The sequence below is a fragment of the Quercus lobata genome, chromosome 10, assembly GCF_001633185.2.
Source record: "Quercus lobata isolate SW786 chromosome 10, ValleyOak3.0 Primary Assembly, whole genome shotgun sequence".
Lineage (NCBI taxonomy): Eukaryota > Viridiplantae > Streptophyta > Magnoliopsida > Fagales > Fagaceae > Quercus > Quercus lobata.
In genome coordinates, this window is record NC_044913.1 from 19,787,593 (window position 1) to 19,850,171 (window position 62,579).

At 35.2% G+C, this 62,579-nt stretch overlaps 6 protein-coding genes and 1 long non-coding RNA gene across 10 annotated transcripts; 2 read left to right on the forward strand and 5 right to left on the reverse strand.

The window, feature by feature from the left end:
• Nucleotides 1–113: 113 nt before the first annotated feature.
• Nucleotides 114–6,499, reverse strand: LOC115964473. The gene is made up of 2 exons (XM_031083776.1): nucleotides 6,241–6,499; nucleotides 114–1,099 (listed from the first exon to the last, which is right to left on the reverse strand). Exons 1-2 carry the CDS (start codon nucleotides 6,497–6,499, stop codon nucleotides 114–116), a joined length of 1,245 nt encoding a protein of 414 aa, XP_030939636.1.
• Nucleotides 6,500–13,712: 7,213 nt separating this feature from the next.
• Nucleotides 13,713–16,546, reverse strand: LOC115962727 (mitochondrial import receptor subunit TOM5 homolog). The gene is made up of 2 exons (XM_031081609.1): nucleotides 16,360–16,546; nucleotides 13,713–14,072 (listed from the first exon to the last, which is right to left on the reverse strand). Exons 1-2 carry the CDS (start codon nucleotides 16,444–16,446, stop codon nucleotides 13,995–13,997), a joined length of 165 nt encoding a protein of 54 aa, XP_030937469.1. The 5' UTR covers nucleotides 16,447–16,546; the 3' UTR covers nucleotides 13,713–13,994.
• Nucleotides 16,547–25,165: 8,619 nt separating this feature from the next.
• LOC115962892 lies at nucleotides 25,166–28,436 on the forward strand. The gene is made up of 2 exons (XM_031081774.1): nucleotides 25,166–25,420; nucleotides 27,872–28,436. The coding sequence occupies exons 1-2, from the start codon at nucleotides 25,247–25,249 to the stop codon at nucleotides 28,295–28,297; spliced, it is 600 nt and encodes a 199-aa protein (XP_030937634.1). The 5' UTR covers nucleotides 25,166–25,246; the 3' UTR covers nucleotides 28,298–28,436.
• Nucleotides 28,437–28,588: 152 nt separating this feature from the next.
• Nucleotides 28,589–34,350, reverse strand: LOC115962891 (nuclear transport factor 2). 4 transcript variants are annotated; one of them, XM_031081771.1, is made up of 9 exons: nucleotides 34,177–34,350; nucleotides 33,665–33,847; nucleotides 31,928–32,231; nucleotides 31,588–31,835; nucleotides 31,326–31,494; nucleotides 30,971–31,092; nucleotides 30,821–30,883; nucleotides 29,310–29,373; nucleotides 28,589–29,196 (listed from the first exon to the last, which is right to left on the reverse strand). In XM_031081771.1, exons 2-9 carry the CDS (start codon nucleotides 33,845–33,847, stop codon nucleotides 28,946–28,948), a joined length of 1,404 nt encoding a protein of 467 aa, XP_030937631.1. In that variant the 5' UTR covers nucleotides 34,177–34,350; the 3' UTR covers nucleotides 28,589–28,945. The 4 variants fall into 4 exon arrangements, with proteins under 4 accessions (XP_030937631.1, XP_030937633.1, XP_030937630.1 ...); XM_031081773.1 differs by having other exon boundaries at nucleotides 30,821–30,880; nucleotides 33,665–33,850; XM_031081770.1 differs by having other exon boundaries at nucleotides 33,665–33,850.
• Nucleotides 34,351–45,326: 10,976 nt separating this feature from the next.
• Nucleotides 45,327–45,800, reverse strand: LOC115964474. The gene has a single exon (XM_031083777.1). It carries the CDS (start codon nucleotides 45,798–45,800, stop codon nucleotides 45,327–45,329), a length of 474 nt encoding a protein of 157 aa, XP_030939637.1.
• A 2,381-nt stretch (nucleotides 45,801–48,181) lies between these two features.
• Nucleotides 48,182–54,287, forward strand: LOC115965345. Its single transcript, XM_031084540.1, has 2 exons — nucleotides 48,182–48,707; nucleotides 53,940–54,287. Exon 1 carries the CDS (start codon nucleotides 48,324–48,326, stop codon nucleotides 48,705–48,707), a length of 384 nt encoding a protein of 127 aa, XP_030940400.1. The 5' UTR covers nucleotides 48,182–48,323; the 3' UTR covers nucleotides 53,940–54,287.
• On the reverse strand, nucleotides 49,434–50,761 carry LOC115965346. Its single transcript, XR_004086035.1, has 2 exons — nucleotides 50,082–50,761; nucleotides 49,434–50,006 (listed from the first exon to the last, which is right to left on the reverse strand). It is a non-coding gene; the product is annotated as an uncharacterized LOC115965346 (long non-coding RNA).
• Nucleotides 54,288–62,579: the final 8,292 nt, after the last annotated feature.

Genomic DNA, 62,579 nt, shown 5'->3' on the forward strand with positions numbered 1-62,579 from the left:
TCCAACACCTTGCTCAGACAAAGTCTACAGAAAGATACAGTCTAAACTGAACGATAAAAGAACTAGAAGTTCTGTATGAAAAGAGCAACATCACAGTCTAAAACTGTTATGACTTAAATTGTGAAACCCTTCAGGGGAGTAAACTTGGCTAGAACTTTGTTGCAACGTTCGGTCAGTAATTTTTTCTTCACCTCCCAGTCTCTTTTCCTTGTGCTGGTAAGTTTTATATCATCCAAAACCTTACGAATTTGGTTTCCGATTTCTTGGAGAGAGGACTCCAGCTCCACTATGATAGTTTTCTTCATCTCCAATGAGCAAAGCAAGATAGAGTGGCGGGCATTATGGTTTATGATTTTTTCACCAAGTCCTTGTAGAGAAAAAGCATTTTCATTCACCTCAGCTTGGAGGGTTTTGAGTTTGTCCGTGGATTTTTTGTGTTCTTCCAACAAAGATCTGGCCTTTAAGCAGTTAGATCTTATATCAACGAAGAACTTTTGCACTTGCTCAGCTAACTCCTTTATTTCAATGATGTCCTTACTTAGCGAAGGAATGTCCCCGATCAACTTTAGCATGGCAAGTTGATTAGCACTCAAGGTAGTATCATTTTGTAACATTTTAGAAAGTGTTACAAGTTGGTTTAACTTGGAAGGATCAACCAGCACATGGAAATTCAAGGGTAGGAGTGATGAAAGCTTTTGACGTACGATTATCATATCAAGGCTTGGATTGGAAGAACAAAACTCGCTGGAAAGTAATAGTGCATGCAGTGCAATTGAAGTTGCCTTTGGCTCATGATAAACTTTTGCTATGGAATTCACAATTTTATCAAATTCCACCATGTTAGATTCAGCTGAAGGGCCTGAAGTTGCATTAGCAATCACCTTGTCGGATATGGTATAAAGAGGAATAGGTATGTTTAGATCAAGATCAACTGTTTGTTTTGCATACGTCTGAGTAAGATGTTTAATGGCTTGGAGTGGGGCTAACTTTTCTTTTCCTTTTGAAAGGATCATATTTGGAGCTCCTTTTTTATTGTTTGTAAGTATTTGTGTTTTTGCTGTAGTCTTAACACCAGGCTTTGGTGCTAAAGGGAGTGGACCTGTTGTGAAGGTAGAGTTTAAAATTTAAGGCATGCAATGGTATCATATATTAGCAAAATTTAGATAAAAAATGAATGATGAAAAGAATGAAATACCCACATCCGAATTTATCACTAACATAGATGACAAAGAGCATATATAGTAAATGAAAAAAAGAAGAAGAAAAGCACAGTAGATATATCTGCAAGTTGAGCCAAACGGTGCACGTAATTTTCAGTTTTAGAATTAAGAGAACAAAGGAAATTTAATCAAATTATCCCAAATTAAAAAAGGAATAATATTCCTAGCAAGAAATAATAACAATTCTCCCTGTTATTACTGATCTTCATATAATCATATATCTTTTTTGAGATGTAAAAAAGGAGATAGTGACACATGGATTCTTATAAGCTACAAAATCATAATTAACTACAGTTATTAGAGATGCAGATATTGGCTCTCATTCTATCTAGAAATTAACCTATGTTTTTCTCCCCATAAAAGGAAGAAATTATTGTGAAAGTTATAAGGAAATAGTGGAAGAAGGACAAAAGCAGTGAGCAACTATCACATGTCAATGTTACCATTAGTTGGAGCTATTGACAAGCCTATTGATCAAGGTTGAGTCAAGTCTAGGCTGTTATAATTTGAAAATTAACAAGATCCAAAGCAGATTTGAGCTTCGCTCAGAATTTAAATGAATAATCTCAATTCAGTTCTTAACTAAACCAATTCCATGGAGTCATTAGGTGATTTAGGGTACTAGCAACACTAATGAGTACTCACTACATTAGCTTAGCAAGTTGAAAATTCTTCAGCTTTCTTGGATGAGAAATTAATGAGATCCAAAATAAGGTTGAGAATAAGAGTTGATCTATTGTTGTAACATGTCTCTGACATACAAATGAAAATAACTATAAGAAATGCTGGATAATTGTATAAAATCAATGGAACAATGACATATTTGGCAATAATAAAAAGGTAAATGCGCGCACACGCATATATATATATATATATATATATGTTGGTTTTAAAACTAGACAACAAAACAGAATGAGAAAAATAGGTAGAGCAATTGAAGTAACCGAAAGCTTAATAAACTTTTTGTCGATTTTTGTTGGATTCGATTCAGACAAGGGAAGTTCTTTTCTAATGCGTATGTGAAAGGTAAACCAAAACCTTAATAAACTTTTTGTCGATTTGCTGTTAGATTTGATTCAGACAGGGTAAGTGTTTTCCTGTAGTTAGAGGCTGGCAAACCGTAAACAAATGCAGTAAAATGTTAGTCTTGTAAGTGTGTTCCAAGTCAATTTCGAGGTTAAGACTGATGCCTAAGACTGCTCTAGAAATACTAAAGTTTCTGTAATCTCGACACCTTCGAGACTTAATTAAGTTCGATCGATTAAGAAATATTTTAGTGTTTTCAAGCCCATTCAACCGACAAGTTACTAGAGTTTTGTGCCATCAAAAGAATATTATAAAAGAAGAGCAAGATTTAGTACAGTACTTAGGTGCCGTTTTTTAGATTTTCCTTTTAAGATTTTGGTAAGTAGATTTTTTTTTTTTTTTTTAATTTTTTTTTTATAGAATGGAAGTATATATTTTAGTTAAGTAAATACATGGTAGAATCTTAAAAGAATGAACCTAAGCAACAGCACCTAAAGTGCTGTACTTAAGTTTTGTCCATAAAAGAAAACTTAGAGGACATGGTCTTATAGACTTTTGGAGAGCCTTGCATTTGCATTTAGAGTTGTGTTTACCAAGCTCTTTGAAAGCATCATCCAGAAATAAAGATTGAGGGAACTGAAGACTTGGTGATCCTAAAGTTGCTACATCCAGATTTGACAAATTGTTGGAACCAAATCTTCAGTTAAGTTCTTGGAGTCGTGAATGCAAAATTGAAGTAACCAATACCTTAATAAACACTTTTGTCGATTTTCTGTTGGATCCGCATTTCATAGAAGCCTAAAAGTGATTATTTATTTTCTTATGCCGAAATTGTCAAATTTAGATTTATTTTTTGGCTTTCATAAATTTCCAACGTAATCACTTTTTTTTGTTAGTTTGTTCTGGTCGATTTAGGATTGATTATCTCAAAATGTCAGAGTATAGAAGCACTAGCTCTCCATTTGTTTCGATAGAAAATATTCTTTAAAAAGCATTTTTTGGAAAATGGATTTATTTTTTTATGTTTAGTTATGATCTTGAAAATGAGTTAGAAAACATTCGTGTATAAAATTGACTTGTAAGCATATTTTAGCATTAAGGTCCAATTTGTCTCAACAATCGAAAGGCTAAACATGGAAAATTGTAAATTTTTTTGGCATAGTGTTACAGTACCATCGTACATTACGATGGTACTGTAGCACTATGCCAAAAAATTATATTAATATTTTATTCCTATATGTACGATGGTACTGTAACACTATGCCAAAAAATTATATTAATATTTTATTCCTAAATATCAGGCTTTTCTCTCTCATCACATGGTCTCTCATCTCTCTCCGTCTCTCACTCACTTTCCACTCTTTCTCCCTTTTCTCTATCATCTCTTTGTTTCTCCCTCATACCACTGCCATAGTCCAGACTCCAGATTCACTCTACAATCAATGGAGCTCCACCATGATCATCAACCTAGTCTCAACAGTCACTAATACCCACAAGAATTGCAAAGATTAGCCACCGTCTTTGCCATATAGAACCCAGATTTGTTCTCCAATTCCATCGATGGAGATCGGTGTGGTGGGTTTCTAGATCGGCGAGATTGGCGGTGGTGGGTTTCTAAGTTCGACGTTGTGGATCTCCCATACCTCTGCCAAGCACTCTTTCTCACCCCATGGGTCAACTAGGTCAATTTTCTCAACTTCATCACAGTGATGCCTCCCACTGAATCCAAACCCAACTCTCTCCTCTCTCTTCTGGTCTTGCCCAACTCATTAAGTCGAAGCTCCATGGCCAGAACTTCAAGCTCTGCGGCTTCCATGGCCAGATCTTCGAGATCCACAGAATGTTTGGGTTTGTTTTGGGCATGCAAAGGCCATGGGTGGCTGAATTTGTGGTGGCAGGGTTTTTTTTATCTTTGAATTTTTATGATTGCTGGTTTTTTTTTTTTGGGGGGGGGGGTTTATTGCTGAGATTTTATTGCTAGTTTTTTGTTTAGGGTTTATTGATGAGATTTTATTTTGATGGTGGCAAAATTTTTCTGGCGTGATTCGTGGGTCCAACGTGTATTGTTGGGTGGTTGTTCTTGGTTTGGGTTGGTGGTGGGTGGATGAGAAAGAGAGAAAAATAGAGAGAAGGAGAACATAGATGAAGAGAGAAGAGAGAGAGATTTTTTATATTATTTTATTTTGTAATTTATATTATTTTAATATATTGTAGGTAAAAATAAAAGTTAGGATGCTAGGTATATTGTAAAATGGTATTGTATAATTGATAAAGTAGCTTTTTGGGATGGTAAAATAGGATAGGATGACATTTCCAGATGAAAATACTCTAATGGTTTGTTGAATATGTGTCATATTAGAAAATGTTTTCTGCTTTTCAAAAGTAAAAAACATTTTCTACTCCATCAGGTTTATTTTTTGTTGACTAGGGAATTGTTTTTTATTACTTATGTTTTTCATTCTACAAAACACCAGAAAATGTTTGTTTCCTAAGACATTTTTTGTTAAAACAAACATAGTAGGAAAGTTTGAAAATGCCTAATTTCATATATTTTGTTTGTGAATCTTGTCCACTAACAAAGTCTTTTAATTAACTTAGTGGGTTAATAATTGCTAGTGTTGACATATTTCATGCCAAATTAGAGGATCATATGCTGAAAATTTGAGCTGCATTTTGGTCGAGCAAAAACTCCATGTTAGGCAAAATTTCAAGAGAAAAGGATAGCTTTCAAAAATTAGTTAGACGTAGAGTTTCGCAAGAAACTCATGAGAATTTTGGTGGGGCAAAAACTCCATGTTAAGCAAAATTTCAAGGGAAAAGGACAATTTTTAAAATCAGTTGGACAGAGAGTTTCTAGAAAACCCGTGAGAATTTTAGTCAGGCAAAATTTGTAACTTGAGAGAAAGTTGTTACTTTCATTCCCTACAATTCTTATCCAATTACCCGTCTTATATATCTCACAATACTCATGAAATTACACCCTAATTATCAAAGTGAAGAGTGAGAGAGCTACACATTACCTTAGAGCAAAAACTCATAGTAGCCCCCATACATTCTCCCTCTCCAAATTGTTATATCTATTGAGAGGAGACCTAAGCCTTATGCCTTGATACCTTCAGTGATCTTGGATTGAAGCTTAATGCTGGGAATCACAGGAGCAATCCCTACAAATCTTCAAATGGCCTTAAAGTGTCCAAGCACTTGGACTTGCAGTTGGCATCTCAACTTGCGGAATTGAAAGCTAGTAAGAAGAAATAATTGGTGCAATTGGTTGCTAACAGGAGCACGAAGCTCAAATACATCTACTCTTAATTAGAACTTGGAGGGTTTGTAAATTTAATACATCGCAACTATCTTTACTTGTGGATTGATTAGGTGTTATAAGTCCCAGAGTGTTTTTTAATTTATTTGTTGTGGGTTTTTCACTTTTAAACACATCACTGTGTTTGGGTGTGTGAGTAATTGAGATTTGCTGTTTTGTTGTGTTTATCCATGCAATTAATCAATTGGCTAATTAGCTTAATTGTGTAATTAGCTTAAAATTAATAATTAGGGTCTAAAAACACAAATTTTTTCCTATGATATCCGCTCTTGATAATTGTTCTTTATCATCAAACTAAAATATCAATATATTTTTTGGTGCAGACAAGGATCGAACTTTAAATCTCTTATTTAACGACAAAAATTTTTACGAGTTAAGATAATTGGAATCGACAACTAAACACACAACTAAAGAGCTACAAATTGGTATAACTTGCTTTAGCCTTAAACCTAAAAAATAAATAAAAAATTATTAATGAGAGAGATAAAAATTGAGGGAAAATACAAGTATCCTAGGAAGGGCAAATTGGAGATTGAACTAAACCAAAAGTTTGTCATTATATGAAAATATGGCAATAAGATCAAAGCAAACAAAATATAGCTTGCACACACTAACATAGTAAGGAAATAAATTTAAGGCATGCATGCAGGTAATGACAGTAGTAGTCCTTACACTTGCTGCTTTTCTCTCTTGTAGCGGAGTGAGGTATAGCTTTACTTTCCGGAGCTTTCCTCACCTCTTTCTCTTTCCCTTTATCAGTCTTCTGATCGGTCTTTGCACAACGAGGGAAACCCGGCGGAGGAGAAACTTCGCGATCGCATGAACGAGGCTTTGTACATGGAGGGAAACCCGGTGGAGGAGAAACCTCACGACGATCATCTTTGTTTGATTTTCCCCAAGTGACAATCTTCTTTCCTTTGAGATCTTCCATGTTTTCTAGAGGCATTTTAATTACATGCACAACGTTTCAAACACTTAGTTTCAGCCATTAATGTCATACATATGTTAATAGGAAAGAAATAAATAAATCAACAGCCTTTGCACCCTAACGTTATTGTTTCAAACCCTTTTCATTTTTATGTTTGTTCTCTCTTTTAAGCTATACATATAAAGGTTTTAACAAGAAATATTCAAGCAAAAATCATCCATAGAAAAAAAAAACAAAGAAGAAAGCACTATAAGAAGCTGACATAATTTCAAAGAAAAGAGAGAATAATTAGTGTTTGAGAGTGAAACATTATACGTACGTACCTGAAACTAAAAGAAGATTGAGAAATTGAAGAATTAGCAGAGGAAATTGTGTTTTGGGGGGAGGAAATGGTGGAAGGAGATTGAAATATATGTAGAGAGCTAGGAAGGTAGCTAGCTAAGGCATTGAATTAATAAGGTTGATATGAGCTTTGAAAACGCCACGTGAAAAAAGGTCTCTCGAAAGAAGACACGTACGTTGTTAAAAAGGGTTTGTATCTCATGAGTGAGTTTGTCTTTTTGCATTAAGAAGAAGAAACTAATAATAGTGTAAGTTACAGACGCTATCACTTCGCGGGTCCCTTTGATAACGCATAGCTTGTTTGTTTCTACTCTTTCTGTTTTTTTCTACATTAAATTTTTTTTTTCTTTTTTTTGCATGGTACTTTTTTCTTTTTTTTGGTTGAAACAAACATACACACGTGAGGGGGTGAGATAAGATACTGACAGGCAAATAGTAAATTTTTAAGAGAACGTAAGATAAATTATACTACATAACATACTCTCTTAATATATTGTGATTACAATCAATTTGTGACTATAATTTCAAATATATTAATTGCGCAAATAAATAATAGGGAGAAGAGATTTGAACTCTAGATGTCTCATTTAGAAACACCAAGAGATACTAGCTAAGCTATTAAACTCTTAATGAATTTAAGCAAGATTCTAAATCCACCTAAAATGTGTTCTTTATGAAAAATAACTAGTTGTGAATCCAAAACTAGTGCAAGAAAGTTCCAATATATATAATAATTTGATAGGTATAATTGTGGAGGGGGGATTTGAATCATGAAACTCTCTATTAGAAATACCAAAAAAATGAGTTAAGTTACAAGGCTTTTGATAGACTAGTTTCAATTTCTTATAAAAATCTTTTGCAACTTATATTTTAAAATTATCCTTCTTAATTGAAGTTTAAAAAATAATAAAGACACATTAAAAATTGTATCTTGGCTATGCATCTAAATTTGGTAATGCATTTTTGTTAGATATGCAAATTCACTTACCTTTTGGGGTAGTCAAGCTTGGTATTCGTGCCAATGGGTTTCCTATTGGCCTCTACCGTTTGTTTTCTCTTAGACCAAAAAAATAGTGTAATGAGCGATTGAAATAACAAATTAAAGGAAAAAAAATTTCTCATATTAGAGAAATTGAGGCTGGGGTGTCCAACTAGACCTACGACTTAACCCAGCCACCCAACCTGTCTGGGTTGACCCGACATTAGTGACGGTTGGCAACAGGTCTCCGTCCCCAAAAACCGAGATCGACAGGTCGGTTCGTAGGACTACCCATGGACACTTGATTTTCAACCAACCCAACTGTCTATACACCAAAATGTCGCCGTTCTTCGCTAATATGAGTGGTTCTCCGACCTTTTTTGTTAGATCTATCGAGATTCGGTGAATTTCAGCAAGATCTTACGAAGTTTTGCCCAGATTTGGCGAGTTTCAGCCAGCCTAACTCCGTTTGCTACTCGAGGTGGTCCAATCACCCGAACAAACTTCTCTTATAAGTTAGCAGCAAGTCCAAATCTTGGGGGCCCTAATCGACCCTTGGATAGCCCTAATTGAGGCTATTGATACCCCATTTTGCAACCCGCATTTAACCTCACATGGAGGGTAAAAAAATAGTTTCACCTTGGAGATAAACATCTTAATTGTGGCCATTAGATCCTTAATTTCATTTCATCAAAGTAATCTCGATATTATAATGATCAAATTGACTAGTCATAAACCTTAATCGAACCATCAGATTGAAAGTTATCATCAAATCAAATTTTAATGGCCGAGATGCACTCTCACAAATTAAGTCCGACTATATGTGATTATGAATAATTAATTCTGATTGGTTATAATTATAATCAATTTTAAATTAATGATGTGTCATAATTCAATTGGTTAGAAATACAATTTATGGGAATGTTGCGCACACTTGATTAATTAGATGGTCAAATATTAATTATTCAATGGGTAATTGGTGTAATTATTTTTTTAATTGGTATAATTTGGTTATGATTTCGGGTTGATTAATTATGAAATGGAAGTAATTGGGGCCTATTAATGTTAATCAGAAACTAATTTGGTGCTTATTAATGTTAATTATGCTGAAACTATTTTCCAACAAATGACCTCTGCTCACCATTTCATTTATATCTCTCGGAATATTTTTGAATTTGTGAGTAAGGTTAATTTGCTAGAAACTAGACATCTGGGGTTTCAATTTAAGCACAAAAATGAGACAATTTCGATCAGAATTGAGAAAGCTATGATTTTTTGAAGTTATCTCTGAGAACTGTTATAGGAGCTACGAGAAAAACTGAAGTTTTAGTCATTTTGCTTGCTCATCACTCCTGCCAACCTCCAAATTTAATGCACCAACCTACCCTAAACACTAAAATTGGGTCTACGTTCATGATTTTCTTTGATCCTTTGTTAACCTTTATTGAATGTCCTTCCATTCATATTTTCTCCATCACTAGTATATAAACCCTTCTCTCCTTCATTCCAAAGGATACGGAAACATCATCTTCTCTCCTCTCTTGAGTTTTAGTGAAGTAGAGTTGGTCTTATCAATATCTCGGTCTTTCTGAGACTCAAGATATTGAGTGAGATTCACTCTCCATCTCCTAGTTCTTCTTCTCTACTCCACCTTTAGGACTTCCACCAAAAGTCTCCTCCTCCATCGTGTGGATCTTGTATGCAAGTATAATCGCTTTTCCTAAATTGTTTTTCATTTTCCTATATTGTTAATTTAAGGTTAAATCATGCTAGTTGATTATTTAAATTCCTTGAATATGCTTGAATGTTCTTGAAATTGTTGAATGTTGTTCATATGTGTTATTCGCATGTTCTTGGTTATTTATCACATGTTCATGCATGACACTAGCTTTGATCTTAAATTCATATCCAAAATATGAAAAACGTGTTAATTTATAATTCTCTCAAATATTTGAATTTAGGATATCACCATTCACTAGAATTTATTTTTCAATTCAAATGTAATGATGAAATCTAATTAGGGTTTATCACATGCACACACATTAAATTCAAGCAAAGTAATAAACATGCAATTGATTGATAATATGTTGGATGATATGACATAAATGTTGGCCACTATAGTTTAGAAAACCGGTTTCACCAAGCAAGGTGGATGCTTAACACCTTCCTATCTTATAACATAGCCTCCAAGCTTAGATCAAGGGTTAGAAGATCAAATGCTATCTATGTAATTTTTAATCTCTAGATTGTAACTAGGAAACAAAGCCATGTATTTTATCTTAGATTGTATCTAGGACCAAAACCATGTAATTTCCTATAATCAATGTGCATTTATTCTCAAATCAATAAAATGATGAATTTTTCAATTATGGTTTTCTTGTTTATTTTAATAATTAAATAAGTGGCGACTCCATTATAAAACCCTTAATCTAAAGGAAAAATGTAATCAATCGAATCTCCATTTTGAGAGGCAATAACACGCCTCCACCCATTCACGTGGGTATGGCCCAAACCAATCAATTTCAAAACAGGCCGAGGGCGCGGTCTCTCACAAAGGCTATGAAGTATAAGAAATTGAGGTAAAGAAATATGTTTAGCAAAACTAAACAAATATATTTAGCGAGATTAAATGAATATATATTCATCAATTTCCAAGTTAATATATTTAGGATTGAACATTAAACTCATGCCAATAAATGAACTAAGCAACATTATATGAAAATGTGTAGGAATATATAAATAGAGAGTAGATATATAAAAACTTATTTTAGTTGCAAGTAACCCATATTTTTCTTTTGGCCGAAACAATCATGAGACGTGCAATAAGTCAAGCCCCAAGGATTCGTGCTTGCAAGTGTAAATTGGTAGCAGCTACACATGGATGTTGGCCTTATGTCACATTAGTGATGTACAAAAGGAAAAATACAATGAAAATAATAAACACCAAGCTGCTCCTTGTGATATATTAAGTAAATAAGAGAGATAATAGGAAATGAAAATAATAAACACCAAGCTGCTCCTGTGATATATTAAGTAAACAAGAGATATAATAGGAAATTGGTGAGATTGGGAGAGAAAGGGCAATTGGAGAGTGCTACTAAATGAAGGAGAATCATTTTTGAGTTACTAATCTACTGAATTAGAGAAAACTTGTGTTTGGATTTCTCTAAGTGAAGTGGATGTTGAGTTTTTTTAGCTCACCAGCTTTGGTTTTTTGCTATTGATACATAATGTTTTGTGTTGAGCATATTCTCCTAGTAGAACATGTTTTCTTTGCACTCTGTCCTTTACCCCCATCCTCTTTTATGTCCTGAAGTCAAAGGAGATAACTTATGATGATGGGTTAACTTGTGTTAGGTTAGTATTGGCAAAACCATGACAAATTATGAGTCTTGTTGATATGTAGTGTGCTTATTCAAGTTTAAGGTGAAAACTTAAGTTCAACTCTAGGAATGAATAGTTTTGTAAACATAACACCCTTTGTGATCAATCGAGACAAGTTTGACACACCTCTCAATTGATCGAAAATTAGGAAATTAGAAATCTTATGTGTTTTAATTAAGTCAATGTCGTGAGTTCAGAATTCCTACGAAGTCTACTATATAATTAAAGACTCTTGTATGCATGACTTTAAAATAGCCTCCATCCTGTGTATTGTGAGTTCAAAAGAATATTTTTCACTTAATTTCTCTTTGGTGAGATCAAAAAGTTGAAGCCTATATAACCACCATCCTAGCATTTTTGTGGAGTTTAAATCTTCAAGAGGTTCTTGGCGTCGGTCAAATGTTCTGGTCATAAAGCAAGAGTGTGTCATCTGTTAAGCATCCAGATCATTGAAGAAATCAGAGGTTAGGAAGTTGTAAAAGATTTCTATAGCGAGTCCATCTACTTGGTAAAGTAAATAAGAGACACGTGATACGATGATGAAATGAAAAACTCAAGAAAAGCTATTTAAGAGAAAAACCACTAAGGGGGAAGGGGAAAAACTTCTCCAATCAAACTTTTGGCATGATTAGACCTAATTTATAAAAAATTTTGCATAATACAATTAGGGTCTAAAAATCTTATCAACTTGTTAGAGTCAAGTTCCCACTGATTTAAGGTTCTTTCGCAGGTGACAACTGGGTTGGACTTTGTGTAGTAAAATTTGCAAGTGGCAGTGGTTTTTTGAAAGATTCATCAAATCTATTCTTGCACCAAAAAAAGGTAGTTTGGTTGAACTAACTTGATTTGGTTTGTTTCTCCAAAAGGAATGATGTCTTTTGGACTTGCTAAATTTGAGAGATCAGGAAAGTAAGCAATAGTTCAAATCAGGTTGATATCTTTTAGGGAGCGAAAGCAGTGTTATGCCCAAAAACTACAAGTAATTTTTTGGTTTTGTTATGGCTACTATATAGTGAGTTATTCATGGGCTTATGGGTTTTGAAGTTCTCAAGTCCATTTCAAAGATTTTCAAAGGACATGAGATATGTGAGAAAATACCATTTTATTCAACATGTTAGTAAGATTTTCCATGAAACTCAACTCAACTTGTGCAGTGCGTAACTCTCATGGGCTTGCAAGCATTCCAATCATATTTGCAAGGTTACTCATTCATCCCGAGTAAGGTAACATAAATGCCCTTTTATCCCTCCAAATCACAATTCTCATATCTTCCTTAAGGGCCTGTTTGAATTAAGGGAGTAGGGAGAGAAAATGGAGGGAAGTAGAGTAGAATTGACCAAAAACTAAGTTAATTTCTTGTCAATTCTACTTTACTTCTCTCCATTCTCCCTTAATCCAAATGAACCCTAAGAAAAAGCATATATCCGATTGGTCCTATGACATTTATATTGAACAATGAGAGAAACAAAGTTATAGTTTAGATTAAATTAACCTACCTTAATGATTTTAATTATGAGTCAAAAGAAATACAATTAGATACTATATGTCAACTATTTCTTATTATATGGTTGGGCACTTTTTAATGTTTATCTTGCATGAATAAAACTTAATAAAAATAATGTATCAAGTATGTTACTATATCACCTGATTTAACAATCATCGTATTAATTGGGTTTGGATTATCTATCCCTTTGAAATTAATAATTAAGCATGTTCAAATAACATGAAATTTAGAATCCTGAGAAAATAAATAGATGATGTATAAATATTAGATTTAGAAGAACACACCTAATATGAAACTCTATAGTTTAGTTAGAGATTTCTAATATTATTGTTTAAGTATTGTGAAAATACATATGAGTTAAAAAGTGTTATAAAAATACGTGTTGTAATGTTTAAATACTGAAAACTGTTGTTTAAACACTCCTACCCATCATCATTATTTTGGCACTGAGATCTTATGAAATTCATATGAAAGAGTATTGCTGCTTCATATATGTGTGTGTGTGTGTGTGTATATATATAAATTTTCCGCTGCAAACGTGCAGGGCAATTAACATTCATTTTTATTTTAAACCTTTGGCAATGAAAGGGAAATGAACTCTATTTTTTTGTTCTTGGCTGAAGAAAGTAAAGCACAATCAGCAATAAGAACAAAATGATTTGATCCCTTCATTTAGTGCTAACCACTCCCCAACTGCCACTTAATAGCTGTATGTCAATAGAAGGTGCATAATTTACTACCAATTTCACCAACAAAAAAAAATTCCCCTCACAATCCATTCACAAATTTCCCTTACTGTGAGCAGATTGTCAGAGAAACATTGTGAAAATGAACTTAATGAAGTGAAAATAATTTGATTCAGCCAATCACTTTCTCTGGACAAAGACTTACAGGCGGAGGTTTGGGGAATTCAATTTTCTCTAGTTATATTCCAAAAAGATCACCGTGAATATGATTATTACATAGCCTAATTTGGAACCAACAAAAACCATTCAACACAAAAAAAATACAGAGCACTCTGAGACATATATATAGCACAAGATCGGTCATCCATGAAAGTGTAATCGATTTCAATCATCTGATCATCTTCAAAGCACTAGATTGAACCATGTGCTAGAAGTATGTAATAAAACAAATGAACATCAGCCAAAATGAAAGCAAAACATGAGAGCTTATTGTTTAACTAATTGAAGAAACAGATATACTCCATTCATCTCAAAAATAACTACTAATAAAGAGCCTACAACGTCATAGCTCAGCAGTGAACTCAGTACACCCTACATTCACATTCATATTGCCATAATTTCACCATAATTCCGCATCAGCAAAATCGATCCTGCAAAAAGCCCAACAGCACGCAGCAATTTCTACAAAGGAAGAATGAACAGCTTCAATTAATAAACAATGTCTGATCAAATAAATAGATGTCGCATTGAGTATACCACCCAACATCACACAAAATAACAGATCATAAAATGGAACCACACAACTTCTAAATAAAGCAATCACTTTTTGCTTGCAAGGACGAGCGGGATCCATCCCCACATTGGAGATATGGAAATGGTCAAATTCATTCCCATTCACTTCATAATCTCAAACCTTCAAAACCAGTAAAACCATTCCCATGAAAAGGGTAAGGGAATGCCAATCCAAATTGCATAGGAAACAAAAGTATTAAATTTCTCTTTCTCAGCTTTCTCCATTTTTCAATATCTATTATTAAAAAAACTGAGTTTTATTCAAAGAAATAGAAGCATCACAACCCAAGGACATGGGAAGTGTACAAGAGTTGCTAATAAAATCATCTAAAAGTGTAGAAATCCCCAGCATATTAGAAAAAGAATGACTACTTAAGGCAGCCATCCAATCATTTATAGAACAAGATAACAATAATTTGAACTCCAAAGGTGATCGCCTCTCCTTCAATCTCTCCAAATAGTGCACATAACACAAAGGAATTTCACCCCAAATATCAGTAGTACAATGTCTACCAAAACCTCCTCCCCAACACTCCAACATATTCAAGACCCTTTTAACCATAACCCAATGTATCCTGAACAAACAAAACACCAGTGACCATAGATTATGAGCATAGTGGCAATGAAGGAACATATGGTCAATATCTAACCGCCACCATAACAACCCTCTGTTGGTTCCTTTATGCCCCTGCCACTATTTCCTCCATTGGCACCACTCCAATAATCCACCATCTTTCCATTACCATAGCCTCTCTTCACTTCATCTCTATATTTTCACTAAAGCAATTGTGTTACTATTCCAATTTCACCAGCAGTGGTAAACCAAAACAACAATTTTCCATTAAATCCAGTCTAGGAACTAAATGGAGGATTCAAAATCAAACTTTATAAATGTGGATGGTGGGACTTCAAGTCCAAATTTTTGTTCTCATCAACCAAAAAGAGTTAATACTTAATAGATATACTGCATATTAATGATGCAACATAATCTAAACATTGCTCCCTCTGTCCCAAACTATATGTCCACCTTAAAAACCCAACTTATAAAGGGAAGAAATTCAATGTGTCTCAAATAGAAACCAAAAATTTAGCCTCCTTAAGTTGAACTCAAAATAAAGATGATGAAAAATAAGTATAACAAAGTTATGAAATTTCTGCTTGTTGATGTTTCAAAGTGGACAACATTAAAGCATAACCTACATTGATCTAACAAGGAGTGACACTCTTCTCCACATATTTATAATTTTACCAAGATATATAAGCAGATACACGAGGAACTTACATTCAATCAACCAACCCCCCCTCCCCCCCCCCCCCCCAAACAAAACCCAAAAAAAAGGGTATCCCAGATGTTGAAACACCCTTTAGTTGTCATTTATGCTTGATGAGAACAATGCAACCTCTCCACCACATACATTTAAATAGCTTATAAGTAAACTATGCTTATGTATCTTGATGGCTTTTAAAAGTCAAATATACAAAAGCTTGGCTGGTGGATGTAAATGAATGCAACACAGCTTAACATTATCTGGTATTGTGTGATAGTACTGCTACTTTCAGTTTATGTTTGCCCTTGTATAATAAAGTAGAATTATGATCATGTTAATAACACATGATCGCCATACTATTGTGAATGAGGCTAAAACTTCCCTACTGAAACCGTTACAAAAATAACACTTTCAATCATGAAGGAACAAAAACTCTGCTTGTTGTCGGTGCTTAGTTCCTTATATTTCGCTCATAGACAAACCCAAAAAGCTCATACCCATCATAAATCAAGAGGAAAAAATCCCAGATTTTAAATGTCAATTAAAACCTCTATCACTCACTCAAAATACATGCTGATAAAACCATTCAATTTATTAATGTAAAACCAAAATTCATGTCGACAAAGTAATATGTAGTAACAAAGTAGTTGTCTTTTGTGCTATTCCTATTTTCAACTCAACTAAGTGCAATGATCTAAAAACTAAGAAAAAAAAATTATAATTTTATATTCGAAATTTTATAGTCTTTTCACAGCAACCAAACAAAGAATAAATCCCTTGTCACAAATAAATAAAAGAGCATAAATCAACATCAAGAATGGAAATTTTTCAAAAAATTGATATTGAAATATTACAAAGATTGGAAGAGAATAGAGATTCAGAGAGAGAGAGAAAGAGAGAAGGGTTACCACGTTGAGGGCCCACTTTTCCTCATCCTGGTACTGAGATTGCAAGAAAGCTTTGACCTTCTCCACTGAAACCACTGAGTCAGCCATTGAAGAACAGAGAGAGAGAAAAAGGTTAGGGTTTTGGGTTTTGAGAGAGAGTGAGAGAGAGAGAGGGTTTTTGTCTTTGACGGTAGTGAAAACTGAAAAGGGCGAAGGGTTTGAGTTAATTTATGGACGAAATTACGGAAGTAATCTTCCTACCCAAGTATGGTCATTGGCTGAGGACTGTCATGTCAAATCACATATAATTTTTTTAGACTATTTGCAATTTACCCACTTAAAATTTAGGGTAATTTTAAATTTTTTTTTTTTTCATTAAAGTTTACATATAATTTTTAAACTAATTGCAATTTACCCACTTAAAATTTAGGGTAATTTTAATTTTATTTTTTAAAGTTTTAAAATTTGAATCTATAATCCTATTAATGTATATTATTTGGATTTAAGCTATTTTGTCAATGCATTTGCAAATTGCAATGAGGTGTTCATTTTAAGGATAATTTGTCCTTTGGTAGATATTTCCCCGACTTTAGGAGGGAAATTGGAATTTAGTTAAAATGATATTTGACATTGCTTTAATTGCATTTAAACTTTAAAATGATGTAATTTAGGGAGAGACAAAAAAGAAAAAGAAGAGGTTAGTTTGAGCTTAAGTGGTATTTAATGGGATACCTCATCATAGAGCATTGATGAAAGTACTTGAATCCAAATGATACATGAGATATAAATCCAAATTTTACAACTTTGGGAGAAATTTTTTAAATTATCCCAAATTTTAAGGAGGAAATTAAAATTTATTCTAACATTTAAGATTATCATGTAAATCTTCTTTTTTTCCTTTAGGAATTTAATATTTTAAGCTTGATGATTTTAAATTAAACCTCATATTCTCGATGTTTATGGGGATATTTGGGTACTGGCAGCAGGTTGCAGGAGTCTTTCTTTTAGTTGTGTTAAACGTAGTGCTAATAGTGTAGCCCACTCTTTAGCCTAGTATGCTAGCTTGATTTCTGATGATATCTGTTGGATGGAGGAGTTTCCCCCTCCAGCTGTTGAGGCATTGCATATGGACTCTGTTTCTCTACATGTTTAATAATATGACAGGCCCAATTTCAAAAAAAAAAAAAAAATTATGATAATGTAATTAATACAAAATGTTTAAACAAAACTATATTATTCGATTATTTTTACACTTGTGCCTATTATATATGGAAATATTTTACTTCAAACCATGCTCTCATTTTATTTAGATATTTTCTGTGGGGCCCAATAATTCGTGGACCAGGCCCATTTATCCTTAGAGCGTCCGAAGGCCCAATCCGAGGAGAGCTGTGGCCCAAGCTCTACAACGCAGAGCACAAAACAATTTTTGGGAAGCAGCCGAGGATAGTTTAGTCCTCGGCAGATCCATAATCCCACCAGAATAAAGGGGCAAAACTGGAATAGGGACGAATTAGTAAGGAAATCCAGAATATCTTGGGGAAGTTATCCATACTACCCTTCTAGATAAGGCCCGACGCCTGACAGAGCCGTACTCTGCAGCTTTATCAAACCATCCCCAACAATTCCGGGATTGGACTGATGGGACAAATGTCAATGTTCGTAAAGATTGACCCTACACGTGGACGAAGGGCAATGAATGCAAGCTAGTATAAAATAAGGAAGTAAGTAGATCTGGAGGAGGCCCTTTTTTCCACCTCCGAAAAAAGAGAGACTACATGGGAAACATCTCAGGAACACCGGACTTCATGGAAGAAAGTCCGTCGTTGGGCAACCGAGAGAAGACCTCAAACAGGTCCTCGGATCAACTCCGAGGAGCTCCATCCCACGGGGTACGACGCCTTAGGGCTTAAATGTTCATACCCAATTCCCTTTTTCTACGTAGATTCCTCTAAAGCCATGACCGGACAACGCCACTTGACCAACGGCTAGCTTTTCAAGCCCACTCTCTACAAATCATATTGTGAGGGATCTTTCGTACGCGAGCCCAACATCCTTATTGGGCCGCCAGAGAATTGTGTCCTTACAATTGGCGTCGTCTGTGGGGAAGTTTGCGCGTTGGCGCAGGTGGCGGTGGAGTCAGCTCTCTAGCAAGCAGAAATTTCCGGGATTTCCCCCGTCTCCGGCGGCATATAGTTGTTGCTCCGACGTAAGCCTCTGCTAGGGGCTACGCCTCGCAGTGCTAAGGGCGCGGGCGTCTCTAGGGGCTTCCGGCCTCAGGCCAACTATTCCCGCCTTGGTGAAGGGGCTGGTGGTTGAAAAATAAAACAAATAAGAAAAATCTTATAAGTTTTGGACAGAACCAAGGCCTTGCATGGTCCTCGGACTCAAGCCTATGGGGAAACCAAGTACATAAAAGAAATCTTATAAGTTTTGGACAGAACCAAGGCCTTGCATGGTCCACGGACTCAAGCCTATGGGGAAACCAAGTACATAAAAGAAATCTTACAAGTTTTGGACAGAACCAAGGCCTTGCATGGTCCTCGGACTCAAGCCTATGGGGAAACCAAGTACATAAAAGAAATCTTACAAGTTTTGGACAGAACCAAGGCCTTGCATGGTCCTCGGACTCAAGCCTATGGGGAAACCAAGTACATAAAAAAATCTTACAAGTTTTGGACAGAACCAAGGCCTTGCATGGTCCTCGGACTCAAGCCTATGGGGAAACCAAGTACATAAAAAAATCTTACAAGTTTTGGACAGAACCAAGGCCTTGCATGGTCCTCGGACCCAAGCCTATGGGGAAACCAAGTACATGTACAGAACCAAGGCCTTGCATGGTCCACGGACTCAAGCCTATGGGGAAACCAAGTACATAAAAGAAATCTTATAAGTTTTGGACAAACCAAGGCCTTGCATGGTTCCTCGGACTCAAGCCTATGGGGAAACCAAGTACATGAAAAGATCATATGTTTTGGACAGAACCAAAGCCTTGCATGGTCCTCGGACTCAAGCCTATTGGGAAACCAAGTACATAAACAGATCATAAGTTTTGGACAGAACCAAGGCCTTGCATGGTCCACGGACTCAAGCCTATGGGGAAACCAAGTACATAGAAAGATCATAAGTTTTGGACAGAACCAAGGCCTTGCATGGTCCTCGGACTCAAGCCTATGGGGAAACCAAGTACATAGAAAGATCATAAGTTTTGGACAGAACCAGGCCTTGAGGCCTATGGGCATCTTACAAGGTTTGGACAGAACCAAGGCCTTGCATGGTCCACGGACTCAAGCCTATGGGGAAACCAAGTACATAAAAGAAATCTTACAAGTTTTGGACAGAACCAAGACCTTGCATGGTCCTCGGACTCAAGCCTATGGGGAAACCAAGTACATAAAAGAAATCTTACAAGTTTTGGACAGAACCAAGGCCTTGCATGGTCCTCGGACTCAAGCCTATGGGGAAACCAAGTACATAAAAGAAATCTTATAAGTTTTGGACAGAACCAAGGCCTTGCATGGTCCTCGGACTCAAGCCTATGGGGAAACCAAGTACACAAAATAAAAACTGTTACTAGAGCATTAAAATCCATCCGAAGAGGACTTCTCGTTAACAGTTGGGTCAGTCTTTAATTGCACGGGTTTCCCGGTCTACCCGCAGATCCCCAGTGCCGAAGGGGCTAATACGATACGGCACAGTATGTTGTCCCAAGGGCACGATCCAAGTCCATCGCTGCTCGGCTGCTCTCTCGGATATTCGTCTAGCGTGCATCACGCAGCGCTCAGCAGCTATCTCGGTTAGTTCCATAAATTCAATCTATTAAGGATTACCATTGTTATACTTGATAATATTTGCGAGTTTAAACTAATAAGGGTTTGTATTAAAGTGTTCTTCCGTCCAGAATATTGTTAAAGGCATGTTTAGACTTAATATTCAGACCCAAAGTGGTTGTTGCAAAAAAAAAATAACATATGCATAAAGAAATAAACACATCTTTTATTAAGACAAAGGAACAGTACAGTGTACAATAAAAGCTGAAACCAGCTTACATTAGAGTTAACTGCGTAAGCAAAAGAAAAGCACAAAAGAGTAAAGATGATGCCGAGGAGATATCTCAGAGGAAAGGTTGGCTACTGTTCCAAGATGTCGTCTAAGGAAACTATTCCTCGACGCTTCTACATGCCCATAACTCAGGCAGCCAAAGAACCTGACCTCAGGCTAACACCATTTACAGCAAAGATGCAGGGAGCCGGCAGTTGGGAAGCCCCCGCAGAAGTTTGCCTGCTACAAGGCAGACGGCGCTGATGGCGGAAATTCCTTCTTCGGGCATGCCAAAAATCTGGCATGACCAGAACCTGCTTCGGATTTTGACTAAAAGAAGGAGAAACATCCTTTCCCCTCTCTCGAATTGAGATATTCTCTTGAGTCTACGCCTCCTTGGCCTGTACCTCACTATCTGGAGTCTCAGGAAGACACAACGCTTTTGTGGCGGAGAGAGCTCCTTTGCCCCAATCCTCGCCTCAAACATGATGTACTAAGAGAGGAGACTGAAAAATTCGTGTGAAAGTAAAGCAACCTCCTCTCCTATTTATTTAAAAGAAGAGGTGATGGCATTTAATTCACGCAGCGTCCCAAGGAACGCTACAGACAAAATGTCTCCGGCTCGATCTCCAATGCCGTCTGCAACCCTGAGATTAAAGGAGCCTCGTAAAGGCGCACCTCGAATACTGGGACGCCAAAAAGTACCGCGTGACCAAAGATTACGGAAATGCCTCTAAACCTGTGGGCCTAATAAATTCGCGGCCCAGGCCCGTTCTGCATGGAAGCCCACGGACTATAGCCCACACCAAAGAATAACCATTACCGAGGACAACTTCCTGCTCGGCAACTTATGAGACACCTGAGGAAAGACAGGTGCAAAAAGAAAAAGGGGAGGGAATAAAGTTTTGGACAGAACCAAGGCCTTGTATGGTCCTCGGACTCAAGCCTATGGGGAGACCAAGTACAAATTATTATTATTATTAAAAGTTTTGGACAGAACCAAGGCCTTGTATGGTCCTCGGACTCAAGCCTATGGGGAAACCAAGTACAAAAAATTATTATTATTAAAGTTTTGGACAGAACCAAGGCCTTGTATGGTCCTCGGACTCAAGCCTATGGGGAAACCAAGTACAAAACATTATTATTGTTAAAGTTTTGGACAGAACCAAGGCCTTGCATGGTCCTCGGACCCAAGCCAGGGGGGTAAGTATTACTTTTTATTGGTCTGCCTTATCATGCCAGGCACTTCCATTAAAGTTATGGCAACATCTTTTTATTATTAAGTATTTTGGTCTTAGTCGTCATTGATTTAGATGCTATATGATTGTGCCGAGCGGCGCTTACAAATTTATAAAAAACAAAGAGACAGAACATGCAAAGTGAAATAGAAACAAGTTTTATTAATATGAAAAATTATTACAATATACAAAGAGAGGCTTCAACCAGCCTATACAAAAGAGGGGCTGCCGAAGCAGTACTAACATCCACAGTACAGATAAGCAAACGGTCAAGCGCCTTTTTAAACTTGTCTTCAAGGTCCCTCCGATCTCTACCTCATAGCTGCTCATACTAAGAGAAGAACTCACTTTAAAAAAAAAAAACGAAGAAGAAGGAAATAGTAAGGAAGAAATCAATGAAGAAGATGGAGGAGATGGATGAAGAAGATGGAGGACATGAGTAAGGAAGGAGGAGAAGAAGAGAGAAGAGATAAAAAGAAAGAAAAGGAGCAAAAGAGGGAAAAGAGAAAGCACCAGAACGGAACTGGTGCTGGGAAGACTATAAGAAGAGGGCGGGGGAGGGCACCAGGGAGCAAAAGAGGGAGAAGCAGAAGCACTTAGCCCCTGCCTCAGCCCTGACTCCTAACACGCTGGTGCCATATTAGGTACGCTCGTGAGGAGCCGGGTGGTGCTGGTCTTGGTTGTTCTCGACTCAGTCACGCCGAGAATTCGACATGACGAGCCCCTGCTTCGGATTTTGGCTAAAAGAGAGGCGGAACAGATCTTAAGTCTGCGCCACCCTTGCCCTGACCGAGTCATTTCAAATTTTGTCAGGATATGGTGTTTTGAGGAGGAGTGTGTCTCCTTCATCATTCGTTATGGAGGACGTGTACGGATATGATGTATAACAAACAGGCTAAGCAGACGCTAAAAGAGGCTACGGGTTTCAGATCTCAGAAGGAAGGGGAGGAGTCTGTACGAAAGTGATTGCCTCCTGCTTGCCTTCTTATAGGAAGAACCAAACAGAGGGAATTAAACGCATTCAAAGTTTCCAAAAGAATCTGAAGAAAAAGAGGCGTCCATTCCGCTTCCCCACCTTATCAGATGAGCCGCTGGACATAAATGAGCCTCGTAAAGGGGATTTACTAAAGGCGTGTCTGAGATAGTCAATCGGCAGGAGCAGATCACGAGCAGATTAAACGGACTCCCTTGAAAAACGGCTAACTTCGTGGACAGGCGGAAAGCCGCTCACATAAATGCGGGGTCAAATTAAATGGGCCATATTGAGGGCCCGGGTTTGCCAAAACCCTCCTTTCCAACCCGGAAGTCGGACAGAAAGGTTTTGAGGGGCTATTGTGGGGCCCAACAATTCGTGGACCAGACCCATTTATCCTTAGAGCGTCCGAAGGCCCAATCCGAGGAGAGCTGTGGCCCAAACTCTACAACGCAGAGCACAAAACAATTTTTGGGAAGCAGCCGAGGACAGTTTAGTCCTCGGCAGATCCATAATCCCACCAGAATAAAGGGGCAAAACTGGAATAGGGACGAATTAGTAAGGAAATCCAGAATATCTTGGGGAAGTTATCCATACTACCCTTTTAGATAAGGCCCGACGCCTGACAGAGCCGTACTCTGCAGTTTTATCAAACCATCCCCAACAATTCCGGGATTGGACTGATGGGACAAATGTCAATGTTCGTAAAGATTGACCCTACACGTGGACGAAGGGCAATGAATGCAAGCTAGTATAAAATAAGGAAGTAAGTAGATCTGGAGGAGGCCCTTTTTTCCACCTCCGAAAAAAGAGAGACTACATGGGAAACATCTCAGGAACACCGGACTTCATGGAAGAAAGTCCGTCGTTGGGCAACCGAGAGAAGACCTCAAACAGGTCCTCGGATCAACTCCGAGGAGCTCCATCCCACGGGGTACGACGCCTTAGGGCTTAAATGTTCATACCCAATTCCCTTTTTCTACGTAGATTCCTCTAAAGCCATGACCGGACAACGCCACTTGACCAACGGCTAGCTTTTCAAGCCCACTTTCTACAAATCATATTGTGAGGGATCTTTCGTACGCGAGCCCAACATCCTTATTGGGCCGCCAGAGAATTGTGTCCTTACATTTTCTATTAACAATGTTATTGTTAACATATTTATTGTTTGAATTAAACATTTTTTTAAATGTGACTTTTTTTTTTTAGATAGTTACAATATGCTATTAACTCTGCAGCTTGAACTCATTTTTCCTTAAACCTCCAAGCATTGCGTGCTTAGGGAAGTACCAATTAAGGTACAAGGCCCTTGGTGATGTGATTTAATACAAGAGTTTCAAATCTATGAGCCTATGAGGTTTAATTTCAATCCATCTTTATACTATAAGGTTTAAAATGAAATCTACTTCTCTTTCTTATTTTTGACTTTATAAATTTTATTCACTCAAAAGGGTATTTAGCAAACCATGTAACTGGTAGAGTTTTGATAAAAATTTAAAACTCAATTTGGACGCAGAAAGTGTCAATTCAAAAATAATACTATATATAAGTTGAAAATGATACAAGTTATGAAAGAAAGCTCTAGGTTTTTCTTGTCTAAAATTTTCTATATTATTGCCTCTACTTGACTTTAATGCATAACTTGTTATTTATAATACTAGAAGTGCCTTGAATGATTTGGGTCTTCTGATAGTAGAATATTGTGAAATGTCATTTTGCATAATTGGATGTCCTTTTGTAGGGGTAATTATTTGATACTCCTGGGTACCATAAATGTATACTCTTTCTCTCACATAATTGTAGGTCCCACTAATTAAATTTATAGTAGGATCCACGATTCATGTGAAAGGAAAGAGTACGCATTTATTATACTCCCGGAGTATTCAATAATTTTCCCTTTTGTAGAATATATTATAATGCATTATTGTTTGCATATGTGGAATGATGCACAATTATATATATATTCTTTTTGAAGGATCTGTCTAATATTGAGCAAGTTTTTAGACATACATGTAAAATGTTATAAATTTTTTAATTTTAGATGTAGAAGAATTTCAATATATGATATCCGCTCCGTGATAATTGTTTTTTATCATTAAAATTTCATGTCTCTTGTCTGGTGATAAGTTGATAATTGCTCTTTATCATTACCTCAAGATATCAATTGGTTTTAGGCGTAGGCAAGGTTAGAACTTTATGTCTCTTGTTTGATGATAAAATATTTTACCAATTGAGCTAATTGAAATTTATAAATGTGAATTTTTTTTTTAAGAGAAATGTGCAATTTCCAAAAAAAAGACACTTGATAATTTTTTTTGTTTTTTAGAATCCTTATTACTTATTATGATAATTTAAATAGACATATCATTTTGTCGTCATATATATTTAACTATATAAGTAATTGAAGTATAATAATCATTTTCCAAAGCAAAACTCCAAACGGTCCCTTAAAAGCTAATGGAGAAAGAGAAATTTGCAATTAGAGTAACCAACTAGATGCTGACACGCATACATCCCAACCTGAAACCAATCCATGACTTGCTTTGTCCATCATTCATTCAACTGGGTGCTTTCTGAGACTCTCATTCGAACAAAACTCACTAGCATCCACCACACACTCACAACTATACAGTGAAGGCACCAAAGGAGAGAGAGCATGATGGAGGCTATACCATCTTTTAGCAGCAGGGGAGTCCCTGTAATCAACTCTTCTACTAGGAGAAAGAATGCAAGAACAGAGAATTATGCTACTTCTTCAACCCTTCTCATTAAATCCATGGCAACCCAGAAGCCTTTGCCATCAGCTGCCAAAACTATTGGCTCTAAAAAGGTCAGTGCATCTCATCCTCACTATCTTCTGCTTGAGTAAAAATGTTCCCAGCAGACTTATTTTAAGGGATAAGTTTACCCTTCCATTCAAAATTTACTTGTATCTTCTTGAATTTTTTTTTTTTTTTTTGGTTAAGTAAGAAAAGATATAATGAAAACACTACAATATGCATGAATAGCACAAAGTAGTCAAGAAGTACAAAAAGAGAGAAGAAAAAACAGAAAACTAATTACAAAAAAACAAAGAGCTAATTAATAAAGGGATGGAGTAATAAGATGTGAGTCCCCAGGTCCAAGAACAATCAAACCAATAATCATTGAAAGAAGCAACTGTTCATCAGAATTGTCCATATCCTCAAACTTTCCTTCCATATGTACCACAATAAACATATATGTACCACAATAAACACAACGGTACTAAATTCCAAATGTTTGATGAATGTTTCCCCAACCAATTCCTCTAACCAAACAAGAGATCAAACACCGTTTTTTATAAGACCCAAGAAACCCCAAAAGATCAAAAAATGAAACACCATAATTGTTGAGCTTTCTCACAATGTATCAACAAATGGTCCATGATCTCCCCACAATAGCAACACATGCAGCACCAATGAACGAAATCAAACTCCTCGTCCTTCATATTATCCCCTATGAACGAAATCAAACTCCTCGTCCTTCGTATTATCCCCTATGAGTATCTTATTCCAAACCACAATCCAAACAAAAAAGGAAACTCGCCTAGGGACCTTCACTCCCCAAATTCCTTTCCAAGGAAAAGTGATAGAGAAGGAGCCTCGTAAAGCGAAAGTCAAAGTTTCCTTTCTATTTCAAAGTCCACCTCAATCGATCATCATTTTCATTTAAAGGGACAATATTTGCAAAAAAATGAAGAAAATCCACCATAGGATCCTCCTCCCAATCATTCACATCTCGGATGAACCTCACATCCTAAGTCTTCTTTTCCCCTTCTCTCGGTCTAGTCAAGGATAACGCAACAAAAGCCTCTTTATTAATGGCTAGTCTATATAAAACAGGAAATTTTATTTGAAGAGGTTGATCCCCACCCCACCAATCATGCCAAAATTTCACTTTATCCCTCATCCTAGTCTCAAACCTAGTATGATGACTAAAATCCTCACAATCCATATGAATATCTCCACAAACCACAACCATGAACACCCCTGCCCAACTTAGAAGTCCATCCCCCCCACTCTTTCCCCAACTTCATAGCCATCACCCTCCTCCAAAGTCAATTCTCCTCAACCCCAAAGTGCCATAGCTACTTTCCTAAAAGGGCTATGTTAAAGGTAGTTAGTTTCCGTATCCCCAAACCACCGTTAGGCATAGGAACACAAACTTTATCTCATCCTACCAAATGTTGCTTAGAGTCACCCCCATACCTTCCTAGAGAAAGTTCCTCTGCAATTTTTCAATGTTATTGGGCACGCGAGTAGGAACGGTAAAAAGTGACAAGAAGTAAGTAGGAAGACTTGATAATGTACTCTTAATCAAAGTTATCTACCACCTTTGGACAAATACAACTTCTTCCACCCTGCCAATCTTCTCTCAAATTTCTCCAAAATAGGACTCCACATAGAAGAAGATTTATGAGAGGCCCCAAAGGCATACTAAGATAAGACATGGGTAAACTCTCAAACCTACACCCCAAAAGCCCTGCCAAAGCATGCACATTATCTAACTCCCAATTGGAACCATTTCACTCTTACAGGCATTAACAACCTTCAAGCCAGTGACAGCTTGAAAACGTAGAAGCGACATCTGTATATGAAGGATTTGCTCTACATCTGCATCACAAAACAAGATCGTATCATCTACAAAAAAAAGATGTGAAACACAAACTCCATCCCCCCCTCCTATCATTAGCCTTATAACTGCTAATTAAATCAGTCCCCTCTACTTTCTTCAACATCCTATTAAAGACCTCCATCATGATAAAAAACAACATAGGAGGTAGCGGATCACCTTGCCTCAATCCCTTTGACCTTCCAAAAAAATCAGCTAGGGATCCATTTACCAAAACAGAAAACTAAATTGTGGAAATACAATGCAAATCCACCTACTCCATCAATCACCAAAGCCCATCCTTCTCAACATATCCAAGAGTGCCTCCCAATTTACATGATTATAAGCTTTTCCAACGTCTAACTTGCATATAATCCCCGAAACATGACTCTTTATTCGACTATCCACGCATTCATCTTCTTGAATTTGATTGCAGTGTATATGTTAATAAAGTATATTGTCACCATACTTGGTCAAATTGTTTCCTCTATACAATAAAAATGTTTTTTATCTTGTCAAGCAGAATACTTTGGCTTCAAGGTTTAGACAACACCTTGAAACAATTTCCTTAACCAGTTCCTTGAGTGCATGTTAAACAATTTTATCATACTCTTGTGTGTTCTTTATATGCTTTTATGTGACAATGCAGAATTCAACTGTTTTTCCCCTTGGAGAGAAAGGACCTCGGAGCAGCCCCTTAACAGCTTCACCGCCAATAAAGCTACTAACAAGGGTAGAACAGTTGAAACTGCTAACTAAAGCAGAGAAAGCCGGCCTGCTATCAGCAGCAGAGAAGTTTGGGCTCTCTCTATCGACGATTGAGAAACTGGGACTCCTCTCTAAGGCAGAAGAACTAGGAGTCCTTTCAGCAGCTACAGACCCTGGTACACCTGGGGCTTTGTTGAGTCTGAGCTTAATTCTGCTGCTCTTGGGTCCCTCTTGTGTTTACCTTGTCCCTGAGGAATACCCCTGGGAGGTAGCATTGCAGGCTGTGGTTGTTTTGCTCTCTGTGGTTGGTGGTTCTGCATCTTTTGCTGCATCAAATCTTGTATCCAACTTGCAGAAAGCAAACTGAATATGGGAATTCCAACAATGTTTCCGATGCTTGGTTATCAATTTTTTGTTACATAATATGATTGCTGAGGTATCGCCATATTACTGTTTCAACATTCAATGACATGCCTTTGCATAATTGCATCAAATCACAATATTAGTTTTTTTGTTTTAGATATATAAATAAGTAAACAAATTTCGTTAAAACAGCAAAGGAGCGCCCGAAATAGTATCAACTTAAGCGATTGTCACGCACACACCACCAAACAATTTGATGCAGAAGAGAGGAACATAGACAAAAACGACAAGATAGTAAAAAGTCAACATTCCCCAAACATCAATAAATCCCATTTTATTGTACCCAAAATTCTACATCATCTACGGAGCTTGAAATCAGCTACTGATGTAAAGTATTCCTCCGTGTGAAGGGTTAGATACAGAGAATTACTGTTACAAAACCAACATGCTTTATGACAGGATACATTAATCACACCCAAACACCTTTTTTTTTCATGTCATATAAGCTTTGTGAAAAACTGCAAGTAAGAAAAATTACAATAATCTTCTCATTAACATTTGAGATTTTAAAAATAGCAAACCTGAATATCTAAAGCCTTAAAACCCCCTCATTTGATGGTCAAAAAATCATCTGTCAACCTTTCTTCAATGTTTAACCAGAAGCAGCACCACGGTTCATCCCACCTTGACGCCCACCTCTTCCACTGCCATTCTGAGAGGCCCGCTGTTGACCCTCTCCGTTGCGTCCACCTGAACCCCTGGGTCGCCCTGAAAATTCACCCTGGTTTCTGAATTCATTCCTACCATAACCCCGGCCACCACCAAAGTTCCCACGGCTCTTGAAACTGTCACTCCGGAACCCACCTCTTCCTGAAGAATACCTCCCTCTCCCAGTGTTGCCAACTGTAAGAAGCCACGCAGCATACTCAGTTTTCTTTAAATTATTAAAAATTTGCTCATGTTGTCAAACAAGCTATCTTCAAGCTGTAGAAGAATAAGGTATATTTTGAACTTACCTCGGGTAGTAGTTCTCTTTTCCTCGATAGCAGCCTCACGATCCCCAATCATGATAGTTGAAGCCTGAATTCAATTCAACAAAATTCTACATTGAATATGCATATTGACTAAAAAAACCTAGACAAATAGCATCCCACGGTACAGTATACTACACATAACTAACATCAACCAACAGCTAGATCGCTCTCTTACTCTACCCTAGCCAAATTAAATTTTACATTTTTTGTTTAAAAAAAAAAAAAAAAAAAGACTTATACAGGTGCTTTCTTGATTTTGCATAAATGGGGAGAGAGAGAGAGAGAGAGAGAGAGAGAGGGAGGGAGGAGGTAGTTAGAGGATCATATATGTTTTGCCCAAAACCAATGCCATCAACCCATTCTTGCACCTTGAAGACAAAAGGCTCAAAGCTTAAACCTCACTTGAACTTATCAAAGTTCAAGAATGCAAAAGGCCCTCCAAAAAAGGAAAAGAGTTTATGTAAAAGTTCTTAAGAGTGAATCTTTACCACCAATCTTAAGTTAATTTTGACTTGAGCTACATGATATATTACATACATATTTTATGTTTGTTTCCCATAATCCTATCACAATAGAAAAGGTTCAATCTTAAGTAACAAATACAACAACCAGAAAAGCGCAGTTGAAGCAGTGAAACAGTAAAACACATTTGCAAGGGAAATCAACCATCCAGGTAGTAAAGCTAACTACTACATATATTGCATTCTATTGTTCTTACCCAGGACTCAAATAATGTTTTTTTTAATTGGTAAGTTACACATGCATCCAATGATTTTGAACCCACGGCCTTGCCATCCACCTTGCACTTATAAGGGAGGAGGAGCCATCCCAGCTAGAGCTCAAGGGCTCAAATAACATAGGGTTTAAACTACGTCAAAACATTTACCAACCTGAAAGTTGGCAGAAGTTTCCATGTAACTTATCAATTATATTCAAGATGTAATATTGTTGCAAAGCATTTATATAGGTTGCCTGGACAAGGTGTTATGGATAAAGGACAAAGCATCCATACACTTTAAATTTCATTTCTTCAGGTTTTAGTGCTTATTTCATATTACTATAGTTTCAATAAATCAGCAACTTGAATTCAGTATAGTTGTCTTTAGTCCCTTGATTTCTAAGACTAGCATATAGAAACCCTGATTAGAAATATAAAAATTTGGTGCTGCATCATGTACCAGGTAACTGAAGTAATACCTCTTAACATCAAACAGTCACTAGATAATTTTTTTGAAGCTCATCTTAAAAAAGAATACTGGAACGAAATTTTGCATATGCAACAACAAGCAAGAGGGATAATGTATTTTGGAAACTAGAAAAATAAATAAATAAATAAAGGATGAAATAAGCTCTACAGTTTTAGCTTTCAGTTTACTTAATTAATTAATTTTTTTTTTTTATAAAATAAATTGGGAGACAAGCTGAGCCTATTCAATGCAATTATTTTTCCTTCTTTTTGGTTGGTATTACTTATTGCATGTATAAGGAAGTACCTCAAGAGCACTCTGCATTGAACTGATTGTTTCAAATTCTACAAAGCCAAAAGTGAATCCCTGCTGCAGGACACAAGAAATACATGACTTAAACACTGCTTCAAGAAATGCTCAGCTGTCAAAACACACAAAATACTAACAGAACCAGACCTTATTACTTCTAACTTGGATGCCATTATGCTTGATAAGCCCAAATTTTTTAAACTCCTCCTCAAGTTGCATTTCTGATGCATTGTAAGGTAAATTCCGTATGTATATAGAATGACCTTCAGCTGTAAAGGACACACATGAAAATATTAATAGATTTTGAAACTGGAGATATATAACAACTCTGACACAAAACTCTGACGATATAATAAATAACCTGCCAGATTTACCATGAATTTAATCAATCTCTTATATCAAAATTGGAAAGAAAGGGATTACATATGGCATGGTACAAAAAAGTGTGGCCATGCAGAAATGGATTAGCAATCTATCAATTCATATCAAAATTAGTAGTTACCTTCCTCACGAACATTGCTGCTTTCAGGAGCATTGTCACTATTAGGAGCTGATGCTTCAGGTGCAGGAACAGGTTTTGCAGACCACTGACTGGTGTTTGCGGGTGCCACTCTTACATTTCTGGTGGGAACATGGACTGAATTAGATGTTGTACCCTTCATTACCTTCACCTAGATGAAACTCCAAAAGTCAACAACTTTCAAACAATGGATCAACACCAAAAGGTACAAAATTTCATGGAAAAACTATGAGTATGAACTCACAATTGACGCATAAGACTGTTTTGGAGCATCCTCCTCAGCTGCAGGAGCTGCATCAACACCTGTAGAATCAACCACTATAGGAATTTCATCTGGAATTGAATGACTTGGGGGTTCAATAATCTCATCTTCAACCACTGATCCTTCTTCATTATCTGAAGGATCACAAACTTCAGCAACATCATTAAGATCTTCCTCCTCCAAGGAAGTAGCGGGGTCCAGAGCAGGAGGTTCGGGAGCATGATCAGGTTCTTGAAAAAGAGATACAACCAGTTTCAAAATGTGAGTCTGACATGTATCTCAACATAAGTCACAAGACATAAGGAAAAAGAATCATTCCAACCTGGTTCTGGTGTCAAGGAAGCTGTAGCAATGTTTTCATTTATTCCATTGGCTGAGACAGAATTGGTTTGCAACACTTCATTTTCCTCAACAAACCTAAAGACATCATTTAAGACAAAGTAGCCTTTGTCTTGAGGAGCAAGGAAAAATGTTTGTGTGAATTTCCTTTTCAGATTGTCCTTGCCAGTTAAACATCCGGTTACTAGAACAATCACCCCTTTCTCATGAGATTCCTGAGCATCTGCAGTTTTTATCTCCGCCGTAAATTCTTCATGGTTGAAGGATAGTATCTTCTCATTGATTGCCTGCTCCGAGATGAGAAATGCAACTATTTTTATCAATCTATATTAACTACAATCATAATCTAATGCTGTCAAATTAAATTTAAAAGATTAAATGGGTTATGTATATCAAATGAGTATGAGATTGCCATTCAAGAAAACTGGAAAGGGGAAAAAAACAACTTGAATAAAACAAACTAAGCATATTAATGGGCTGGTTTATGGAGTATAAAGTAATTTACACATCTGACAATGTGTTCAAAGAAAAAAAAAAAGACCACTTATGACTAGAACAAATTTATGCTCAACAATGAACGAGCAATCCAGCATCAAAATCATGAAAATAGCATTTCCAAGGTCAAAGTTCTCTAAAGAAACACTTGAAGATTATCCCATGGCAGTTTAGTCATTGATGAAACCCTAAAGCAAGTTACTTCTTAGCCATTGTTGTAACAAACAAAAAAAGACAATTCATGACAAGAACAAATTTATGCCCAATAACAAACTAGTGTGTATCAAACTAACTAAGTAATCCCATTTAGCATATACATTAACAAAGGACCAACCAATCACACATACTTAATCACATACATACCAAACAACATCACTATTTTATTAAATGATCCCTTTTAATCGAATATCAACAGCCTGCCAGAAATGGGTTTTCTCCTAATGACATAATAAGTACACCAACAACACACATACTTATCTAGCTACATACATACATAAAGGCAATATTACAATGAATAAAACACCAAATAATGTTCACTAATTTTAGTTTTTTGTTTTGAAAAAACCAAAAAAAGACTATTCATGACAAGAACAAATTTATGCCCAATAACAAACTAATGTGTATCAAACTAACTAAGTAACCCCATTTAGCATATACATTAATAAAGTACCACCTAATCACACATACTTAATTACATATACTAAACAATGTCACTATTTTATTTAACTATTCCTTATAATTGAATATCAACAGCCTGCCGGAAATGGGTTTTCTCCTAATGACATGAATAAGTACACCAACAACACACATACTTATTTAGCTACATACATACATAAAGGCAATATTACAATGAATAAAACCCAAATAATGTTCACTAATTTTAGTTTTTTTTTTTTGAAAAAACCAAAAAAAAAAAAGACTATTCATGACAAGAACAAATTTATGCCTAATAACAAACTAATGTGTATCAAACTAACTAAGTAACCCCATTTAGCATATACATTAACAAAGTACCACCTAATCACACATACTTAATTACATATACATACCAAACAATGTCACTATTTTATTTAACTATTCCTTATAATCAAATATCAACAGCCCGCCCGAAATGGGTTTTCTCCTAATGACATGAATAAGTACACCACCAACACACATACATAAAGGCAATACTGCAATGAATAAAACAGCTATGAACCAAATGGGGTTTCTTCAAATGACATACTTGCATGGTAGTGACCGTGGCCATAGTGCCATTAGAATCAGGACGGCTTAGAAAGCTGGAATCTTGATAAAACCTGTGCACCAAACCAGGGGATCTGTACAGTATATGATAATACTGTTCCACAAATGCATTCCCTACAAATTGAGCACTTGGAGCTCCTGAACTCTCTTCTTGCATTGCCATCTTCTACAAAATTCAAACATAAAAACACAAACTTTATTAGTTCAATATAAAATTCAGCCCAAAAAAAATTGCAATAACATATTACAAAGTGGTTTGATTTAGCTATATGATCGGTTTGGGGGGAGATCGGAGACTAAAGAGTCGAAACCCTAAGATCCGATTGGATAGAGGGAAAAGGGTTTTGTTTTGGGGAAACTCCGCCAGCGGCGGCGGAGGAGGGAGGCGTGGGAGCGCGTGGGAATCACGCGCGGTGGAGATTTTTTTCTGGAAAGTGGGAGGTGTGTTTGTGAGCTTGAAAAGTGAGAGAGAGGTTTATTTGACTTTGTTACCGGAATGAGGAGGCGGCGGTGCGGTGGAGACTTTACGGCGAGAGAGAGAGAGAGAGAGAGGAGATCTGACCGGAAGTGGGGGTTGTTGCGGTGTACGTAATGGGATCGCAGAGAATACAGACAAGTCAGCGAATTTTTTGGATAGTTATGGTGCTTTGTAATAAGAGAATGAAGGCTCTTTGCTCATTTAAAACGCTGCGTTTACGGCTGTGGTTTTTTTCTTTTTTCTTTTTTCTTTTTTTTTTTTCTTTGTAGAAGGTGATGTGGGCCAAGACTTAAGAGTCAATAGGCCCAAGCATTTTGTGGCTCGGCAGGTACTGCCGCCAGAGAAAATTGAGTACATGTGTCAACATCAAGACAACTAGATAGAGCTATGTTTTTTGTTTGAGAAAGTTGATAGAGCTATGTTGAACATTACCATCCGGTAATGCAAAAAAACAAAATGCATGCGCAATTTTGCATCACCATAAAATTAGGGATGACAATTTTAATCTACTCGCCTCATTCATACTTGATAGACAGGTTTTACCCGGCCCGCATGACAAATGGGGTGAGGATGAGGGTTAACGTTTTTCCCTGCATCCTCCCCTCTTATATTTTAACAATTAATTTTTTTTTAGGTTTTTTATAAGACATATATTTAAGTTTAGCTTTCTAACTTTAAATTTATGATATTGTTGTATATTGTATTTGTGAGAGAGTGGACCTAAAACCACCCTGAAGACCTTAGCCCGAAGAGGAAATCCACGGAATGGGCTTGGTCCAAGGTCCGATAAGGGATAAAAGGACCTCCCATTGAGAAGAGACCATTTGAGTTCACTGTCGAGGTAATCCGTGAAACCCATCTCTCTCGAGGAAACACGAACTAGCCGAGAAGTGATCTTTCTTTAGCGGAGGACACCCTTTATTCACCTACTTTCCTGAGGAATATGTTGAAGAACACACAGAGTCCAATGTAATAGTTACTTTCGCATTAAAGGCTTTCCTTGCCTAAATGTCAACTATATTGAATGCTGAATGACTGACCTAAATAGTGGAAATACCCCCTAAAGTCTATCTTGATGATCAAGAAATGACAGGAGAAGGTGTTGATGAGATAAGTATCCTACTAAATTCAGTTAAGAGTAAGATAGCTGGAAGAGGGGATGATGGCTATAAAAGAGGGAGGAGAGCAACAGGAGGAGAAATCTAGAAAAAACCGAAGGAAGAACAAGAGAGAGAAATTTAAGAAGAGTCTTCTCTTTGTATTCAACCTTTAGAACCCCTCTTGGTACCTCGAGAACACACTTTTTCATTTATAAGAGCCTTGATTAAGTTGTTTTTACCTTCATCCATATTATTAATCTTTCCATTGTAGATTTTCGTCCCCCATATTTTATAAATTAGGGTATGTTTGGTAGACTGTAAAAGACACTATAATGCAATTGTTATTCTTATGGTTTAACTATTCGGTGGTTTGGTTATATTTTTATTACAAAGAATAGTAATCTATATATATATAAAACCGAAACCTCTGCTGGCACCACAATTTTCCACGTCAGCACAATATTTAAAAAAAAATAAAAAATAAAAATAAAAATATAAACATTATAACACCTCAAAACCCTAGCAACCTTACCCCTCTCTCAAGTTAAGAAATAAAACCCTAGCAACCTTACCCCTCTTTCAAGTTAAGAAATATAAAGCCATAGTTTCTGCAAACTCTCTCTCTCCAAACGTAAATATCAAATTCAACCCCTTTAATTTCTCTTTATATTTTTTAGCCTTTTATAGAGTTATAGTGAGTTATGCTGATTTTGTTTTTTGTGTATGTGTGTATAGATGGTCATAATACTCCGGTATTCCAAGAGAAGTTTGTATTTTCGTTAATTGAAGGCCTTAGAGAGATAAGTGCTGCAGTTTGGAAAAACAATACAAAAGACGATTTCATTGGCAGCGGAAAGTAATTACTTTGTCTCATATTTTTGTTTTTTGAATTGATTTTGTGTGATTTTTAGACCCTTTTGGATCAATTTTGTTAATTGGGTTTTTTTTTTTTTTTTTTTTTTTTTTTTTTTTTTTTTTTGATAGGGTCCAATTGGGGAAGGTTCTCTTATCAAAAAAATAAGTAACTAGATGATGTCCCACGCGATACGCAGATACTTTATAATTTCATTTGACATCATTTTATGTATTTTAAGACCTACATATAATATTTATCTTTGCCCATAATATTGTTAAGTACTATAAATTACTAACCCTTTTAAGTGTATTAGTTAAAATTATTTTCAAATGATTGTACCAATAAAAGTGAATGTATATAAATTTTGTTTAAGTATCCCGTGCATCGCACGGGTTAGCGACTAGTTCTTTATGAATAGCTATTCTTTAAAATGAGGAATAACTATTCATCTTTAAAAGGGATGTAATAGCTATTCCTTAGCAGGTGTATTAATTTCTACAATTAATATATATATTTCTATATAAACAAACTTTCCATATGCATATAACAATTATGAAAATAAAAAATCATAAAAAATAACTAATCTCTATTTCAAATTTAAAAAATATTATTTTTTAGGAAATGTAATTATATGAGTAAGATATTTCCTAAAATATATCTTAAGTTTGATTTCAAATGCTTTTATTCCATTATTTTCAGCGTTCTATTATTATGTTGTCACCAAACAAATGAATAATAATAAGTATTACATTATAGCATTTTATATTTCTTGTAATATATATTCCTATTTCTATGTAATTACCGTTACAGTCTACCAAACATGCCCTTAGTTGTGTTGATCAAAAAGATCTAATCAGTTCTCATTTTTTTAGTGTTTTTAACTCCTACAGTATTATTGAATTTATTCTTTCATGTTTTTAATATTTACGTCGTTTATATTTTGTAATTGTTGTAGTGCTATGTTTGAATTGTTTTTGTATTTCTTATTACTTGAATTGTTGTATTGTTATGCTTTGAGAAGATATTGAAAAATTAGAACTTTTTTTTTTTTATTGTTTCATGAGTTTTAATTTAATGCATTCAAATAAACTTATAATAAATTATATACAAAAAAATTTTGAGTGTGGTGGGGGTACCCATGGCACCCATGGGTATCAGCTAGAACAAGGCGGGGGAAAAAAATCGTCCTAAATTATTCGAGGAATAGGAATCCTGCCCCATACCCACCTAGGGATGACAATGGGGTGGGGCGGGGCCAAAGGATGGGGTCTTCGTTCCCGCCCCGCATGGTTTTGTCTTTCCCCATCCCCGCCCCGCCCCGCATAACGGGGAATACTTTCTCACCCCATCCCCGCCCCTTGGGGTCCCGCGAAGCCCCGTCCCACCCCGTAAAACTCTATTTTTTGTTAATTTGCCCTACAACTAGTACAATTTTTTTAATGAAACTTATTTCATTAATAAAAATATACTTGAAATTACAAATTTATCCCATCAAATCAAATCAATTTTTAGAAAAAAATTGAATAATATATCCAAGTGTTTAACAAGACAATCATAAAAATAAAATAAAAATCTCATAGTATAACACATAACAAAATAAAGACAGAGAACCACATTGGATAGAATAAAATATGCTAACATTAATATGTTTGTTTAAATAGTAAGGTTTTAGGGTATGAAAAATTTACAATTATAATCCTTAGTAATGCGGGGAGGGGTGGGGCGGGTCTAAAAAGTCTAAACCCATCTCCGCCCCGCCCCGTGGTGCAGGGCTAAAATCTTGCCCCATTCCCGCCCCACTGCCTTTGCGGGGCGGGGAAAACCCGCGCGGGGCGAAGCGGGAATGGGCGGGTTAAGCGGGGCGGGGAAAAATTGTCATCCCTATACCCATCCCGTTGTCATTTCTACATAAAACTACTTCATTTATTTTATATTGAAAAATTTTAGACCACAATCAATTTCACACCGATTTTCACAATTATTCGATGTGGCAAATGAATGGTAGAACAAATATTGTAGGTTCATGTAAAAGTGATAAGCAATTAGTCTAGTTTGCCACATAAGATAGTTATGAAAATAGGTGTAGAATTGGTTGTAGTCTTGAAATAACTCTATTATATTACTAACAATACACCTAATATCTTATAATCTATTTATCAATACCCCATATTAAAATAATCTAAAAAGAGAAAAGAGAAAAAGATTAGTTTAAGTAGATGAGAGAGAAAGAAATTGATAAATAAAAAATAAAATAAAATAAATGAGGTAAAGTAGACATGTAAATATAATATACATGTCCACTATAGTACGTTGTTACTAGAAATGCAAAATAATGAAAATACATTACTGCACGTGGGTGGTTTTTATTTATTTATGTGATTCTTGTGTTTGGACATCTATTTTACATTTTTTTTTTTTTTTTGTTGCTTTTGAAGCAAAATATGGGAATGTTTTTAGAGAATAACTAATATGCTACATTCATTTGGTGACATTTGGTTTAATGGAAGACTGAGAGGACAAAAAATACATAAAGGAAGAGTTTTTGTTTTTTTGTTTTGTTTGTTTGTTTGGTATGGTGAAGATGATGGAGGACAAAAAAGGGGGTGGTTGGAGTTTTACTTCCACACCCACAAAAATCCATCCTCACCAATTGGAGAAATTATAGAGTCCTCTGATTGACCACGTCACTTGTCCACCATTCCATTAAAAAACTTTCACTTGTTTAAAATTGCTAAGTCAGTAATTAATTTCTGTTTAAAAAATTTTTCTAACTAACAATTTTAAACAAGTGGAAGTTTTTTAGTGGAATGGTAGACCACGTCACTTGTCCACCACGTAGATCTTATAATTTCTCCACCAATTGGGGGGAGAAAATGTTTGTTACATGAAATTTATTATTTTACTAATTGTAATCGCTATCTTTTCTATATTTTCTTTACGTGATAAGAGCATAATAGTAAATTTATTTAAATCACATTTTTTTATAATTTTCACTCCACCTTCCTCTCTACCAAATATACATGAGAGAAAATTGAAATATTTTCTATCATTATTATACTTTTTGCTTATATTTTTTATCATCTCACTTTCCTCCAAACCAAACAAATAAGGGTTAGTATTTTTGTGAATTTTCGAGAAAGAATCCTATCCATTTAAATCCTTTTAATTTAGATGTAAGACATGATATTTAAATAATTTAATGGTCCTTAAAAAACCCATTTAAGCCTAATAAAATAAATGACAGGAGCCAATTAGAGGATTTACATGAGGAGGATCTATTTTCATTTGGTGATCTTTGTTAATACCGTATTTTGTCTAGCTCTAAATTTTGATAGAAGTTTTAGCCCTGAATTAAAGGATTTCATGGTTTTAATGGTTAAACCCCATTCTTAGTTGATTTTTATCAATTTTTATGTTGTTGACTAAATTTGATTGAGCTTAAATTTAAATCTAACCATGTGATTAGATTAATTTTGATGTTATATTAAAACCATAAAATTCTGTGTAATTTGATTGGTCATGGGCAAAAATCAGACTTGGTTTGAATGAGATATTATTGATTGAATGAAATTGCCTATGTTGTATTTTAATTATGGAAAAAGTAAATAATTTCCTATGAAACGCATGCTAAGATTTTTAGTGTAATTTCCATGAAAAATTGGTGCTAAATATACTGTTTGGGTCTCTTTATTTGTGCATGCCATTAAGTCTTGAGCATCAAATTGATTAAGGAATTTAACTAATTTTTATAAATTATGTGTCCTGTTTTTATCTAGGTCCATTTACTTTGTCATATTTGGTCCATTTATTTTTATCAGATTATACATGCGATTTATGTGAAGATGAAGTCAATTTCTTTTAATTAATGGACATGTCAAATTTTGTTGTGAATTATTAACTGTTGATTTAAAATCCATACAACTCTTTAAGTGCACCTTTGTTTAGGTTCTAATCATTTGCATGGATGAATTAAGGGTTGTGTCATTCATTCTTATCCAATCTCATCCTTATCTATTTCTCCTATTTACAAGGACAAAACAATCATCAGCAACTCCATCTAGAAGTCCCTAAAAAAAAATCCCATAAACATTCCCCCTTTCCCATGGTTAGAAAAGAGCCATTCCCTTTTCGGTTTTCATCTTCCAGCATCTCCAATTTCTACCTAAAAAACCCCAACAGCCAACATCCCAAAACCCCAAAAAAAAGTCTCCAAAACAATACAAAAATCTCTCCTACATAACCTAAAAAACCCTTTGAAAAATCCTTCATTTTTCCATATCACCAACATTACACCAACCCATCCAAAACCGAGAAAAATAGCCCCAAAAAACACCATAAAAATCCCCCATTTCTTCCTTTTACAACAAGAAGAAGCTCAAAACAATGACTAACCCAAAACCATTACAACAAACACAAAAAGTTTCCATTTTCTTTCACAGACTCAAAGGCACCAAAAAAAAATTCAACATTTTTCATAAACCTGAACCCCTAAACAACAACAAAACACCAACACACAACCAACTCTAAGAAGATCTCAATCACCCCAAAGATAAAACTAGAAACCCAGGAAAGCACCTTCCTTTCACAAAACCAAAAAAACTCCAACCTTTTTCACATACCCGAAACAAACAACAACAACATACATTCAACAACAAAAAAAAGGAAGAAAGAAGATAGAGCAGAGCCAAAACATTCCAACAAGATTCTTTCACTCTAATAATTGGCGAGTCCTAAGTCTATTTGCCTTTCTGTGCTCTGTTGATAGTTGAAAAATGAATAAGCTTTAGATTATGCATTGAGCTAAAAATGGAAAGAAAGATGAGAGAGTGAGAACAAAGTGAAAAAATGTTGTTAGGATGTTTTGGCTCTGCTCTATCTTCTTTCTTTCTTATTTTTGTTGTTGAATGTATGCTGCTGTTGTTTGTTAATTGTTGTTATTGTTTGTTTTGGGTATATAAAAAAGGTTGGAGTTTTTGTGTTTTTTGGTTTTGTGACAGAAAGGAGGGTGTTTTCTTGGGTTTTTGGTTTTACTTTGGAGTTGATTGAGGTTTAGGATTATGAAATATGTTGGACTTTTTTTTTTTTTTTTTTTTTTGAGGTTTTGAGTTTGGTGAAAGAAAAGGGGAAACTTTTTGTGTTTGTTATAGTAGTTTTTGGTTGGTCATTGTTTTGAGTTGCTTCTTGTTGTAAAAGGAAGAAATAAGGGATTTTATGAAGAGGGGGGGGGGGTGGTGTTGGTTTAGGGCCACTTTTATGTGTTTTGGATGGCTTGGTGTAATGTTGGTGGTATGGAACAAGGAGTGATTTTTCAAAGGGTTTTCTAGGTTATTTAAGAAGAGGTTTATGTATTGTTTTGGAGACTTTTGCTTGGGATTTTGGGATGTTGGATGTTGGCTGTTGGGGTTTTTCAGGTAGAATTTGGGATGTTGGAAGATGAAAATTGAAAAAGGTAGGTTCACTTCAAGATGTGGGAAATGAGGGAATGTTTATGGGATTTTTTTTGGCTCCCAAATGTGGCGACTGGTGATTGTTTTGTTCTTGTGAATAGGATAAATGGACATATTTATATGAGGCTCTCCTGGGATTTAAGACTGAATAAGGATGAGATTGGATAGGAATGAATGACATAACCCTTAATTCATCAATGCAAAGAATTAGAACTAAACTACACTGCACTTAAAAGAGCTGTATGGACTTTAAATCATTCGTTAATAATTCACTAACAAAATTTGACATGCCCATTAACTAAAAGAAATTGAGTTCATCTTATCATAAATCACATGAAAACGGGACACAAAATTTATGAAAATCAGTTAAATTTCTTAATGAATTTGATGCACAAAACTTAATGGCATGCTCAAATAAAGAGACCCCAAAAGGTATATTTAGTACCAATTTTTCATGGAAATTACACTAAAATCTTAGCAATTATTTACTTTTTTCACAATTAAAATGCAACATGGGTCATTCGGTGATATCTCATTCAAACCAAGTCTGATTTTTGCCCATGTTCAATCAAATTACACAGAATTACATGGTTTTAAATATAACATCAAAATTAATCAAATCACATGGTTAGATTTCAATTTAAACTTAATCAAATTTAGTCAACCACATAACAATTGATAAAAATCAACAAAAAATATAGTTTAACAATAAAAACCATGAAATCCTTTAACTCAGGGCTAAAACTTCTATCAAAATTTAGAAATGGACAAAATACGATATCAACAATATTCATGGTTTGTTATCCAAAAAAAAAAAAAAAAAAATCACAGTTTCATAAGTATAGGTTTACTGATTTAGTGCCTTGTCAATCCATGGGAGTTCACTAGTCCACAATCCTAACCAAAAATTTAGACCCTCTATTCTCCCCGCCACCCGGTACCATGTGGAAAGCCCTGCCTCCACCAAGGTCAAGCCATGAGTCCCCAGTACAAACCTAGAGACTGTCTTCGACATCAAGTACTACACTTGCGAATTTGCACTAAACTTCAAATGCACTACCCAACCACATACCACAAGGTATAAACAACATGAACATACCTTCACTCTCAGTTATAGAGTTGAAGATGAATCTAGTGAATATTATTGTAATATTTGTGAAGAAGAACGAGACTCAAAGTATTGGTTTTACTACTGTGAGGATTGCAACTATCTTGCTCATCCAAATTGTATTATTGGGAAATACCCAAATTACAAGTTTGGAGGTGCTTACACATTTGATTGTCACTCACACCCTCTTACTTTCATTGAGGAAACTAAAGAACGCCCTTAATGTAACAAATGTAATGGTTCTTGTGAAGAGTTGATCTATCAATGTGCTCAGTATAATTTCTACATCCACAATGGTTGTTTATAAAAAAGGAAAAATATAATGTTAATTTTTATTTTATACTAGATGTAGTCCACATAAGTTTTGGTGCATGGAATTCATCAAATGACAATGCAGTAATTCTTTTCAATGCTCTTTCTTGGCATCATGGTTCAAATACAATATAAATACATTGTACCAACTCATGCTTGTTTGTGTGTGGTTGTACCCTGCCTTGTCCACTTCTGTTAGAAACAATAAGCTTGTTGATAATAGGAATTTTCAGTTTTCAATGTTTTATGGTAGTACATTGTTTAGCAATGGAAGTTGGATTTCAGTGTGGAACATAAAGGTCAGGGGTAATGAAAAAATAGTGGAACTAAAAGGCAAAATTCTGGTATCTCTTATCAGCTGTGTATGACTACTTTTCCCTCTATTTTCTATTTCTATGCAATTCCGATTGCATTCATTTTTCTTGAGCTCACATTGATTGTTTGTCTTCTTCTTCTGCACTAGGTGAGCATCCGTTATTTTGAAGAGGGAAATGAGCAATTAGAGTCAAAACATGAATGCAAAGATTCAATAGCATTTTAGGTTATTATAGATTTACATCTTTTATGTCATTAGTTTTAGTCATTGATATTATTACTATTACTGTTATTTGATTTTTGCCCCATGTCCAATCAAATTACATGGAATTTCTTGATTTTAAATATAACATCAAAATTAATCAAATCACGTGGTTAGATTTCAATTTAAGCTTAATCAAATTTAGATCAAATTTAGTCAACCACATAACAATTGATAAAAAAAAAAAAAGAAAAAAGAAAAGAAAAAGAGTATAACAATAAAAACCATGAAATCCTTTAATTTAGGGCTAAAAATTCTATAAAAATTTAGAAGCGGACAAAATACGATATCAACAATATTCATGGTTTGCTATATATATATATATATATATATAAACAATATTCACAGTTTCATAAAGATAGGTTTACTGGTTTAGTGCCTTGTCAATCCAAATTCTAAACTTTGGCAAAAGCCAATCCAACCTATCTAAACACAACTCAATATAAGAAAACACTCATCCCACTAATAAATAGATACTAATTTTTTTTTTTTTTTTAGAGAGAATTTCAACCTATGGCATTCGCTCCTGATAATAGCTCTTTATTATCAGACCAAGACACCAATCAATTTTTGGTGTAGGCGGAGATTGAACCTCAAATCTCTTATACAATTATCAAAGACTTTACCAGTTGAGCTAACTGAAACCCACTAGATACTAATCTATTCACAGTAGCAATGCACATGTTTAGAATTTTTATATTTTTAAGTTTTAGGTATACACTATGTGTACTAATTTTTAAGAAATTCATATTTAACAATTTATCTTTATAACCTTTTTTTTTTAATAGGATCTTTACAACCTTTAATTTGTCTTATTTTAAAAGTTAAAACCATTTTTGAATTAAATAATAGAATTATTTTTTTTAAGAATTATTTTATTTTATTATTAATTTTTTGGAAGTATAGAAAAATGGACACTAAAGGTTATATACTTATATTTCAATTATACATGATTTATTTATTTATTTATTTTTGTTGTTGGTTGTTGCTGAGAAATCAACATATACAGTGAAGTTATCTATGTGTAGGATGTATGTGACAACTAATAAATTTTTTAGGATAAATTCCACTAAACCCCCCTGAGGTTTGGGTAATACCAATTAGGTCCAGAACTTTTAAAGAATGACCAACTTGGTCCTTAAAAGACAATTTTATTCCTAACTTTGTTTAGCACTATTCACTCTTCTCTTTCTCATCTCAAACCCTTTCTTCTATTCACTGTGATTACACTAACATGTGCATGGATTTGAGCACAAATCACATTACACAGCTGCACCATCTCATAGAACACAAACATACACACATAGCCATACAAAAACCCCCAAAAATCATCCCAGATTACCAATCATACACAAATTCATATGCATACACTAACAAAATCACCATATTAGAGCCATTTTGAGACATCTCAGACCCTTTCTTCTATTCATTGTGATTACACTAACATCTTTTTTTAGGGGGAAATCTGTAAATTCATTGAAATAAATCGGCTAAATCAGCCTGGAGTACATGAAAAACTTGTGGTGGGGTGTCCTCCATCCACACTAAAAAGTCTTGAATGTTAAGTGCATGTTTGGCCAAACTATGAGCAACACTATTACAATCTCTCGTTACATGAGAGTTCAGTAATTTTTCAAACGAATAGGAGTAGTACTTAGCATCATTGATCAAAGGTCCTATGTGAGACATGGAGCTCTCGGAATCTGTTAAAGCATTCACCACCAGCAATGAGTCACCTTCCAAAACTTCATTTTTCACGCCAATTTATGTAGCAAAAGACAGCGCTAGGCCTGTTGCCATAGCTTCGACTTCACTGCTATCGTGCGCTTGATTGACCACCTTGGAACAGGATGCCAAAACTTGACCCATGCTATCTCTGATGACCACGCCGAGACCTGACTTGTTGGTGCCTGAGCAAGTCGCACCATCAAAGTTTATTTTCACCAAATCCGCTGGTGGAGTCTTCCATCTCTTCTTGACACGGGCTGCTCTCACTGTTGTAGGTACCTGACAGTTTAGGAATTCACTATACCTGTCCTTTAAGAGTTGGACGATCTGTTGGAGTGATGTGGAAGGTTGTCTAAGCCGAACCTGGTTCCTTTGTGACCAGATAGACCACATAATCATCGCTGCTAGCCCCACTTCCGTTTGCTGCTGCAGTAGCGAAGCCACAAGGTCTTTGAAGTCCGAGAAGCTTGATTGTCTTCTTATATGCTCCAGCCCAGAAGATGCCCACATCGTGTTCAGCTCTCTACACTCCCATAGTGCGTGCATAGGTGTTTCATGCTCAGCTTAGCACCGATCGCATAATGGATCTTTAATAATGGTTCTTCGCACCAAGTTGGCTTTGGTTGGCATCGCATTTTGGCAAGCACGCCACAACAACTTTTTAACTTTGTTTGGCACACTAAGACTCTAAATTTTTTTCCAAAGCATTGAATCCTGGTTGTGGGGTTCTTGGGTAGTTTGCAATTGAGCTTCCTCCTTAAGAAATCTATATCCTGACTTGCAGTTGTACCTTCCATCCGGAGAGTATGGCCAGAAAAGGATGTCCTCTGAGGCAATTCGTCCAAGTGGGTTTTTCTTGATGAGGGCAGCTTCATCTTGTGCAAAAAACTCCATCAATAACTTCATGGTTCCACTGCCTGGTGTTGGTATCTATTAAGTCAGCTACTGTGGCTATCTCCATGGATGCAATAGGAAAAGAAGTCACTTGTGGGGGGTGCTTTCTTGGAAGCCAGTTGTGCTGCCAAATTTTTATTGACTCCCCATTCCCCACTCTCCATCTTACTCCCCTACTAAGCACATCCCTACCATGTAAAATGCTCCTCCAAGCATATGAACCTGACCTTGATTCTTTGGCTTCCATAATAGAGCAATTTGGAAAAAACCTTGGCTTGAATACTTTATAGAAAAGTGAGGTTTTGTTGTGGAGAAGGCGCCAAGCTTGTTTTGCCAAGAGTAAGTCATTATGAAGTGCTAAATCACGAAATCCCATGCCTCCAACCATCTTAGACTTGGTCAATTCTTCCCATTTTAGCCAATGGATCTTCCTTCGGTCACCCTTTTGCCCCAAAAAAAACTTTTTAATTAGACTTTCAATCTCATGACACAATCCCAATGGGAGTTTAAAGCAACCCATAGTGTAGGTAGGTATGGCTTGGACTACGGACTTAATCAACACTTCTCTTCCCACTTGAGATAATAACTTGCCTTCCCACCCTTGAAACTTTTGCCATATCCTCTCTTTAATGTAGTTGAAACTAGCCTTTTTCCTTTTCCCCACAAGAGAAGGCAGCCCCAGGTACTTGTCATACTGCAAAATCTCTTGGACTCCCAAAGCTTGTTTGATGTTATTTTTTATATCTTCCGGAGTGCTCTTTTTAAAGAAGATGGCTGTTTTGCTTCTATTGACTTTCTGCCCCGATGCCTTTTCATACACCTCCAATATATTTAGCACCTTTTCACATTCCTCCATCGTTGCCTTGCAAAATAGAAGACTATCATCTGCAAAAAGAAGATGCGTCAGTTTTGGGCCTCTTCTACAAAGAGAGAAGCCATGAATCTCTCCACTAGTCTCATTACACTAACATGAGCATGGATTTGAGCACAAATCACATTACACAACTGCATCATCTCATAGAATACAAACATACACACATAGACATACAAATTCCAAAACTTAAAACCCCCAAAAATCACCCAGATTATCAATCATACATAGATTCATATGCACACACCAACAAAATCACCATATTAGAGCCATTTTGAGATAAACCCTAAATAAAAAAATATTCACAAATCTCCAAATGACCATACCTAAATCCCCTTTCAAACCTAAATAAAAAATCACCAAATCCTTATATCACATAAGAAAACCCAATCCGTAAATTGACCAAGACCTAAACCAACAAGGAACCAAACCAAAAGAGAAAAGAAAAAAAAAAAAAAAAAAAAAAGAATAGAGAAAGAGGATAGAGATCAATGGCCACTAGTGGTGGCATTGTTGATGGTGGTGGCAGAGCTCATGGGTCTTTGTCAAACGTTCCCTTGACGTTTAACACACAAACCCAAACACAAACAGAGACCTAAACCCAGAAATAAAGACCCAAACTCAGAAATAGAGATCCAAACCCAGAAACAAAGACCCAAACTCGTTTGGCACAGATTAGAAGCTGTTGGCATGGAACAATAGCAGTGGTGGTGATGTGAAGCTCAAAAATCCTTAGCCAAATGTCTCCATGGCACTGATTTGAGAAGAGAGTGAAAGATGGTAGTGGAAAAAATGGGTTTCGACCATGAAAGAGGGAGTCTTCAGCCGCCGTGGGTGTAGGTGAGAGAGAGAGGGAGCCAAAGGTTTGAGAGAGAGAGAGAGAGAGAGGAGAAGGGTTTGGGTCTAAGATGAGAAGGGTTTGGGCTAGTCAGGGACAAATTTGTCTTTTAAGGATCAAGTTAGTTATTTTTGAAAAGTTTTGAACCTAATTGGTATTAGCCCAAATCTCAAGTTTAGTGGAATTTACCCAAATATTTTTTTTAATATTAATTTATTTGTAATATTGATATAATAAATTTGATGTTAATTATATTTATAACAATTAAAAAAAAAAAAAAAAAACCAACGAAAATGTGTTATTCCAAACTGAAAGAACAGCATCGACCTGTCTTGTTTCCATTTTTCCATTACTGTTCCTTCTGATCCGAAAGAAACTACAAAACAAAACCAAAGCAACTGCTTTGCTTCCTTGCTGTCTCTCTCCTCCAATGGCGAAGAAGCCAGCCTCATCCATCTTCGACACCCTGAAGCGCTACATCAAGAAGCCATGGGAGTTCACTGGCCCACAATCCCACCCAGAATACAGAAACTCTATTCTCCCCGCCACCCAGTACCGTGTGGAGAGCCCTGCCTCCACCAAGGTCCAGCCATGGGTCCCCACTTCAAACCCGGAGACCGTCTTCGACATCAAGTACTACACTCGCGACCAGCGTCGCAACCGCCCTCCGATTCGCCGGACTGTGCTCAAGAAAGCTGATGTGGAGAAGATGATGAAGGAGACCACCTTCGATGTCAAAGACCTTCCCAGACCCTATCTCGCTGTTGCGGTGCAGGAGGACTTGGATACTCACGGTGGAGGGTACCAGAAATAGGTCAGAGCTCTTTGTTTGTGATCTTCTTTTTTGTTTGTTTTGTGGGTTTTGGTGATCATGGTTGTTTGTGATTTGGGGTTTTGAGAAATGGGTATTTCATGATTTTGTGTTTTGGCGTTTTTGGATGTGAAGTTGGGGATTTGGGATGATGGGTTTTTTTACCTTTTAGGGGCTTTGTTTTGTTTAGTGCTTAGGAATTGTTTTGAATGATTTGATAAGATGATGGATTAGGGTGTGGATGGATTTGGTGATTTGGGTGTTTTGTATTTGGGATTTAGAGTAATGGGTAGTAACTAGTTTGTGTGAAAACAAATTTAGGCATCACTACTATCAGTATAGGTTTGCATCAAGGATTAGTCTGTATATCTTTGAACTAGTGACGGATGTGCTCACTAAATTGATCAACCTCAAGGGTCCATTTGGTTGGAGGAGTGGAAAAGTGGGAGGATAGAAAATGTAGAAGGGATAGAAAAGCGGGAGAATAGAAGATATTAGTTTTCTCCTCTTCATGTTTGGTTGGAGGATAGAAAGGTGGAAAGATGAAAAACTTATTTGTTTGGTTGAGAAGAAAAATGAGAGGATGGAATTAAACATGAAATTAATGTCAAATTAAAAATATGGCAACACGCTTTAGACTATAAAAACCTTCGGTTAAGTGGGACTAAAACAGAGTGCATGGGATGTAACTATTGTGTGATCATAGAAAACTTTTTAAGTTAAAAGGGATTTTTTTTTTTTTGGATAGGTAACGTAAAATTTTATTAAATAAAAGAAAACAGTCAACCCGAGTATATTGGGAATGTACTATGAGAGCACAAATCAGGAACCAAAATTACAACGATTAAGTAAAACAGTAATGGAAGAACAAGAAAGATGACAAAAAACCACACTCCAATCAAGGAGAGTGTGCAAAAAACAAGACTTAATATCTAGCGTAGAACGTTCACATCTCTCAAAACTTCTAGCATTCCTTTCACGCCAAATACACCATATCAAGCAATGAGGCACAAGTCTCCAAAAATCTATGTTGAGATGTTGTCCAAACTTACCTTGCCAAGATTCAAACAACTCAATAGCCTTGTGAGGCATAACCCAGTGGATTCCAAACAAACAGAACACCAACAACCACAACTCACAAGCTATGAGGCAATGAAGCAGAAGATGATCCGTTGACTCCCCACAACTCTTACACATATAGTACCAATCAAGAACTAGCACACATCTTTTGCGAAGGTTATTTGTTGTTAAAATCTTACCTAAGGAAGAAGACCATGAAAAGAAAGCTACCCTTGGAGGAACCTTTTTTTTTTGTGATAAGTAAGAATGATATAAAACGAAAGACTACTCTATGCAAGAAGAACACCTTGGAGGAACCTTCGATTGCCATATCATTCTCCAAGGGAAGGATAAGAGAGTAGGAGGGTAGAAAGAAAGATAGAATCCTCTAACGTCAAAACCTCTACTCCTTGCTGGCTTCCAACAAACCTTATTGGGACCCAACCCCCGTACAGTCGAAAAGAAAGCTACCCTTGGAGGAACCCTTTTTTTTTTTTTTTTTGATAAGTAAGAATGATACAAAACGAAAGGCTACTCTATACAAGAAGAACACCTTGGAGGAACCTTCGATTGCCATATCATTCTCCAAGGGAAGGATAAGAGAGTAGGAGGGTAGAAAGAAAGATAGAATCCTCTAACGTCAAATTTCTACTCCTTGCTGGCTTCCAACAAACCTTATTGGGACCCAACCCCCGTACAGTTGAAGAGTAGACCATATCCATAAATAAATCAAAAGATTCTTGGGGGAAAATTTTATTGGACTACTATTAGGCTAGTTATACTCTATGGTATTGAATTTTAGGTGATTAAGAAGTAGCATATTCATAAATTTAGTTGAAAACTGAATGCTAGAAGTTTTGAGGGATGTGAACACTCTATTCTCAAGATTAAGTCTTTTTTTCTTTCATTCTTTGCTCGAGTGGAGCTTAGTTTTACAAACATATTCCTTTTCTTCTCTTCCTATTTTGATTGATCATTGTAATTTAAGATCTTAATTGTTTTGCACCCGTAGTACATTTCCTATGTACTTGGGTTTGTTTTGATTTCAATAAAATATTTATTACTTATATATAAAAAAAAAATCATATTAATAAATGACCAAGACTTAGGTACAGTACTTAGGTGTTGTTCCTTAGGTTCCCTTCTTAAGATTTTGCCGTGTGGATTTTTTCTCATAAGATAGAAGTATATTTCTTAGTTAAGTAACCACATGGCTGAATTTTAAGAGAGGAACTTAAGGAACAGCACTAAAGGTACTGTATCTAAGTTTTGTCCTTAATAAATTGAGTATAACTGAAATGAAAATGTTATATTGGATAAATGGAAATATAAGGAAAGATAGGATTTAAAATGAGGAAATTCGCTTAAAAATAGGGGTGAACCCTATTGATGAAAAGATGAGGGAGAGTCACTTGAGATTGTTTGATCACGTTCAAAAGAAAGCAATTAATGCACTAATGAGAAAGATTGAGTTGATTCAAGTTGAGGGAACAAAAAAAGGTAGAGAAAGACTAGAAGTAATTATTTAGAAGCAGTATTATGGGAGTATCAAGGAGTATGACTTTGGATAGAATAGAATAGAATAGAATGGCAGAAAAGAATTCATGTTGCCAACCATGGGTAGTTTGTTGAAGATTCATAACTGACCTTAAAATTTTGGAACTAAGGTTTTGTTGCTGTTGTTCTTGTTGTTGTTGTTGTAGAGTAATGGGTTTCGAGATTATATGTGTTTGGGGTTGTGGATTTGGGGGTTGGGAGGGCTTGTATTTGATTTGGGGTTTGGGAAGGCTTGTATTTGATTTGTGAGTTATTTTTGTTTGTGGTGATGTCATAATGTATAATTGGTTAGTTGTTGTAGATGGGAAATGTGTATTTTGAGTGTAAGAGTTGTGGATTTATACTGTTTTGGGATTGTCATGGTTGAAGAGTATAATGTTGGTGTTTTGAGATTCAAGTGTATCTTTTAAGAATTCATGTATGTGTGTGTCATGTATTCTTATCCAAAAAAAAAAGAGTGTGTTATATGTTGTGGGTAGCTCAAGTTTTTGTGTCAATTGTTCCTCTGAAGTGGGTAAGAGTTTGACAGCAAATAGTTGGCATTGTTTTGGGTAGTTTTGATGCAAGTGATGTAGCACGTCATACTAAATTTATATAAAAAGAGAAACTATGAGTGTAATCAATAAGTGGTTGTGGACATTTCAGTTTGGAGAGGGAGATCATGCATGTAAAGTCTTAAAACGTGTGACATTCCTATATAAGAATCTATTTCATTGCTATTAAGCTGCCAATGGACTTTAGGCCCTATCGCATTTCTACCCACCTTAAGTATGGGGTCTGGTTGAGGACAAGGTCAAATCCCCTTAGGTGCATGAGTATTTAATTAGTAATATCAATGTGCTCTAGACTTCCAATTTAATCACGTTCTGATTCAGCGTCTCTCATTAATTTGGCTATTGAGTGGAGAGTTGCTTATATAAGCACATTGTAAAAATATACGTACGCCTGTATGTAGGTATATATAATTTTAGAAAAATGTTTTAAAAAGTGTCATTGTCTTGTTAAGTCTAACAATTGTTTGCCTTTGGAAAAATCCATTATTTCTTATTTGATTTTTTTTTTTCTTCTATCTTTTAAATTTTAGATTGTAATTTCTAGGAGATCATTTTGTATTCCCCCCTTGTTTCCCCCTTGCACTTGTTTCAATAAAGGAAGTCTTTAGTTATCAAAGTACAATTCATCAAATCCTTACCATGTTTAGCCACAAAAAAAGAATAAGTGCTCTTTAGGGTAGCTTAATTTGTGCAGTAACTATAGATGGTGCCAGTTGAGCTAGAGCTCATTGGCAAATAATCTATGGCTTAAATGGCACTTCCTCCTCTTATAAGAATGGGTGGAAGGTGAGGCTTGCGTCTAAAACCTATTGGATGCTTGTGCAACTTACCCCATATATATATATATATATATATATAAAGCCGTAGCCTATTTGCTTTTTACCCATGTAAGTTGATAATGTGAACATGCATTAGTAGTCCATTTTGACAAAATTGCCCTTATATCATGCCATAACAGTTACCTAGTATGAAGGAAGTTTTTTGGGTCTTCTATAAGGACCTAGAGAATGTGTAGCATTCAGCAATGAAATTTTAACTTAAAAAAGCACCTGTAAAGGCTAAAGATAACAGCATTGTTGGAAAAGGCAAGGGACAGAAGCAGAGCTTGTTGCCCTGCTGTGATGTGGGGCGTAACCTCAAGGCTAAGGTGTAAATATCTTCCATCTCAATAAGTTCTTTAAGTTTGTATACTTTAATCTTTATGGTTTACACCATGAATGATATATCTACCAATCTAAGGTCAAAAAACATAGCAATAAAGAGAAAAAACTTGGTTGGAAAACTGAGGGAAAGCTGTGTGGTAGCTTGCTTTTATATCTGGATTTCCTCCAATAGTCCAATGGATGATATGAATTATGCCAAAATGATTTTCTGAGTAACTGTAATTGTGTTATACAAAGAGTAAAATAATCTGCGGTGTATTTTAAATGTCCCTTCGGATGTAAAGTTCCTCTAAGTTTTGTTTTTGTTTTTTATTTGGTTGGGTGGGGGTCTTCAGTTATGAGTTATGACCATATTTAGTAACATCCTAAGTTGACCCTATATTACCAGTTACCGGTTCTGGTGATGGCTTTCATTTTTCTGTAAGGCTGTTTGGCTGTGTTCTGGCTGGATTTATATCTTCAAGCCTATTAATAACAAAAGGGGGCTGTTCAAATTCCTTGGGAAATACAGATGTGCCATGCTTTTCTGTTATCCTTCATCCTTGTTTGTTTCATAGGTTTTGTATTCTTGTTATACAATCTGAGATACTCAAATTGTATAACAAGAATACAGACTGAGATACCCAGGTTTTGGAACAAGAATACTATCTGGGTATCTTGTCTGTTTTCTTTTGTCTTATTTAAAATTTTCTTTTTTATTGGAAAGTCGCACGTACATCCAATGGGACTTGAACCTATGACCTTACTCTCACCTTCTTCTTAAGGGCCTCATCTGGGTTTTTCAGAGTATGTATTTATATCTGTTCCCCGTTGCAACGGGAATAAATTATTTCTGTTCTTTTATGTATTCTTTGCTGCAGTCACTTTAAATGACTCTTAAGTATGTTTTGGCATGTCAACAGGCTTGGATTGTGGTGAAATGGTTGTGCTCCGGTCTTCCGTCTGTTTCTCCCTGTTTTGCTCCTTGACTGAGGTTATTCCAGAGTATAGATTTGCATAGACTGTCCATTAAAGAGGATATGTCTTTGAATTAATAAATTTGTTTACCTTGCCTGCAATTGGGTTTTATTTCCATTTTCTTCTTGCATTCAGATGTTTGTACAAAATCCAAATATAACCGCAGGTTCGGTGCTGGATGACTTAGATGATTTTGAAATCTCAAACTTCTAGTTTTGTTTTGTTTTACATGTGATGATCTAGTGAAACTCTTCAGTGTCATTGTCTTTTCACCACTGCAACTAAATAAACATTCCCTGCCAGAATTTGGAAAGGACAGGAGGGTAAGTCTCATTTTTCTTGTTTTCTCTGTATTTGTCGGTATAGCAAACTCTGCTTTTGTACCCATATTATTTCGTTGATTGAGACATTTTGTGATAGGAAAAGACAATGTTTGAAACAGGTAGTCATGATATTCTGGAGCGAAATCTCATGAATATATTTGGGAAGAGCTACCAATGTACCATTCCGTGAACTACTTAGGGTGTATGTTTGGAATGGAGGTAGATGAGGGAGAGGAGAGGGGAACGGGTGCCCAGAATATAGTTCATGTGCAATATATTAAACCCCCTCTTTCCGTCTCTTCTCCCCACATCTCACTCCATCTAAACACAGGGCTCAACTAGAAAAATCATGACTGATCCGAAATTTTGAATTCTAAGACCTCCCAAGTTAACCAAAACTGAAAGGACTTTTGGAGAGTGTTGTACCTGAGGTGTGATGACAAATGAGATCATTTCATTAGAGGTTCAAATAAATATGTTCCTAGTTTTGAGCAGTTATTTAGAAGGCGGTAGTGGCTTACTATCTCTAATGCCAATTGTACAATTGCTTGATCTAAATTCTAAACTTAAAAGAACTGAAATCATATAGTTTTGTTGAAGAGGAACTCCTTAAGGTGAAGCTTCGTTTCTTCCTTTTGTTCTGCTCATTGCCATGTCTGTTTACCGCAAGTTCATTGTTTCGAGTTCTGTTTCCATGTGCTTCCAACCCTTAAGAGATCATGCATGAAGATATGAGATCTAACAAGCCTCGAAATGGCTGTCTGATAAGCGTGTACAAGAGTTTAGACTATGATGATGTAGGAAGTTTTCAAGCCCAGTTCTAGTCTCTGAAAGGTCCCTCTAAAATTGCCCCTTGTCTTCAATTTATGGTTTTGTTAATAGATGTCGGCAATTGTTAATAAACAATTTTTAAAAAGTTTTAACTCCACATTTATGAGAAATATAAAAAGTTTTAACACCAAACAATATTATATAGTTTATAAAAAGCTTTTTTCCATAAAAAGTTTTTAAAAATATTTTTTAAACAATAACCTTGGGACATCTATTAATATTTTCCTTAATTTGATGTCAAAAGTGTAAGCAAGGAAGGGTCCCAGAACATCTCAACCTACAAAGCCCAGATCCAAGGATGCTTGTCTGATATTGGGATGGACCTTAACTTGCTACAAAAATAAGCCCAAAGGGCCAGATTGTGGGTAGAAGAGTTTAGCTCCTTCTTCTAACAAAGCGTACAGAATGAGAAAAACAATTTGCACAATCTGTAACCTCATCACTATGCTTGTGAGGTATTTGCTATTGGAGGGTTTTAAGGGTCATCACTATGCATTTGGTATATGTTATTGAAAATTATTAAATTATTAATTAATCTGTGTATATAATAATAGATGAAGTCGAGAGAAACTCAAATTAGAATTCTAAATTAGAGTTCCAATTTTGCTCCATGTGTTCTAAATTATTTATTATTAAAGAGTTTTATTTCTTAATTTTAAAATCAAATGTGGGATCACATCATAAATATTCATCTAAGTGAGTTATTTTTATTTTTTATTTTTTATACAAGATAGAATTTTACTCTAGCCTAATTTAAGTGTATATGTGTATGAAACTCCCTTCTGGAGACTTGAACTCCGACCCTTACCTCCTACACCCCACAAGCACTTATACTTGTGGAGTGACCATCGCATCAAGGGTGTGTGGTGGTCATCCAAGTGAGTTATTAAGTACAAAAAATCAAAGAGCCTAAAATAAATGAATCGTAAAAGGAAAAAAAAAAAAAAAAAAAAGGTGCCTCACAATAATAATAATAATAAAAATGGACAATTTACATTTTATACATAATAATATATTTACAAAATTTTGTAAAGAGTTAATAAAATATAAAAATGACTATCAATAGTATTTAAATTATATATTTTAGGAATTATATTATGCATCTTATTATATATCTTTAAGTGTATACATGTATATACATGGGGTTACAGGCTAGTGTTATTAACGTACGGATCCTTGCTTTCCAAGAACGGTCTCCAAGATGCATGCATGTAGTATCTTTTATTGAAAGATATTAAATGATTAATTGATGTTATTAACGTGCGAGTCATTCCTTTTCAAGAATTGTTATGATGTTTTAAAATAGTCATATTATTCGGTTCTCTTAAGGCAGTTGTTAATAAATTATTTTAGAAAAGTTTTGAAACCATTTTTATTAGAAATATAAAAAGTCGTAAAAAAAAAATTGTTTTATAATTTTTTTTATAAAATATTTATAAAAATAGTTCCTAAACCAATGCGCATCTATTAACATTTCCCCTAAAAAAAAGAAAAAGAAAAAGAAGTATTATGTTGTTGTCCATGCTTCATAGACATGATTACATCTGCCACTAACCCTATTGATCCCAACAATGAGGGCATTACACCTATGCAAATAAGCCGTCCTATTACCGTCCCTATAAATGAGCACATGAATTTGATGAACACATTATATAGGAAGCTGGTCACACAGGTAGTTAAATGAGCTAGCTTTAATTTTTATAGGTTGGGCTCTTTCCTATGAAATCAATGAAACTTCGATCAGTATGTACTATAAAGTATAGAGTAGTTTTTTTTTTTTTTTTGAGTAGTTTTTTTATTTATTTGATTTATTTTGCTGAATAAAGTAGTTTGGTGGGTTGATGTTAAAAGTTTAATACGGTTGATGCCTATGGGGTATATAACAATTAATTTTGGTGATATGGGACTAATTAAATAAGGAAAATGTTAACAATTAATTTTGCCAATAAGTGTGTTGTTAATGGACACCTTACGGTGTCTGTTAACACAACCCATTAAATAATTCATGCATGTCAACATATTATATTTAAGTTTGTTTCCCAATTTTAAATTCCCTAATTAGGCATCCGAAGGTACCCTAGGTTAGTGAAATTCTCTTTTTTATAAGAAGTTTTCTTTACTATAAGAAGTTTTCTTTACTTGAACATTGTGGCCTTTTTGTTTTGTTTTGTTTTTTTTAGTAGAGGCATCTTTACTAGTTAAGGTGATCTACATCTTTTAAAGTTTTAAACCCTGAGCTGACTGCCAATTTTAAATTATATTTGAAAGTTTGGAGAAAGGAGAGAATAAAAGAGGGAGTAGGAGGAGATGAGTGGAGAGTAGAGTAAATAATAAATACCCTTCCAACTTGTTTGAATGTTTTAATAATGAAAAAGGAGGAGAGGGAAGTTGATAGTTGATACCCAATCCCTTAATTGTTTGGTTGTACAGTGAAAATAAGAGGAAATAATAATATATAAAGAAATCAACAAATATAATACTCTTGATTAAAACTCTGTGCTCAAAAATAGGACAAATTATAGATGCTATCCTGTGGCCCTTAGAACATGGAGTTATCTTGAGTTTTATTTTGTGCTAGTCACCTCCCTTATGGTTTGTTCCGTAGTTCCGTGATGCATTTCTATTAACTTTAAAGGAATTTGATGATGTTGCAAGTGTCAAGTCACCTATTGAAAAAAACTATTTTGTCCTAAACCTTACACCATGTAAATAGACACAAACTCAGATAAAGATTGAAGAAGAAATGTCGTAAAGCATCACAAAATAAAGTATAATGTAATACAACATTGTAAGAGTATGCATGGGTGGCAAATTGAAAAGAACATAAAAATTCATTAAACTAGAAAATTTTATCCTTCAAATTTCCACATATGTTTGGAATTTGGAAGTTGGTTTTGATGACTTTATTTCTTTTCTTTTTTTGGTAATTCAGGAGTTTATTAAACTGAGAAAAAACTAATGGCCTGTTTGGAAGTTTAGAGAGGGAGGAGAGTAGAGGGGAGTAGAGGGAAGGAGAGTAGTGGGGAAGAGAATAGAGGAGAATGGTTATCCTCCACCTTGTTTGGATGTTTTTAAAATTAGTAAGGGGGAAGAGAGTAATTAACTCTTCCTTTTGTTTGGATGTTTTTAAAATTAGGATGGAAATGAGAGGAAATGATTTAAATAGACAAATTTACCCCTATTTGAAAATGGACTTGCAACATTGGCTTATGATTAATATGATTAATTTGTTAGATTAAATAATTATGTCTATTATTACTATTTTCTTTTCACTGCTAATCCTTACTGACCAAAAAAGGTTCAAGAAGTAGTTGATTAATTGTAGAATATATATTTCTCAAAAAAAAAAAAAAAAAAAGTAATGCAAACTGAATCCGGTCAATTTTTTGAAATATAATTTGTAACGTTAAAAAATTATTTTGTAACGTTAAAAATTGTTTTGTAAAAGGGTCATTAATTTGTAACGTTACAAATTTTAATTTTTAACGTAAAAAATTTTTAACATTACAAATTAATTTTTTTGGTGCATGTCATTGGTGCAGCATTAAAAAAACTTTTTGGTGCATATCATTAATTTTTTAACGTTAATTTTTTTTTTTTTTTTTTTTTTGGTAAAAGTATAATTTGTAACGTTACAAACAATTTATACGTAGTGAAGAAATTTTTGGTGCATGTAATTGGTGCAGCATTAAAAAAAAAATTATGTTACAAATTACTCTTCGTTAATGCTCCTTACAATCTTTTTACAAATTAATTTAATATCAGTTTGTAATTTAATTAATATGATAAGGGTAAATTGGAGAATTCATTTGGTCAATAATTTATCTACTCTACTCTTTCTCCAAATCTCTCCAATTTGGGGGAATTAAAAATGAGGGGCTAGAGGTAGTTGAAACCCCTCCAAACTCTTCCCCCTCATTCCTTAAAAAACTTCCAAACAACGTAATTGAATTACTCTCCCTCCCTTTACTCTACTCCCCCTCATTTTTTTAACTTCCAAACAGGCCATAAGGACATAAGGGAAAAAATTGGCTTTTGCCCCTTTCAAAAAAACAATCTAGCATTTTGCCCTCTCTCTCAAATTAATTAGGGAAATGCCCATCTTTTGAAACTCGATTTTCTCAAAATCGAGTTAAACCATATAGTGACGTTTTTAAGGATCCTATAGTGACGTTTTAAGGACCTATAGTGGTGTTTTGTAATCCGATTTCCATGAAGTCGAGTTATAGGTAAAAAAAAGAAAAGAAAATTGCATGTAACTCGACTTCCTGGAGATCGGATTACAAAATGCCACTATAGGTTCTTAAAACGTCACTATAAACTCCTTAAAACGCCACTATAGGGCTCCAGAATTTTTTTTTTAATAACTTGATTTTAAGAAAATCGAGTTTTAAAAGAGGGGTATTTTCCTAATTAGTTTAGGAAAGGAGACAAAATGATAATTTTTTTTTTGAAAGGGGCCATTTGCCCATTTTCTCCAGGACATAAGTCTCTCAAAGTACATACCAGACAAATTGTAAAACAAAAATAAATTAATCTCCATAGGAGGAGGACCATAAACAACAAAATCTTAGATTGGCTACAATCAAATCCGGAGCTAAGTTTGATTACTTCATTTCATTAGCTTAGATTATCTACAATAAAATCCCAATAGGAGCCCATATCTACCTCTTATTTTTTTTAGATAGGAGCCCACATGTACTTAAAGAGAAAACAAACATTCCGAATTCTTACTCCCCTGATATAATTGGCTAGCGGGGTTTACCGTTTACCCTGGACATGGGGTTCTAGTTCTACATCATAAAAATGAAAATCACAGTGTCAAAGCCGCCAGCTTATACTTATAACACAACTCCATACTCATAAAGTTAACATTGGCCTACATTCTTCATTTCTTCTATTCCTTCTTGCTCAAATTAAAGAAAGCAGCAACTTTTCTTCTATATTAATTAGCACAATTAAAGAAAGCAAAAACTTTGGTACGAGAAAATTGGACCCAGAGAGCAATGCGATTGATTTCCTTTTTTAATAGGTCATTGTGATTGTTTTATGCTATAGCATCCCTATTGCAATAAGTGGACATAAAATATAGCATCCCTAATGCAATAAGTGGACATAAAATATGATGTTGTCAGCTCTTGACATGTCATCCAAATATTGCAAGACATGATAAATCCGTAAATAATTTTCTCCATTTGAAATAGATTCATTTTAAGGTTCAAATTAAATATTGAAAAATCTAAAAATACATCTAGTATCATGTCATTTAAAATTTTAAATAATGTAGTAATATTATACATACCAAAAATTTTAACTGTAAAATAGATTTTATCTATCTCAAGTGAAATAGAGAGGATTCTATACTTGCTATTGGTTGTCATGAAGAAGGGTGAAGAGGAGAAGGGGGGGGGGGGGGAGTGGAGAGTTGTCATTTGCTTTGGTTGTACCGTGAAAATATGAAGAACTTTAGTGAAAAGACTATATTGACATCATCATAATTCTTAAGGGTGTAAATTGTAAATTTTAAATGTCTAAGGATTAATTTAGAAATGAAATTAAACTTAGATGGTGTAAAGTATATTTAGTTTAAATTATTAATTTTATTTACTTCTATTCCTTTATCCACTGCCAAATATAGCATTAAAAGAAAAGATAGAGGTATTTTTTGTTTTATAGGCTGTGAACTCAATAAATATTTAAAGAATTAATTAAAAAAAAACTTTATTATGACTGAAGTTCCAAGAGGAGAGGATAGGGAAGAAGAAAAAAGGTTCTCTAAATTAGATTGGAAGTAACATTAAGTTTGTTTGTTTCCTTTCAACAAACTTAATTAAGCTGTTTAAAGTTTTTAAAATAATTAAAAATATTTTCTGTTGGGTTTAGAAGTGTATATATATATATATATTCTTTTTTTTGCTTTCTTTTCGGGATGGGAGAGGGAGGTAGATTTAACCTGTGCCATAGGGGTTGAAAAAGAGGTAGATGTCAGTAAATCTACAAGCCAGTAGGCTATTTTTGGAATCTTTAGGAAAATATTTAATTACTCTTAAACAAAAATACCTAAATGTCTTAAAGTAGAAATTGTATTTTGAAACATAGTCATATTGGTAACATAAGAGCCATTTTTTATTTGTTTGGAAAATACTAATAAATATATTACTAATTTACAAACTGACAAATGTAGTTGGAATAACTTAAATAACATAATAAATACTGAATATATTATTATTATTATTATTATTTGTGATTGATTATAGGTCAATTTATAAGGTTATATAGTAAAATTTGTAGTATCTTTAAGATGACTTTATTTATTTTGTTTTTTGACCCCATATATGATAGAAGCACGAGACATCAAAAGGACGCGAACTTATAAGTTATATGGTTGCATTTTATTTAAATTAACTTGATCTTCGATTCACGATTAGAGGGTTATTTGTGAATGCCAAATCTATCGCCAATTTGTCTCACTCTCTTTTAAAAGTTACCATGATTTTTAATTAGAGGTTATGATATACCTTTGTATTAGAATCTCATTCCCTTGTGTGTGTTTATTTTAGTTGTATATTTTGTTTAAGTCTGTCACCATTGTACACATTGCCATAGCTTAATACTCGAAGGGAACTTTTGTTTTTTTTGTACAGAGTTGGAGGGTAATGAATACGTCATTGCTTAATTTCTACTTCAATGGCAGCACCTCAAAATATAACAGGACCACCTGCAGGCATATACACCTTCCCCAGTCATTATTTCGTTATTCTTTTTCAACTTTAAAAACTACCAACAGCTAAATATCTCAGTTTGAAATCATGGGTTCATTTTTGTTGCTGTGTGTTCTTTATCTTTATTAGGAGCTAGGTGAGGGAGAAAAAGACTATATATTAGACCCTGCCCCGCTATTATAGGTATCTTTTTAATTTTCCCCTGATAATTTTTACAGATATCTTTACCATAATTATTAACTAAGACAATAAGCAAGGTCATTGACGTTGAAACTAAGTATTTCCCTGCAGCCAATATTAATTCAAGTTTTGCGGTTTGCTTTTGTTCTGCAAACAAGTTTCTCTGATTGCTTTTGTATTATTTACTATATATACTGCACGAATTGATCACATTAGCCTTCTGTTTTTATAGTTTTTTTTTTTCCCTAGGGTTTGGCTTTAACATTTTGCCGGCACAGTACTGCAGTAACTGCATGAGTAGAAAAGAGAGATTTTCCACGCCAAGATTTGGAACTTGAGACGTCAATGATTTTGGAATATGAGAGTGCTAAATCACATGCATTTGGGATGTACAGACTAGATCACTTTGAGTTACATAAATGACTATAAGAAACTCTAATTAATGGTAATTAATAGTATTTTTGTAACTGTATATCTCACTAATGTAGGATAAATTATTTTGTGCTCTTGGAGGACCATACCAGTAAAG

Coding starts and splice junctions, on each gene's coding strand:
- LOC115964474 (XM_031083777.1), bottom strand. CDS start 45,800: ATGTGGGCATCTTCTGGGCTGGAGCATATAAGAAGACAATCAAGCTTC.
- LOC115962891 (XM_031081771.1), bottom strand. CDS start 33,847: ATGGCAATGCAAGAAGAGAGTTCAGGAGCTCCAAGTGCTCAATTTGTA. Junction 31,495..31,587: donor AACAGTCTTATGCGTCAATT/GTGAGTTCATAC, acceptor AGTTTCATCTAG/GTGAAGGTAATGAAGGGTAC. Junction 29,374..30,820: donor CAATGCAGAGTGCTCTTGAG/GTACTTCCTTAT, acceptor AATTGAATTCAG/GCTTCAACTATCATGATTGG.
- LOC115965345 (XM_031084540.1), top strand. CDS start 48,324: ATGGCGAAGAAGCCAGCCTCATCCATCTTCGACACCCTGAAGCGCTAC.
- LOC115962727 (XM_031081609.1), bottom strand. CDS start 16,446: ATGGCTGACTCAGTGGTTTCAGTGGAGAAGGTCAAAGCTTTCTTGCAA. Junction 14,073..16,359: donor AAAAGTGGGCCCTCAACGTG/GTAACCCTTCTC, acceptor CTTCCTTTGTAG/AAATTGCTGCGTGCTGTTGG.
- LOC115964473 (XM_031083776.1), bottom strand. CDS start 6,499: ATGGAAGATCTCAAAGGAAAGAAGATTGTCACTTGGGGAAAATCAAAC. Junction 1,100..6,240: donor AAGAGAGAAAAGCAGCAAGT/GTAAGGACTACT, acceptor CCTTCACAACAG/GTCCACTCCCTTTAGCACCA.
- LOC115962892 (XM_031081774.1), top strand. CDS start 25,247: ATGATGGAGGCTATACCATCTTTTAGCAGCAGGGGAGTCCCTGTAATC. Junction 25,421..27,871: donor AAACTATTGGCTCTAAAAAG/GTCAGTGCATCT, acceptor GTGACAATGCAG/AATTCAACTGTTTTTCCCCT.